This window comes from Cervus canadensis, chromosome 7 (assembly GCF_019320065.1).
Source record: "Cervus canadensis isolate Bull #8, Minnesota chromosome 7, ASM1932006v1, whole genome shotgun sequence".
NCBI lineage: Eukaryota > Metazoa > Chordata > Mammalia > Artiodactyla > Cervidae > Cervus > Cervus canadensis.
Genome location: NC_057392.1, coordinates 28,104,927 through 28,176,367, shown reverse-complemented (window position 1 = coordinate 28,176,367; position 71,441 = coordinate 28,104,927). Strand labels below are relative to the sequence as shown.

Here is a 71,441-nt window from a genome sequence, read left to right as displayed (position 1 = left end):
TTCTTGCCTGGAGAATCCCATGGACAGAGGAGCCTGGCGGGCTACAGTCCATGCAGTCACAAAGAGTCTGACAGGACTGAGCGACTAACACTACTACTAATACTACTAAGGCATCTCTGCAGGTGCCCTCAAGGCCTGTTTTGAAGTCAATCTCCAAAGCACAAAAGGATTCTTTCTGCACCTCTTTTCTTCGGGGTGGGGGGCAGGGAGACTTACAAACCAAAATCTGATAAGGGCGGTTGATGATTCAACAGAATGAACTGGCCGCCCCCTAGAGCTTTGATTGGCTTTGCCAAAGGCTCCATGAGCTTGGTTGACAACTAGGATTGGTTTTGTCTTTGCTGGTCTCAGCCTTTTCTGCTGGAGACCTTCATTTAAGTCTTGAGAGGATGGAGGTTTGCCGGAAGGTTCTGAAGGTTGAGGTATGTCCTTGGTGGGAATGGCTGAGGGGCCTACATGAAATGGTCATCCAGTCACTTCGAGGAACACCCAGTCATGGTGCCAGCCGAGGACATTTTGGGAGATGATTTTTAGGCAATGCATCTTTTAATGTTTAAACATCTTATTTCAAAAATTAGAAATTGGGTTAGAAAAAATAGAAGGGATTCAGGAGGAAGAGGAGTATCGTAGAGAAGTGATATCATGACTGGAATCCTGGAACAGCCAGGTTTGAATGGACTTTCTCATAAAGGTGTTATCATGTGGTTGAATTTATATGAGTTATCTACATTTATGATGCAGTCCCAGCATTTTTTTCAGATTTATATTTTATTCTATAAGCACAGCTTTAATAATAAAAAAAAACACCCATAATAAATGGGATATTTGAATTTTTTTTTAAAGGTGTTAGATTTTTCTTTCATTATTTATTGATTGGTTCATTTCTGTCCCAAAGCTCCCAGGCATGGACAAGGGGCTCCCATGGGAGCTTTTTGAAATGCACTGTCATAGGTTCCCCCACCAGAAAGTCTGACACAGCCAGGATGGGGGGGGGGGGCGGTTGGGGGGCAAAGAACTCTACAGACACAAAATATACCTTCTTTTGTAACTGAGACATGGCTGGGGTGAGGGGGAGGGAATCAACCAGTAGAAAACTAGAGTTCTCTGCCCTACCCTCTCCTCTGCACTTGAGCTCTACAGAAATAACCATTTCAAATGAAATTTTAGACTATTTCTCTTCCTAGTCCTTTGAGAATCACTGCCAAGTTGCTAAGTAAAGTATGTGCACCACTTTTTAGAAAAGACCCATTTATGGCAATACCTATAGACTTGCTGTCATGGGAAATGAAAATGTCCTTCTCTCTTTCAGCTCTCCCACCAATATAATTATGAAACAATTTTGCTTTTTCAGCTGGTTGACTTTGCAAGTTAAAGTAATGGATTCGTTAAAGTAATGGATTCGTCGCCCCCTCAAATGCTTTTTAGGCCCTCACTTGGCAGGATAAGGATCCTTCAGTCCTGACCTTCCTCACCACCACACCCAGCCCCCAAGGCCACCCTCACTTCCCAGACTCCTTCCAATCTCTCTCCACCGCCCCCCACCACTCTGCCCTGGGTATCACCCTGACTTTGGGCCCACTTCAGCTCTCACTGACTCCCTCTCTGTAAGCCAAACCTCTCACTTCCCTCCCAAAGAAGTTAACTGCACTATAAGGCACTACCTCTCTTTAGAATCTCCCAGCTCAGGGCACTTGGAAAGGCCTAGAATATTACTATTTTAGCAGAAGGCTGTGATGCAAGTGGTCTGAAAAATGCACTCTAAATCCTTGCGAACAGGTGACATGAAACAGCAGTTCCTGTCTGGGCAAGGACAACTGACACAAACACAGGAAGCTAAAACGGGGAAACCGTCTTACAGCAAACCCTACGGAAAAGCGGACTGCATTATGTTGTAGGCTATGTTATCGTCAGGGGCTAGAATTCCTTCATTCCACAAATGTTTACTGAACTCGTTCTGTGTATTTCCTTTTTTGTGTGCTTTTTTCTTTTTCAAAGTTTCAGGTGCTTTTACATAGTTCTAATTCCAGGAGTGTTTACTCAGCGTACTGTTACAAGATAAAGAAGGGCTCCATAAATGGGAGCGACAGGCCCTGGCCTGAGCTGGGGGAGGGGCTCCCCGTGATGAAGCACAAGGCCAGGAAGACCTTTCACTTCTTTCTGATTTCAGTTCTCAAATTAACTGAATTTCAGTTCAGTTCAATTCAGTCGCTCAGTTGTGTCTGACTCTTTGTGACCCCATGGACTGCAGCACGCCAGGCCTCCCTGTCCATCACCAACTCCCGGAGCTTGCTCAAATTCATGTCCATCGAGTCAGTGATGCCATCCAACCATCTCCTCCTCTGTCATCCCCTTTGCCTCCCACCTGCAATCTTTCCCAGCACTGGGTCTTTTCTAATGAATTGGTTCTTCCCATCAGGTAGCCAAAGTGTTGGAGTTTCAGCTTCAGCATCAGTCCTCCCAATGAGTATTCAGGACCAATTTCCATTAGGATGGACTGGTTGGATCTTCTTGCAGTCCAAGGGACTCTCAAGAGTCTTCTCCAGCACCACAGTTCAAAAGCATCAATTCTTCAGCGCTCAGCTCAGCTCAGAGTTGTGTCCAACTCTCACATCCATACATGACTACTGGAAAAACCATAGCTTTGACTAGACGGACCTTTGTCAGCAAAGTCTTTTGGATATACATGTGGATAATCAGGTTAGGATGAGATGGAATGGCTCTGTTTTAAGGAGTCCCATTTGCCTGGCTAGCATATTCCATCTTTCATTCCTTCCTTCACACTTTCTTTCCCCTCCCTTCTTTCCTCTTTTTCCCTTTAATCAATGCTTATTTCTAGCCAAAAGCACTAGAAAACACAAATACACAGTTCAACAACCTAATAGGTATCCTTTTGATTAGCTCCAGTAACTAAAATAACCAAATCATCATGGACTCTCACTGCTGTTGATGTTCATTTTCCTGGTGGTATACGACATGGAACATTTCTCCCATGCTCACTTCCCATTGGTAAATCTTGTCTGGTGAGGAGTCTGTTAAGGTCTTTGGCCCATTTTTCAGTTGGGCTGCCTGCTTCCTATTGTTGAGGTTATGAGTTCTTTGTATATTTTGGATGACAGTTCTCTATCAGAGGTGTCTTTTCCAAATAGCTTCTCCCAGCCTGTGACTTGTCTTCTCTTTCTTTTGATATTATCTTTCATAGAACAGAAGTTTTCATTTACTAAAATCCAATTTATCCATGATTCCTTTCAGGAATCATGACTTTGGTGCTGCATTAAAAAGTCATTGCCATATCCAAGGTCATCTAGATTTTCTGGGTTTTTTTTTTCCTAGGAGTTTTAGAGTTGTGTGTCTTACATTTAGGCCTAAGATCTATTTCGAGGTCATTTTTGTGAAGGTGTAAGGTCTGTGTCTAGATTCATTTGTGCATGGCTGTCCAGTTGCTCCAACACCAGTTGTTGAAAAGATTATCTTTGTCTCATTGTCTTGCCTTTGCTGCCTTTGTCAATGATTGGTTGACTATGTTACATGGATCTGTTTCTGGGCTCTGTATTGATTCCATTGATCTATTTGCCAGTTCTTTCTCTGATGCCACACTGTCTTGATTTGTCGTTGCTGCTGTTGTTTAGTTGCCAAGTCGTGTCTGACTCTTTGGAACTCCATGGACCACACCAGGCCTCCCCATCCTTCATCATCTCCCAGAGTTTGCCCAAGTTTATGTCCATTGAGTTGGTGATGCCATCCAACCATCTCATCCTCTGTTACAGTCTTCTCCTTCTGCTCAGTCTTTCCCAGAATCAGCAATTTTTTTCCCAATGAGTTGGCTCTTCACATCAGGTGGCCAAAGTATTGGAGCTTCAGCTTCAGCATCAGTCCTTCCAATGAGTATTCAGGATTGGTTTCCTTTAAGACTGACTGGTTTGATCTCCCTGCTGTCCAAGGGACTCTCAAGAGTCTTTTCCAGCATCACAGCTCAAAAGCATCAATTCTTTGGCACTGTCTTGATTACTGTGCTGGTGGTAGTTTAGTTGCTCAGTCGTGTCCGACTCTTTCAACCCCATGGACTGTAGACTGCCAGGCTCTTCTGTCCATGGAATTCTCCAGGCAAAGAATACTGGAGTGGGTTGCCATTTCCTTCTCCACTTGCTTACTGTAGGTTCACAGTAAGTCTTTAAGTCAAGTAGCATCCATCTTCCAAGTTTGTTCTTCTCCTTCAATATTGTATTGCCTATTCTGGGTCTTTTTCCTCCATATAAACTTGAGAATTGACTTGTCATCTTTTGAGTTTTCTAAGGTGCATGGCACATAAATTGGAAAAATAATCCAAGGCATAGAGAAGTGCCTACTATAAACCAGGATTTTTCAGACAACCTCTTATTGAATCTTTACAACAACCTATCAGGGAACTGTTCTTACCATTGTTTGTTTGAAGATGGAGACCCCAAATCCAGAGGGAGTTAATTAGCTAATAAATGGCAGAAATAGAATTTGAACCCTTGATACTATAACCAGCTGCCAAAAAATATACCCAACACACATTGTCACATGTAAATTCACCTACTTGTGAAGAAAATGTGTACACACTGTACTCATCAAGAGCCCGTCTAGGTCCATTCAAGCTAGCATTTCAAGCCACTTTGACCTAAATACAATGGATTTGGTTTAACTGTGTCTTTGAAAGGACCCTGAGTTCCCTGCCTAGTCCTAAAAATGTCCACAGCAGCATTTAGAAAATAGTTAATAATGCTAGTTTAAGGAAAATGGGTATGATTTCCAATGAAAGGCTCAGAGTGATACTCTGGTCAGAATAATTCTCATTTTTCTCTTCTGAAGCTGTTCTATAGGCTGTGAATAGCTGCTTCTGTCACTGTCCCTCCTTTAGTCATTAGAATTCTTGATCTCATGTCTTTTTTTAAAAAAAGAGGTGAGTGTATTTCTCTATGCTTCACATAATGTGCTAAAACAATCATGAGCCCTAGGACAAACAGCTAGCCCAGGCGATGATAAAGAAGAAGCCAGCCTTTGAGTTGGACAGTTCCTCTTTTAAACGTCTTTTTCCACGTGCAGATGGGAGGGGGTGGTGGGGTCACAGAAAGCCGCCTCCATCAGGTGAGGTTCATTGAGGCAGCCATCTCAACACGTCTTTCCAGTCCTAAGGACCAGGCCTTTGGGAGTCAAGTCCTGCTGCCCATCATCCCTTTTGAGAGAGAAAGGATGCCTGCTTCTAAACAGCAGTAGGAGAGGCTGATCATGTTCAGCTTTCCAGAACACACACACGAAACAGGGATACAAGTCTTTGAAGCTCTCTCACATGAGAAAAAAATCTCTTTTCCACCCCACGAGCACGGTAACAACCCCTGGTGAGTTCCTGCAGGGTGTGAGCTGGTCCTCAGACACAAAAGCTTCATCCGGGTGGGCACTCGCAGGCCGGGGAGTCAGGTGTGTTGATCCCCACATCGTGAATCAGAGGTGGAGACACCCGGCCAGCCCTTCCTTTGCCAGGCCAGGCGGCTGCTGCCCTAGGACAGCCGCGCCAGGCAGTCGGCCGGTCCACCCCACTGGCCCGTGGCCTCTGCCCTTGGCTCCCCGGGCGCCCCGGGCTGGAGGCCAGCAGACAGTGCCCCTGTGAGGGCGGGGTGTCCCGAGAGCTGACCTGGTGTCCCCAGCCAGCCCTGTTCCCACTTCCATAAGTCTCCGGCCCCTGGAGAGCTGGGCCCTGCCTTCTGACCTGACTGACCTCCCGTCTGGGCTGGTGCTCCAGGAGACCTGAGCCAGGGCTGCCAGGGACTCTGCTGAGCTCACCGCCGGGGCGGGGGCGGGGGTGATTAGTTACCGGGTGGGAGGTGATTAGTTACCGGGGTGAAGCTCCGTGAGGACACCGAGGGCTGCGCAAACACTGCTTCTGGCTGTGCTGAGAGCACAAGACGCCGGAGGCTGGTCTTCCTGGGAGAGAGAGGGGCCTTAGGGTTTTCCCTTCTTTTCTCTTTTTTTGGAGGAAGCCGAATCCTAACAGACGCTGGAAGTCAAGAGCTGCTCTCGGCTTCGGGCGGGGGGAGGTGTGCTTGTATGTGCTGTGTGCGTGATGATCTGTGTGCACACCTGTGTGTGTGTGTGTGTGTGGTATGTGTGCGTGTGTGCGCAGCGGCGCGCACCCTCCCAGGCCCGGGTGTGGGGCGGGCGGGGAGGGGCGGCTCCGCCCTAGGTGATCTGCTTCGTGGCCTTGGCCTTGAACTTTTGTTCCGGGAACCAACGCGGCCGCCCCCGCGCGGGGCCGGCTGCCAGCGCTGCGCCGCCCACGCCGATCACTCAGGCCAACGTGAAAGGAATTAGCTTCCAACCGACAGGGAGTCTTTTTTTTTTTCTTTAAACACTGCCTCCCCCCCACCACGCGCCCCCCTCCCCGGCCCCTCCCCGCGCACACACACAGCGCTGCTTCTCTTGGTCCTGATTTCTGCAGACCTTGGTCAACACTCGCCTCCCGCCCCGCGAAAGGATCCTTCAGACCAGCTGACCGCCGGGTCCTCCTCCGCCACTGTGCTGGAGGGGATCGCGGTGGGGGAGGGGGAGGGATCGGAGTGAGGGAGGGGGAGGGGTGGGGGGTGGCTCACTGCTGTCCCTCCTGAGGATGCTGCGGGGGCCTGCACCAGAATTCTCCTCCAGGAAATCTTGGCCTGGGGAGCTCTACCCCACCCAGAGCGCCCGCTCACTGCCCCCACACCTTTCTGCCTCACAGTCCACAAGGGCAAAGGATCGCTGTGGCTTCTTTTCAAAAAGTTAAGATATAACCATCATTGTGGGTGCGTGCTCAGTCCTGTCTGAGTCTTCGCAAATCCCCTATGCCTGTAGCTGGCCAGGCTCCTCTGTCCCTGGGATTCTCCAGGCAAGAGTACTGAAGTGGGTTGCCATGTCCTCCTCCAGGGGATCTTCCCAACCCAGGGATGGAACCCGGGTCTCTTACACCTCCTGCATGGGCAGGCAAATTCTTCACCAGCGCACCACCACCTGGAACCCAAGCTATAGCGCCTGCACATGTTCCAGCATGTGTTAGCACCTTATTCCTGTCCAGGGCCAGATAACATGCCATGAAATGGTCAGGGTCCATGATGTCTGTGTATTCTTAGCTGATGAGCTTGCTGTGGCTATGGGCAGGGGTTCTGTTGTCCACTGTCAGAAGCTTCCAGTGGGCTGCGTGCAAGCCGCACAGTCTGTTTGCTGAGGGCATAAGCGAAGGATACCTGGGTAAGAATATCTGAGGCATGACGGTCGACTCTGCCCCAGGCGGGGAGATGCGGGGTCCCCCAGCACCCCTCCACCTCGCCTGCCCACAGTTCATCCGTCGAACCAAGGGCTGGAGCCATCCAGCCTCTAACATCTGGCTCTAACCTTTTCAGTTGTTTTAGCAAAGCAGGGGACGTGTTACCTTTGGAAAAAGGTAGAGAAATGCAAGCCGCAGGCTGGCATGAGTAAGTACATCCATAACTGAAACTGCTTTTTAAATAACCATCTGGGTCAAGCCGCAGAAGGCATTTGTAGCAGGCTTCCAAATGACAGAGGGTTGCCATGAATGACAGGGAAGGAATGATGGGTCAAATTAAAAAGATGAAAGGTAACAGGAATAAATAAAACTGTGGCATTTAGCTCCAAAACTCAACAGAACAGCTCCTGGCTGGGGGAAAGAAGGCCGAATGGTGCCCACGTACAAAAGGAGTTTAGTTGTTGTTGTTTAGTCGCTAAATTGTATCCAACTCTTTGCACCCCTGTGGACTGTAGCTCACCAGGCTCCTCTGTCCATGGGATTTCCAAACAAGAATACTGGAATGGGTTGCCATTTCCTTCTCCAAGGAATCTTCCCAATCCAGGGATCAAACCCGATATTCCTGCTTGGCAGGCAGATTCTTTACCCCTGAGCCACCGGAGAAGCCCACAAAACGGTTTTAGTTGACACTAAATATTAATAAATCTCACTAAGAGTCATGCCAGGGCTAAGCTGTGAAAAAAGCCAATGCGATTTCAGGTTGTATTAATAGGAGTATCGTGGCTGAAACAAGGGAGGTGCCACTGGAGAGACCACCACCGGTGCCGAGGCCACATCATCAGAGGCAGGCCACCAAGAACAGCAAGCCTGGATCGGGGTGGGCTGGGCGGTGGGGACTTTCGGAACCCTGACGTATTAGGAAGTCCAGGGTTTTGCTCTGCAGAAGCAATCCAGAAAGTACTTCATAAGCGTGATTGCACTGCCCATGACAAAGACAGTTGGTTTCTGCCGGGTGGACAGACATGGCTGGAACCATTGCTGCACAGGACAAGGAAGAACTTCGTGGTGGTAAATTGTGTGGCCCGAGCGTGGAGAGACAGACCACCGGGGTGAGAGCACGGGGGCGGGAGCCCGCTTATCCAGGGCTGCGGCTGGGAACCAAGTCATGACCTGGAGAATGCTGTTCATTTATGGGGTATAGAAGCGGGGAGGGGAGAAAGGGGGAAGGGAGGAAGGGGGGAGGGGAGGAAAGGGGAGAGGGAAGAAGGGGAGGGGAGGAAGGGGGGAGGAGAAACGGGGGGAGGGGAGGAAAGGGGGAGAGGAGGAACGGGGGAGGGGAGGACAGGGGGATCCAGAACCCCAGGCGTCCTCCCTGTCCCTGGGTGCTGCTGGCCCAAGAACAACCTCCTGCAGGGACTCTGAATTTAGACTTTTTATGCAAATGGATTGTTCTTTTCAGTCCCTGAAACTCCCAGAGGTAAATTACCTGCTGAGGCAATGGTGGATTAATCTGAGGCAATCAGCTGTCTAAATCCACCCAACCCCACGTTTGAATCAGATAGGGTGATTCACGGCAATCTGAAGTCGACTGTGAAAGCTGGGTTCTTCCCGAAACACCGGCCAGGTGCCCTTGGTGATGCATCAGATGTCAGGCTGCGCTTTGGCTGGGGCTGGTGCAGCTGCTTGGCGAAGTTACCTTTTGCACCCTAAGGACTGTGGGCGGAGGGGCGGGAGAGCCGTGGCCGCTTCCCAGTCCCGGGTCTGAAGACCACGCTATTTGACACAGCTGGCCCTTTCTCCACCCGAGCCGCACTGGGCTTTCTTCCCCAGGCAGAGTGCGGCTCGTGAGGGGGGTCGCATTGCTTATACAGAAGCTGGCCTGTGTGTGGCATTCGTGACATCAGCGGTCATTTCTTACTGACCCCGATGGATTCGGTATTCCCGAGCCAGCTCTGTAGGCGCAAGTGTCCTGAAGGGAGTGCCTTCTGACTCACAAGCCTCTAAGCACCAGAGTCACAGCGGCCAAGGCGAGGTGGTGGCACTCTTAATCGTTTGGATCACAGTGCCCTCTGCCAAGCTAACGTGTGCTATGTCGCTTCAGTCGTGCCCAACTCTTAGTGACCCCGTGGACTGTAGCCCGCCAGGCTCCTCTGTCCCTGGGATTCCCCAGGCAAGAACACTGGAGTGGGTTGCCATGCCCATCTCCAGGAGATCCTCCCAACCCAGGGATCTCTTATGTCTCCTGCACTGGCAGGCAGGTTCTTTACCACTAGTACCACTTGGGAAGCAAGGCCCAGGTGGGCTTTGGTGACAAGCCTGGCTGCTTTTCATAAGGAGGGAGGCTGGCCTTGGGGCAGTCACAGTCTTGGGACGCACCTAGACGATTCCCTCTGGTTGGTTCTGCCTAGCTCCGGGCCACCGGACTCTCAGGGGAGCTCAGTCACCTCGAGACCAGAATCACGCATCCCAATGTGTTCAGCAGACGAGGACAGCCTGAACTGGGGAAACCAAAGAAGAGAGAGAGGAATCATGAGACGAGCCCTGAGTGATGCTAGAAGTGACTGCAAGCGGCGCACATGTCAGGAAGCCCAGTCTCTCCTGGGAGATTCCTGCCGCCGTTAAGAGCAAGTGCAGGATGGAGGTGTGTGCCCGAGGCTGAGCTGGACACACTGGCGGTCCAGACGCCAGACGCTGGGGGCGTGGCCGAGCCGGGGTGATTCAGCCCCATCACCTGAGATGGACACCTCAGGCCTGGAGCCTCGTGCTCAGAACTGCAGTTCCCACTAGCTCTGAGCCCAGGGTGCCCGTTCTTGGCATGGTATTGGCTTTGGGATGTGTCCAGGAGCATCCCTGCTCTCAGTAGGCCTGAGTCTTACATCTAGAACCCCTGCTCTACAGAAAGCCTTTTCCGGGGGTTCCTAGGACCCCACGCACCTGCAGGTGGATCTGGGAAGGGGAAAGATGCTCTCCGCAGTGTGAACGGAGGGGAGGGGAGAGATGTTCTCTGTGGTGTGAACAGCGGGGAGGGGAGAGATGCTCTCCACGGTGTGAATGGTGGGGAGGGGAGAGATGCTCTCTGCAACCTGAACGGCGGAGAGGGGAGAGATGCTCTCTGTGGTGTGATCGGTGCTATTGCAAGTGCCAGCGCCCTGCACGACCCATACTCTCACACTCTCAGCTAAATGGATGTCAGCTGCAGAATTTGGGTGTGGGGAGTGAGGGGGGGCTTCTGACAGCCCTTCCACTCTCTCCTCCGGATTCCTGCTGCTGGACCCTCATCATCAACTTGCCTCAAGACAGCACCCACTGAAGGGAGAGCAGGCCAGCTGGTCCCAAGATCCAGGAGATGGCACCCAAACCTCTGCCCTCCTGTGTCCGCGTGCTGCTCATCCACCAAACCCTCGTCTTCCCACCTTGACCTCTCCCAGGCTTTCCTCTTCTAGTTTCCAGGTTTTGTACCTGCCCCCACCCCCACATTCCTCATTTCCCACAGCCTTTTCTTTCCAGCTGAGAAAGAGAAAAGCCCATAATCTGGACTCAGGCCCACCCTGCCTCTCCTCTTGGGGATCCATGTGGTCTGTTACCAATAAGCCTGAAATGGTCAGGCTTAACATCAGCTTCCCCTTCTTTCTTCCACTAAGTTGTTTAAGCCTCCTGTGACCTCTTGCCTTTGATAAACAAGCAGTTCTCATTTGTGGGGGAATTGACAAGGAGATCCCAGGTGGGAACCTGGGGTCACTGAGGTACACAGTAAATGCTCTAGCCACCAATCTGTATACTTGCCCTTCATAGACTCGATGATCTGATTGCTATCTGTATTCTGGTTCCTTTCCTGCTAAGCTGAATGGGGTTGCCTGGGGAACAATTCCCAGGTCCCAGTTTTGAGCAGGAAGTCATTTCCCGCAGGAAATCTGGGCACTCCAGAAGCCAGCCGGGGAGAGGGCAGCGCTGCTAGGGCCTGGCCAATCTCACCCCGCTGGCAGGGGCAGGGGGCCGGCCTGAGGGTGGGGTGAAATCTGGAGAGGCCTCAGCCCGCCTTTGCTGACGTTGGAGCCTCGGAGCAGGGCTGCTGACATGTACTGACTGGGCTGGCTGTTTACGGAACTGTTTTTTAATAGCTGCACTTCCAGTAAGACCTGAGAACACGCCACAGCACCCTCATTTACAGCCCTGAGCATGTCACTCGGGCCGCATGTGGGCCAAGAAAGGGAGAGTCCAGGAAAGGTGCGGTTCGCAGGCAGTCTGGAAAATCATCTGACATGAAGAGAGAGCCTGGGGTAGACCAGATGGCTGCATAGGCACTGTCTGGGGCCATCCCATGGGCTGCATTTTGGAAGGGCTGATTCAAGCAGAATTTCTTCTTGGGAAGGTCCAAGTAGCCAAGGAACCTTGTTCTGGGAATAGGAACTAGCCTCGGACTGGCTGGTTTCCAGAGTGACGTGGGCAAGTCATTTCTCCTCCTTTGAGTGGCAGTTTCCTTACCTGTGTGATGAGGGTGTTCAGCCACTGATTCCTTTAGGGGGCAACAGCCAGCTCAGGGTTGGCATGAGGGCTCTGTCTTTCCAGCCATGGGGCTGAGGGAAAAGCCTTGTCTTGTGAAGACTGATCTTGTCATGAGTTAACACAGACGTTAGTGTCCCTGCTGCCTCGGTGCTGCTGTTCTGAGCGTTTGTGTGATAACACGCACGGAACACTTAGCAGAAACGCAGGTGCCCAGCAAGTGCTCAACACCCAGGAGCTCTTACCAGCATCAGCACCAGTTCGTGGAGGGTCTGAGTATTGGGGGCACTGTGCCTTGGGCGGGGTGGGGATGGTGTTCTCAGATCCTTTCCCACTGGAACAGTCCTCACCTGTGATCTAATTAAAAGCTGCTGGCTCTTTTCTTCCCTCTTGATAAAAGTTACAGAAACTTCCATTTCCATTGCACTCAGATTCCTAAAACACAGTCCTTTTTTTATTTAAAACTATTTCCCTGAGGCAAAAGTCAAGCTGTCCGTTTGGAATGAAAGAGGATGATGATGAAAGTAATAAAAAAAAAAAAGAAAAAAACAATAAATTCCTCTTTACTTGGTATCATAGACTTGAATAGTCTTCCCCGGTGGCTCAGGGGTAAGGAATCTGCCTGCCAAGGCAGGAGCTGCAGGTTCAATTCCTGGGTTGAGAAGATCCCCTGGAGAAGGAAATGGCAACTGACTCCAGTATCCTTGCCTGGGAAATCCCATGGACAGAGGAGCCTGGTAGGCTACAGCCCATGGCATCACAAAGAGTCAGACACGACTTAGCGACTAAATCACCCCCACATAGACTTGAAAAGCATTTGAATCCTCCTGACAGCTCTGTAAATATGAGAAGGGAAAGTATGTCCCATGAGTTGCAGCTGCAGAAACTGATGTCCAGGGAGATTGTTCCAGGTTATGTGAATAATGAGGGCGGGGGGGAGAGGGTGTGGGCGGGGGGGGACTAGAAATTGTGTCCTCTGGCTCCGAATCTAGAATCTAGTCTCTTTCTAAAGGAAATTCTATAGTAGTTGGCTTTTCCAAAACTGGTGGGGGGAGGGGGGTGGATTGCAAAGATGTGTATGATTTGTCTCCCTGTTTTTGCACGTGGTTGGCTGTTTGGGAGGCTGTGAACACAGGCTCTAAATGTGCTGTCTGGGCATGTGTAAACGCCACCCCCTACAGGCTCCAGCACCGGGGTGGCCCTTTACAGGAAGACCCTCCCCCAGCAACCCCCTCCTGTGGAGGTGTCCTGGGTCATGTATCAGTCTTTCCCACTTTTCTGGGCCACGTTGGGTGAGCCCTTGAGGAGATGGGAAGTCTATGTGGAAGCCAAGGAAGATTCTAGTCCAGTTCTCCTACAGGCTGGGGAGATATGCAAGCTCAGCCAATGGAGGAGAGCGGACTGGTTACTGAAAGCACTTGTGATGAGTGGAGGAGATGTTTAAAACAACACCAACGACCAGATTTAACTGGCAATGACCTGGCCGAAAAGGATAGCGAAAGAGATCCTGTGGCCCAGATACTGGGGCTTGGAAGGCTTTGCTCAAGTGCCCGGCCAACCCCTCCAGCAAGCCGACCCGACCTGACAGGACAGGAGGGAAGAGGCCCCGGGACAAGTCTCATCAGGCTGCCAGGGGCCACTTCCCGGACTCACTGGCGTCCTAGAACAACGCCACCGCCTCCTTCTCGCTGACACATAGGCAGCTTATCTCGGGTCTTGTTTTGGCTTAGAAATCCTTTAATCTCCTAGGATCATTTTAACGGATCAGCCTCTATTTTTATTCTTGGATGGTGGAGAGAATCAGAGACTCAGCCGACTCCTCTGGACGTGTGGAGGCCTGTCCCCCAGAGCACTGAATTCCTTGCTGCTTCCAGCAAGTGAAGCCTGGAGCCGGGATTCTGAAATGAACACGCCGACAGGAGGGGGCTTGCTCTTAACCACCGAGCGTGGGGCATCGTAGGCATTCAGCAAATATTTGCTGAAAACAAACACTGGAGGGTTCTATTAATTCCAAGCAGTTTTCAGCCCTGTTGCACAGCCATGGGGACACGTGGGGCGGCAGCCCACAGGTCGTTTTCTGAACTGATGAGCCCAGTGCCTGTAATTTTCCCAAAGCGAAATATCTGTGGATGTGGCTACGTGCCATGGAACTTTCTAGGCTTCTTCCTTTCCTTTCCATTACAAGGTTACTTTGCTTTACCTTCATATACTTGGTCACTGTGTTTATCCTCATGACTCTCTCTAAGGGGAGCCCCAGGGCATGTGGGTGCTCTCTTGAGCCTAGGCTTCCTTTTTGCCTTCTTCTTTTTAATATATTTTATATTTTTACATTTTGTTTTTAATTTTTAAAGCATGATTGGTTTACAGTGTTGGTTAGTTTCAGGTGTATAGGCACCTGATTCAGTTCTAGATATATACATATATACATATGGGCTTCCCAGGTGGCTCAAGGGTAAAGAATCTGCCTGCCAAGGTAGGAGACACAGATTCAATTCCTGGGGCAGGAAGATCCCCTGGAGAAGGAAATGGCAACTCACTCCAGTGTTCTTACCTGGAGAATCCCATGAACAGAGGAGCCTGGCGGGCTACAGTCCACGTGGTCTCAAAGAGTTAGACACGACTGAAGTGACTCAGCACGTACACGGGCACATGTGTAACATATATATTCTTTTTTGGATTCTTTTCCCTTTGAGGTTATTGTAAACTATTGAGTATAGTTCCCTGTGTTGTACTGTAGGTCTTTGTTTATCTGTTTCATATATAGCAGTGTGTGTATGTTAATCCCAACCTAATATATCCTTCCTCCACACCCTTTTCTCCTTTGGGAGCCGTAATTTTGTCTTCTAAGTCTGTGAGTCTATTCCTGCCTTGTAAATAGGTTCATTTTATATCACTATTTTAGATTCCACCTATAGATTCCACCTATAAGCAATATCATATGGTATGTGTCTTTTTCTGTCTGTTTGCCTTCTTCTCCACACTTATCAAAATCCATTCCAGGCCCTATAGGAACGGCATTTGTGTTGTTCTGACTGCTGTGGTCTGGGAACTGGAGAGTTACTGGATGCCACCAGCATCAGGCTCTAGGAATGTTGTTCTGTGTTAAGCTGTCAGCACCCTCCCCAGACTGTTGGAAGTGGGGAATGAGGACATCGGGTCCTGAGTGGGACCTGGACATCTGAGGCCAAGCAGGGAGCCCCCTGAGCAAATGAGCAGACATGCCCAGGGAGCTTACTATAATGCCAGAGGTGCTGGGGAGAAGGTCAGATTCAGAAGCCCACCACGCAGAGGCCATGACCCACACACCCACCAGAGCTGCCCCTTCTGAATGCACAGGCTCAGCTCATAGCTAAGCCAAGGGAAGCATTTCTAACCTGCTCCTTATTCTAGGGTGTGTGTCCCTGTTAGTTAGGATTTTCCCAAGAACAACAGGATATGATTGTTGTTGCTTCACTCATATCTGACTCTTGTGACCCCCATGGACTGTAGCCCACCAGGCTCCTCTGTCCATGGGATTCTCCAGGCAAGAATACTAGAGTGGGTTGCCATTTCTGCTCCAGGGGATCTTCCTGACCCAGGGACTGAACCCATGTCTCCTGTTTGGCAGGCGGATTATTTACCACTGAGCCACCTGGGAAGCCTATAGGATATGTATCTATCTGTATAAGTAAACAGCCTTATTATAAGGAATTCACTCATACAGTTATTTGGGCTGAGAAGTCCCCAAGTCAGCAGTTGGCAAGCTGGAGATTCCGGAAGAGCCAATGTTTCAGTCCAACATACAGGCTAGAAAAGGCCAATGTCTTAGCTCACGCACTCAGGCAGGAGGCGTTCTTTCTCTCTCTTCTTTTAATTTTTTAAAATTAATTTCTCTATTTTTGACTGTGCTGAGTCTTCATTGTTGTGCTGGAACCTCATTGCAGTGACTTCTCTTGTTGTGGCGTGCTGGCTCTGGGGTGCGCAGACTCAAGAGCTGCAGTGGGCGGGCTTAGTTATCCCACGACACGTGGAATCTTCCTGGACCAGGGATCAAACCTGTGTCTCCTGCATTAGCAGGCAGACTCTCAACCACTGGACCACCAGAGAAGCTGTAGGCATTCCCTCTTATTCAGCTTTTTTGTTCTTTTCAGGGTTTCAGTGGATTACATGAGGGCCACCCACACTAGGAAGGACAATCTGCCTTACTCGGTCAACTGACTGAAATCTCAAAATCTCATCCAGAAACACCCAGAATAATCTTTGACCAAATATCCAGGCATCCCATGACCCAGTCGACACATAGAATTAACCATCGCAACGTTCCAAACCATACTTCCCAGCCTTGGAGAGACTGAGTTGGTCAAAGGTCTTGCCCAAACCAAGGATGGCCACTTGGTGGGCTGAGGGACAATCTGTGAGGGTCTGTAGGATAATAGCCTAAAGCAGGGACCACAGCAATGAGCAAGGATGGTTATGGTCTGTCTCCTGGAGATACAGACAGAACCAGTCAGTTGGTTCATAAAGGAGAAGCAAGGAGGCATCCAGAGAGAAGTGGAGACCCATGGCCAGTAGGGGATTCAGGCTGATATGGGTGCCATAGTGAAGATGCAGGAATGCCTAATGGCACGGGGCCAGCAGGACAACATGGAACCCAGAGCTGCTTTCCATGCTGCATGACCACCCAGATCACCCTCTGTGGGGTCTGTAGTACATTAGATTCTGTCCACTCTTGTGTCCCTTATTACGAAATGGTTTCTGAACCAAATCATAGAGCCCCAGCTCTTAAGGCAAACTGGATGAGTCTGCTCCTTACCATCAGATGAGGTGGAACTTTACCAACACATGAGACGCTAATGCCAGTGACATGAATCCACTTGACTCTTCAGATTGACTGGAGTCCAAGTAGAAGAAGAAACTCTTCTGCTCCATCTCCTTCCTCTCTTGGCTTGATGAGAGCTATACTGGGGTAAGAGAGGCACAGGGGCAAGGCTGGAGACCTTGCCATTGTGTAGATGCCACTGTTCACAGATTTCGTTGGAGAGAGAAAACGTGGGATCAGCTGTTTTCCCCCGTTTCCCTCTATAGACTTTCAGACCACACAGCTCACTAATCTCATCTTTGATGTTCAGCACAGTCCTTATAAGTCTTCCCTAAGTGGAGGGTTGGGTAGGTGGAAGGAAAGGATGAGATAAATTCTTACCATGGCAACGTTAGAGTCATTATATATGTTAGCTAGAGGAGCATAAAAAAATGTACCCTGATTCAGTTGATAATATCGTTAAGCACATGTTGCGTGACAGGTAGGGTCCTAAGTGCTTAGAAGATGTCAGTGACTAAAATAAAGACCTCTGACATGGGCAGTTAACATTGTCATGGGGGAGCAGACATCAAACAATGAAACGTAATAAGATAAAATAGTTAAGTATAATACAGTAAGGTAATAAATATAATAAAATGAGCAAATACAATAAAATTTATGGGATGTTGAAGGTGATAAGTGCACTGGAAATAAGGAAGTATAGAACACGAGAGGGGTGTGTAAAACTTGTTGGGAGGACAGAGGTCAGTCCCACTAAGAATATGATCTTTATGAAAAGACTTGCAAGAGGCAAAGGAGTTAGTCATTGGACTATCTAGGGCAGAGTGTTCAGGCAGATGGAACAGTCAATGCAAAAGTTCTGAGGCGGGAACGTCAGACAGGTTCAAGGAGTAAGAAGGTGGGACTTCCCTGGTGGTCCCGTGGTAAAGAATCCACCTTGCAATGGTGGAGATGCAGGTTCAATCCTGCAACTAAGCCCGAGCACTGCAAGTACTGACACTGAGTGCTCTAGAGCCCGTCTGTGCTCCACGAGAGAGGCCCACACTTCAGCTAGAGAAAGCCTGCATGGTGTAATGAAGAGCCCACACAGCCAAAATTTATTAAAAAGGGGGAAAAAAGAATAATGAGAAGTCCTCTGTGGCTAGAAGTTGGAGAGAAGGGAGGATGCAGAATGCTGGAGCAGAGGGGAATAAGGCCAGATCATGTGGGATGTTGGGGAAACAGAGAAGAATGAAGGATGGGTCTGAGGAAAAAAAAAAAAAAGGCAAATGGTGCTGGATTCATTTAATCCCTGATAGCATCAGTGACTCTCCTGGTGGGGGAGGGGAGCGGTATAACATAGCTCCCCCGACCCTTGGAACTTTTTTTGCACAGCTCCCTTCTTTAGAAGAACACGCTGTCTTCAGGAGGCATCAGTGCTGAAGGGCAGTGGTGTGTCTGGCCCCTTGCACACTTGAGGGCAGGGAAAGTGCTGAGGACCAGCGATGTAAACACGTTGAAATTAGCTGACCTTTCTTCTTGTCTGCTACAGGCAAACTCTCTTCTAAGGCAACTCTTCATTTTTATCATCTATTTCCCAACAAAAGTATCCTGACCAGGAATACTGTGGTACAAGTACCTGACCAGGTACTACTACTGCGGTACAATTTTTTAAAGGCTCTGAAGTGGTATATCTTAGTGAAGCAAGTAAGGATTCCAGTCGTTTTCCATGAGTTCATTTCGGATCACAGAACCAATGTAAACTTCTTCACTTTCAGATGGAGCTAGATTCTGAGGGGCGGTGACTGCATGACGGGTGAATATCTTGGTTAATGTGATTTTGTTCCTCGGGGTGTGAGATTTCTCTGTCCTTTTAAACCACATTGAAGACATTCTCTGTGGCTTCATCTGATGTTTCTAATAGTCTGTCTTGCACAGTGAATACGTGTTTGGATGTAAACTTCTCCTTTTGAGTCTTTGCTAGCTCAAATGCATGGCAAGGTGGATTTTTCACCACTGGACCAGCAGGAAGTCCCATTTTCTCCTTTGACCAACAGGAAGTCCCATTTTCTCCCTTGAATGTGTCTGGTGCTCCTGCGTTAGGACTTTTGCAATGGCTGTTCCATCTGCCTGAACCCTCTTCTGCAGATGCTCCAATGACTAACTACTGTAGAGGTTCAGGAGGTATGGGGAATTATCTTTCTCTGAGACTCAGCCCCTGCAGAGATGGTCCTCAGAGGTGCTTCCGGCTCCCCCTCAACTCCTGGCCTCGATGTGTCTTCATCGTCCAGCGCTGGCTCCTGACCGCCTCCTGTGACACAGGGACATTTTATCAGCGGAGTTGTACTCCACCGTGATATCAACAAGTGCTGTGCCCTGGATGCTTGCATTCCCCCTAAATGGATGTGCTGGCACTCTAATCCCCAGCGTGATGGAATTAGGAGGTGAGACCTTTGGGAGGTGACTAGGGTCAGATAAGTTTCTGAGGGTGGGGTCCCCATGATGGGATTAGTGTCCTTGTAAGGGGAGGATGTGGCACCAGAACTTAACCTCTCTTCCTGTGAGTACATGGCACAAACTCAGGAAGAGGACCCTCCCCAAGAATGGAATCTATTGGCACTTTCCCCTCACAGTCCCGCCTAGGTCAATGTAGGATTTGGGCAGCGGTGTATACCCTAGTTCTGTTCTGTCAGCCTCTTCTGTTCCTCCTTGGCTATGTTCCACAGTGCTCCCAGCTTCCAGAACTGCGAGAAATACATGCTGTTTAAGTTTCTCAGTCCATGGTGTTTTATCACAGCACCCTGAGTTAAGATAGCAAGGATAAGTAGTCCCTGCTATGCAAACTCACAAATGTTTACTATTTCTATTTTTACATTTTCTGACCGTTTTTTAACATTTGAAGTATAATTGAAGCATAATAAAATGCACAACTCTTACATGTTTAGTTCATTGTGCTTAGTCACTCAGTCGTGTCTGATTCTTTGTGACCCCATGGACTGTAGCCCACCAGGTTCCTCTGTCCATGGGGATTCTCCAGGCAAGAATACTGGAGTGGGTAGCCTTTCCCTTCTCCAGGGGATCTTCCCATCCCAGGGATCGAACCCAGGTCTCCCACATTGCAGGAAGATTCTTTACCAGCTGAGCCATCAGGGAAGCCCAAGAATACTGGAGTGGGTAGCCTATCCCTTCTCGAGGGGATCTTCCCAACCCAGGAATCAAACAGGGGTCTCCTACATTGCAGGCGGCTCTTTACCACCTGAGCTACCAGGGAAGCCAATTCCCTGTTTGAGAAGTTTGGACTATTGTCCACTTGTGCAACTGATCACCTCTATCAAGATGTAGAGCTCATTCATCAACCCAGAATGTACCCCTTTGTTCCTTTCCAGTTAGCTGTCAGCCTACTCTGATGACCTTGGAGGCAACCACTGTCTGACTTCTGTCATCACAGATGAGCTTTGCCCATTCTAGAGCTTCGATTAAATGGACTCTTCCAGGATATGTTACTTGTGTGCATGACTCTGTCACCCAATGTTTTTGAGATGCTTTCACGTAATCGCACCTATCCGTGATTTGTATTGTTGAGTAGTATACCACTATATGAATATACCACAATTTGTTTATCCCTCTTCCTGTTGATGGACATTTACTTATTTGTTTATTTTTTTGGTTATTATAAATAAATCTTGCATGTGTCTTTCTGTAGACATGCTTTCATTTCTCTGGGGTAAGTACCTGGAAATGGAATTGCTGGGTCATAGGACAGACGACTGTTGAACTTTTAAGGAACTGCCAAAGATATCACTAACACGGTTGGACCATTTCATTCTCTGCTAGCAATGTAAGAGCGTTCCAGTTGCTCTTCATTGCAGCCAACATTTGGCGTTGTCTGTCTTTTTTTTTTTTTTTTTTTTAGCTATTCCAGTGGGTGTGCAATGGCATCTAGCTGTAGTTTTAATTTTCATTTCTCTGATGACTAATACTGCTGAGTAACTTTTCATATGCTTACTGACCTTTCATGTATCTTCTCTTGTGAAATGTCTGTTCAAGTCTTTTGACGGTTTTTAAAATGGTTTTTTGGTGTTTCATGTTAATTTGTAGGAGTTCTGTTATTTATCTTTGTACCTGTCTTTCCCCCTGGTTACTCTCGAAATTCCTTGAGATATTTTACCACTTCTTACTACAGTGCTCACCACCATTCTTTGTCAATAGTAGGTACTTAAAATTTATTGGATTGTGAGCAAGTGCTAGGCTCTGCCTGTTTAGTGGTATAACTTGTTGCTTTTTTAAAAAATTATTCAGTAAAGTTTATATATTTAATTTTTTTATATCATCTTTTACTTTTCAGCTTTTGAATTTGACATTAATCTTTTCCAGTACTTGACCTTTGGCAAACATTCAGTATATTTATTTCCAAATGTTTTAAGCCAATCTGGCATATACTACTTGAGTTTGGAAACTATAATAAACTTTATAGTTAATCTTTGTAAGACTTAGGAATATCTGAAGTATTCATGATAGGTGGTCTCTTCTAGAAGTTAAAATATTTATAGTCTTAAAAAAATGGAACATTATGACTATCATCTTATGTTTTTCTCCTCTTCTGAAGTTTATGAGACACTTCTTAACCAAGAACCAGAGCCTAAGGGGCAGAAGAAAATAGTAGAAATACTTTTATTTGAAGATAAAAATGGTGAGCACCAACAAAGAGAATATCTGAGGCTTTTAAACTCTTGTCTGCCTGCCAGGTTTGTCAACTAGAGCATTATAAATGAATGTACTACTTTGAAAGAACACCTGCAGTGATGTCATTTCGAATTCCTAAATTAGTTTCTAGGCAGACTGGCCAGCTCCGGACAGCCAGAGAAATATTTCCACTCATCCATTTGAATTTCGTCTCAGGCTGTTTGCTCTTGAGTATTAACCCATGTTTTAGAAAAGCTCTTCAGATTGAGTCAAAGGAGCATAATCTGGATTCTTGAAAATTATAAGTAGCCAACAAATTTATTATATTTCACTTGTTTGGTTTTAAACTCAAGTCAATTCAACAAGTCAAAAATTTTTGGACTGCCTCAAAATTTATATTTGCTTGTTGTAGATAATACTGCATGAAAATACAGAGAAAATGAAAATGATCTGAAGGTCTATCTCCATAAAATAATAATTATTAAAATTATAAATAATTTTAAAATAAAAATAATTATAAAACTATTAAAATCTCTTAGGTTTACTTGAAATCTTTTTTATTTTTCTTTTCCTGGGATCTATATCATCTCTAGCCTACAAAAAGGAATCATAGTGAATATACTCTTATGGATTCTAGGTTTTGTTTATTCCATGTTTTTTTTAAATAGAATGTTTTTCACACATCACTGCAGATATTTAAGGGCTGTGTTTGTTCATTTTTAATGAGCTTTTTGTCATTATGTTTGTGTGGCATCTCCATCAAGCTTTATTCTTTTCTTCATGCTGTTAATAAGAAATCTTTGCTATCCATGAGAGTATATTTTCTCCTTGCTTGATATTGTTGGGTGTAGAACTTATTGACTGTTGTACATTTATTTTAAAATCTGGCTCTTTTGATAAGCTTTCCTTTAAATTCCAGGCGTTACAGAATTGATTCTCTTAGATGTTTAGGTCGCCTAATCTTAAGGTTGTATATAATAAATATTTTGTCTTTTCCTTTCCAACAGTTACAGTTCTTATTTCTCTTTCAGATCTTATTACATGAGTCAGATCTTAAGCAACATGAAACACTAATGCTTGAAGCAGCCACACCTGCCCTGCTTCTGATTTTAATAGGAATGCCTTCGGTGATTCACTGTTTAGTAAGATGTTGGCCATATGTTTGTATAATTATTATGGTATGAAAGAAGAATCTTTTAGTTCTAGTTTTCCCTAAGGACTTTTTTTTAAATTTGTGAGTTTATTTTAGGTGTAATTTGATGCCCTTTAAGCCACTATTAAAAAGTGGGTGTTACTGACATCTTTGGTTTTTTTTTTTAATCTTTGCTATTTATTGAAATTGTATTGAGGTATGGTTGATTTACAATATATTCCGTCCTCTGATTTCAATAATAGCTCAGGGACAACTTTGTTCTCTTGGTACCTCATTCACAGGCTCACTGACTGTCCCCTCTCCTCCATTATTTTGAACAAATCCCATCATCATAATTTTATCTATAGCTCTTTCAGCATTTATCTCTAAAATATAAAGACTCTAAAAGCTAAAGAGAATATTACTGCTTACCTAAAGCAGTAACAATAATTTCTTACTATCATCAAATATCTATTTATCGTTCACCTTTCTCCAATTATCTTCCACATGTTTATGGTTTGAGTCCATACTTTACGATTGGTTACGATTGAGTCCATACTTTCCTACATTTTTTTGAGTATATATTTCTCCCTCCAACACTCTTTGCCTTGAAATTTCTCACATATAATTTCTTATTTGCCTTTTCTTGGTTATATTTGCTTGAAATTTAGTTATTTTTCCTCATTTCTGTATTTGCTCCTTTCCCCCTGTTCTCTTGATTATATTTGTCTAGAGTTTATCTATTATATACATATATATTTAAGAATCAAGTATATAGCATTGCTATATTTTAAATGGATAACCAAGAACCTACTGTATAACCCATGGAACGCTGCTCAATGTTATGTGGCAGCCTGGATGTGATAGGAGTTTGAGAGAGAGTGGATACATGTATATGTATGGGTGAAGCCCTTTGCTGTCCTCCTGAAACTATCACAACATTGTGAATTGACTATACTTCAATAAAAAGCAAAAAGTTTAAATGGTGAGAAAAATGAATCAAATACATATTTCATCATATCAGCTCTGATGCTGTAGTCTTTGGCTCCTGCAAAATGTATTTATGTTATTGCAATTTTAGTCTCCTTAGACTTCTTCCTTATCTCACCAAGCCTGTTTTCCTCATCTTATAGTCTTGGCTCATCTTACATTTTTTTTTAAAGAAAGCAAGGTTTATTATTTTTTAATTTTTTTTTTTATTACAATCAAACTGACAGTGTAGAGAAGTACTTGACAGTAATACTTGCCTTGCTGCATGTGGGATCCTTGTTCCCCAGCCGGAGACCGAACCCACACCCCCTGCAATGGAAGGGCAGAGTCTCAACACTAGGGAAGTCCTGCAATGTTTATTTTTCATCAACCATATTTCCATCATCTGTGGAAGAGCAGTGAAGACTGTTACGTGCTGACCCCTACCCACTTGATGCCTGGGCAGTGGGGCTGCAGCCCTGTCTTTAGGGGCAGGCTGGGCACTCCAACCTTCAGCAGCTGGACAGGCACAGAGGGTAACCACGAGCCTTCAGACCATCCTGGGGCCTTGGGTGAAGCCGGACAGTCCACACCACTCCTCTGTTTCCATCTCTCCATGATCTCTATACAGGGAGAGATTGGGTCTGAATTCCCACTCATGATCCAGGGAGACGGTGCCATGTGTGTGCAGAACACCCCAGGCCAGGGTCCACCACGTCAGACCCACGGAGCAGAGTAAACTCTGGGCCATCTGTCACACACTGTAATCCTTCCTCAAAGTTCTCATACAATTACTATTCCCCGAACTCACTGGTGGAGAAGGCAATGGCAACCCACTCCAGTACTCTTGCCTGGAAAATCCCATGGACGGAGGAACCTGGTAGGCTGCAGTCCATGGGGTCGCCAAGAGTCAGACACGACTGAGCAATTTCACTTTCACTTTTCACTTTCATGCATTGGAGAAGGAAATGGCAACCCACTCCAGTGTTCTTGCCTCGAGAATCCCAGGGACGGGGGAGACTGGTGGGCTGCCATCTATGGGATTGCAGAGTTTTACACGACTGAAACGCCTTAGCAGCAGCAGCAGCAGCATGTGTATATATATGTTGTTGTTGTGCTTAGTCAGTTAGTCGTGTCCGACTCTTTGCAATCCCATGGACTGTAGCCACCATATATATAATTACGATTGATTTATATTGTACAACAGAATTCAATACAACATTGTAAAGCCATTATCCTTCAATTTAAAAATTAAAGTTAGGGAAAAAAAAAAAGAAAGTGGTTTCTCAGTGCCAGAATCTCAGTGAGACCCAGGGCATGAGATTTGATTGCTATACAACCAGAAGCAATGAGAACCAAGGGAAATGCCCTACAGTGTATGGAAATTTTCTAGAGGAAACCTCACTCAATGCTCACTGCCTGTCTCATCACTCACTGCTCAGAACCTAAGTTATTACGAACCAGACTTCAGGAGCTCTGTCAGAGCTGCCCCAGGGGAACCAGTGTGTCTGTTGCCTTGCTTGCAAAGACCTCCAATTTCTCGGTTCTTAGCCACTGCCTCATATTACTTGCATCCTCCTAATATCATGTAGGTATCGACCTGTGAGAAATTAAGTCACACACACCATCCTGACTCTTCCTAAGTAAAGGTTTTGGTTTCCCAGCATCTGTTATTCTGGAAGACTCAGTAAAAGTTGAACTTCCCTGGTGGCTTAGTCAGTAAAGAGTCTGCCTACCATGCAGGAGACCTGGGTTAGATCTTCGGCTTGGAAAGACTTGCTGGAGAAGGAAATGTCAATCTGTTCCAGTATTGTTGCCTGGAAAATCCCATGGACAAAGGAGCCTGGGGAGGCTACATTCCATGGGATCACAAGAGTCAGACATGACTTAGCAACTAAACTTATCTACTTCACGAAAAGGCAGTAGCAATGGCATCTGAGTGAGCCTATGAAACATTTACTGCCCTAAAAAGTTCAGTAATAGATGGAACATGTCTGTCCACAATCCCAGATCCAAGACGTCTTCATCTTTGGTGACTTTGCTGCTTAAGTACTGGTCTTCACAATACAGTGATTTTCTGGAACTCTCTACCAAAGAAGGGTGTTTTAAAAAAGCAAACAAGCAAACAAACCACAGTTCCTCCTCACACTAACTCTAAGGCTTCTGCTGCTTGCATCTGCTTGTTCTGAACTTTATTTTCTCAAATGAAATGTCTTACCAGCAATCTCTCCCCAAACCCTCCATGCCACAAACCACTACACCCACTAGTCTTTTGAGACTTTCAGTTTCTGGGTGGAAGTATAAATATGTGGGGATAAAAAGGAGAAACCAGTTCTGACTGTAACATAGTAGTCGACCAGCTGCACCATTCCTAGTTTGGTACATGTCCTGGATGCATCAGCTGGAAACAGAATGCGGACAAGGATGGCCTTGAGTAAATCAATTGATTTGTTTGAAGACATTCGGACCAAGTTACCTCTTAGCATGTTTCTAGAGACAATGTCCTGTGACTTTATGAAACTTGAAAGTCATTCGTTTACATATTAGAAGAGTGTTATTTCTTTCTTGACAAAAATGATTCAAGACTTTTCAAAAATGGTGCTAGAACAACTGGCAAAAGAATAAAACTGAAACCCTATCTCACAAAACACAGAAAAATTAACTCAAAATGGACCATAGACTTGGATGTAAGAACTAATACTACAAAACTTTTATAAAGAAAACAGGAGGTCCCCACTGCAGAGCTGCTGCCGGACGAGCGACTTAAAGGGCCCGCGCGCCACCGCCCCCTCGGCCCGCCATGCTGCTACCCGTTCCGCTTCTGCTCGGCCTTCTTGGCCTTGCCGCCGCTGACCCCACCGTTTACTTCAAGGAGCAGTTTCTAGACGGAGACAGGTGGACCGAGCGCTGGATCGAATCCAAACACAAACCGGATTTTGGCAAATTCGTTCTCAGTTCCGGCAAGTTCTATGGTGACCAGGAGAAAGATAAAGGTCTGCAGACTAGCCAGGATGCCCTGTTCTATGCTCTGTCGGCGAGATTCGAGCCCTTCAGCAACAAGGGTCAGACGCTGGTGGTGCAGTTCACGGTGAAACACAAGCAGAACATTGACTGTGGGGGCGGCTATGTGAAGCTGTTTCCAGCTGGTTTGGACCAGACAGACATGCACGGAGACTCCGAATACAACATCATGTTTGGTCCGGACATCTGTGGCCCCGGTACCAAGAAGGTTCATGTCATCTTCAACTACAAGGGCAAGAATGTGCTGATCAACAAGGATATCCGCTGCAAGGACGATGAATTCACCCACCTGCACACGCTGATTGTGTGGCCTGATAATACCTATGAGGTGAAGATTGACAACAGCCAGGTGGAGTCAGGCTCTTTGGAGGATGATTGGGATTTCTTGCCACCCAAGAAGATAAAGGATCCTGATGCCGATAAGCCTGAAGACTGGGACGATCGCGCCAAGATGGATGGCCCCACAGACTCCAAGCCTGAGGACTGGGACAAGCCTGAGCAAATTCCTGACCCTGATGCTAAGAAACCCGAGGACTGGGATGAAGAGATGGACGGAGAGTGGGAACCACCTGTTATTCAGAACCCAGAGTACAAGGGGGAGTGGAAGCCCAGGCAGATCGACAACCCAGATTACAAGGGCATTTGGATCCACCCAGAGATTGACAACCCTGAGGATTCCCCTGACAGCAACATATATGCCTATGAAAACTTCGCTGTTCTAGGCTTGGATCTTTGGCAGGTCAAGTCTGGCACCATCTTTGACAACTTCCTCATCACCAATGATGAGGCGTATGCTGAGGAGTTTGGCAACGAGACGTGGGGTGTTACAAAGGCAGCAGAAAAGCAAATGAAGGACAAGCAGGATGAAGAACAGAGGCTAAAGGAAGAGGAGGAGGAGAAGAAAGGCAAGGAGGAGGAAGAGGCAGACAAAGATGATGACGAGGACAAGGATGAGGATGAGGAGGATGAAGATGAGAAGGAAGAGGAGGAAGAAGAAGATGCTGCCGCTGGCCAGGCCAAGGATGAGCTGTAGGGGCTACCTCTGCTTCCAGGGCTGGACTGAGGCCTGAGCGCTCCTGCCGCAGAGCCAGCCGCGCCAAATAATGTCTCTATGAGACTGGAGAACTTTCATTTTTTTCCAGGCGGGTTCCAATTGGGGTGGATTTTGTTTTTGGCTCCCCCCTCCCCCCCTTTTAAAATTTATTTTTCTTTTTTTTTTACTGGCATTTTGTCTCTGATTCTCCTGTAGCCCTCACCCCTGGCCTTCATCTGTCCTGATTGACATCTTTGCTTTCTTCTGTCTCCTTCACTCCAGATCCCTAAGTTCCCTTCCAGCTTGGGGACTCAGGGTGGGATGTGGTGTGGAGGAGAAGCCCCAGGCCCAAAGTTCCATCTGTTCTCCTTCCTGGATCCCAGAGGGTGGGGTAGGAGAAGAGGGTGGCATCCCCAGCCCCCCCCAGCACTGAGGAAGAATGAGGCTTCTAAGGCCTTAGCTCTGATCCCTTCCCCTTTCTCCTTGCCCCCAGGACTGGGCCACTTTTGAGTGGGGCGGTGGGTTCTAGCTCAGCTCATGCTGAGAATGTAAGAGCTACAAACAAAATTTCTATTAAATTAAGTTTTGTGTCTTCAAAAAAAAAGAAAACAGGAATAAACCTTTGTGACTTTGAATTGGCAGTAATTTTTAGCTACAATACCAAAAGCACAAATGACAAAAGAATACATATATAAATTGGGCTTCATCAAAATTTAAAAAAAAAAATGTGCTTCAAAGTACAAAATACACAGACTGAAAAAAGATATTTGTCAATTACATATCTGATAATACAAATATCCAGGATACATACAGGACACTAGTAACTTAACAACAGAAAGACAAATAATCCAATTTAAAAATGAGCAAAGCATTTAAATAGACATTTCTGCAAAGAAAATATACAAAAGACCAAAAGATGATCAATATCATCAGTTAAGAGATGTGTCTAAATTAAAATTTGATACATGTCACACCCAGATAACCACAATGGTGTGATCACTCACCTAGAGCCAGACACCCTGGAATGTGAAGTCAAGTGGGCCTTAGAAAGCATCACTACAAACAAAGCTAGTGGAGGTGATGGAATTTCAGTTGAGCTATTTCAAATCCTGGACTATGTGACCTGGAACAGGACTGGAAAATGTCAGTTTTTCGTTTCAATCCCAAAGAAAGGCAATGCCAAAGAATGCTCAAACTACCACACAATTGCACTCATCTCACATGCTAGCAAAGTAATGCTCAAAATTCTCCAAGCCAGGCTTCAACAGTACACAAAGCATGAACTTCCAGATGTTCAAGCTGGATTTAGGAAAGGCAGAGGAATTGGAGATCAAATTGGAGATCAAATTGCCAACATCCGCTAGATCATCGAAAAAGCAGGAGAGTTCCAGGAAAACATCTACTGACCTGCCTCCTGAGAAATCTATACGCAGGTCAAGAAGCAAAAGTTAGAATTGGACATGGAAAAACAGACTGGTTCCAAATAAGGAAAGGAGTATGTCAAGGTTGTATATTGTCACACTGCTTATTTAACCTATATGCAGAGTACATCATGAGAAATGCTGGGCTGGATGAAGCACAAGCTGGAATCAAGTTTGCTGGGAGAAATATCAATAACCTCAAATACATGGATGACACCACCCTTATGGCAGAAAGTGAAGAAGAACTAAAGAGCCTCTTGATGAAAGTGAAAGAGGAGAGTGAAAAAGTTGGCTTAAGACTCTACATTCAGAAAAGTAAGATCATGGTATCTGGTCCCATCACTTCATGGCAAATAGATGGGGAAACAATGGAAACAGTGACACACTCTAATTTGGGGGGCTCCAAAATCACTGTAGATGGTGACTGCAGCCATGAAATTAAAAGATGCTTGCTCTTTGAAAGAAAAGCTATGATCAACCTAGACAGCATATTAAAAAGCAGAGACATTACTTTGTCAACAAAGGTCTGTCTAGTCAAAGCTGTAGTTTCTCCAGTAGTCATGTATGGATATGAGAGTTGGACTACAAAGGAAGCTGAGTGTTGAAGAACTGATGCTTTTGAACTGTGTGGGGGAAGATTCTTGAGAGTTCCTTGGACTGCCAGTCAATCCCAAAGGAAATCAGTCCTGAATATTCATTGGAAGGACTGATGCTGAAGCTGAAACTCTAATACTTTGGCCACCTGATGTGAAAAACTGACTCATTGGAAAAGAACCTGATGCTGGGAAAGATTGAAGGCAGAAGGAGAAGGGGACAACAGAGGATGAGATGGTTGGATGGCATCACCGACTCAATGTACTTGAATTTGAGCAAGTTCCAAGACTTGATGATGGACTGGGGAGCCTGGTGTGCTGCAGTCCATGGGGTTGCAAAGAGTTGGACACGACTCAGCAACTGAACTGAACTGAGCACCCAGTAGGAAGACTAAAATTTTTAAAAGACAGAATTTGGCAAGCATTTGGAGAAATTAGACCTCTCATTCATAGATGATACTATTTTATTTTTTAAATAGTGAATTACATTTATTGACTGTTTTTTGTTTTTAATTAAAGTATGATTTAGTGGATAGTATTTTAAAATAGTGCAGTGGAGTGACTTTGGAAAACAGTTTGGCAGTTTTCAAAAATTTAAACATAAAGTTATCATATGACCCAGCAATTCAAGGACCTATTTCATATTTGAAACATATATCTACACAAAAATCTATACACTAATACTTACATAATTATTATCTGTGCTAGTTAAGGAGTATAAAAGCCCAAATATCCACCAACTGATAAATAGATAAGCAATTATTGATTGGGATATTACTCAGCAATAATAAAGAGGTATGAGTGCTGACACTTGATGACTATGGATGACTTGAAAGCACTTTGCTATGTGAAAGGAACTAGTCACAAAATAACAGATATTGTATGATATTACTGGTACTAAATGTTCATAATAGACAAATTCGTTGAGACAGAGGACAGATTAGTGTTCATCAAAGGCTTGAAAGAGGGGAGAAAAGAGAGACTGGTAGTGGGTACAGTATTAATTTTGGGGGTGGTGGAAATGTTTCAAAATAACAGAGTTGGTCACGCACATTTATAAGTACAGTTGACCCTAGAATTAAACAGGTTTGAATTGTGTGGGTCTACTTATACATGGATTTTTTTTTCAGTGGTATAGAACTACATGATCCATGGTTGACTGAATCCACAGGTGCAGAATGGCAGACACAGAGGGCTGACTATGAAGTTATGCATGTATTTTCAGATGCAGTGGGTCAACTCCCCTAACCATTGCATTGTTCAAGGGTCAACTGTATATGAAAAGCCACTGAATTATACATTTTTAAAAGGTGAATTTGGGGGTATGTGAATTACATCTCAACAAAATTTTATTTAAAAAGTAACGCATGAGATTTGAATTTCAAGCTCATGGCATGAAGTACAGTCCTAGCTTCAGCTAAAAGAATTAACTAAAAAAGAAAATAAGAAATTGAAGTTCCAAATTAAAAAGTGTTTAAAAGCAAGCCAAAAGAGAGCAGAAGAGAGAAAATAATAAAGATAAAAGCCATAAGTAATGAGATAGAAATTTTTAAAACATAGCATACGTAATAAATTCAAATGTAGTTCATGGGAAAAAAACACAACAAAGAACGCAGACAGTCCTACTTAGGAAAAAAGGGAGAAACACAACTATAATCATATAAATGACAAAGGAAGTAATGAGCAAAGCAGAGGAAATTAAAATATAATGAGAACCATCTCTGGCCGTGACAGAAGACAAATCTCTGATTTACCCTCTCACCGTAAACAATTTGAAAATTGGACAAAATTGATTAGACAACTGTTTTCGGACATTAGAGAATAGGTATCATAGTTCTGTGGTCCCTAGTGGGTGTCCCCGGGAGCGCTATTGGTAAAGAACTGCCAGCCAATGCAGGAGGTGCAAGAGATGCAGGCTCCATCCCAGTGGTCAGGAAGATACCCTGGAGAAGGGCATGGCAACCCACTCCAGTATTTTTGCCCAAAGAATCCCATGGACAGAGGAGCCTGGTGGGCTATAGTCCATAGGTCGCACTAGACTAACAAGAGTCAGACTCAACTGAAGCGACTTCACATTTGCATCGTCCCTACTCACAGAGAAGCAAAAGAGATAAGCCTTTCGATCGCCCCAGCTTTCTAACTCCAGACATTTTTCTGACGGTAGGCGACAGAGAGGCAACCAAGACAGAGCCCAGTCACCTCATGACTTGAAGAGACAGAGATCAAAGTTCAGGGAGACTGGGGCTAGATGAAGTCATAGGGCAGGTTCCCAAAAAGGAAAGAGTTACTCAGAAAAAAAGCTGCAGGAATGTGCATCGAGGCTCCTCGGGTGTTTGCTGAGTCCTGGGTTGTTTCTGGATGCAGTGGATACAGGCAAAGACTGGCCAGGTGCTGTAAGCTGACAGTACTGGAGTCACACAGGGAAGGAAGTGTAACATTAAATTCTGACCAGTCAGAGTGCAGAGTCCTCAGTTACAACCTGGGGCACTCATTGAAGAACCCAGAACAGTCACACCACACTGGTAGGACTGAACTTTCTGTGGAATCAAGTTATTCTAGTCCTTCCCTAGCAAACCAAGGCTAACAGGGATCAATCTGAACTTCAAGTAACTTTTCCCCTTCCAAAACAAAGTCCATCACTCTATACAGGAAAACAACAAAATTGAGACATTAAAACAGAACATTTACAGTAGCCTGAAAAAATTACAAAAAAAAATTCCAATGACTAGGAGAAATTCTGATCTTTAGAAGCAAATCAGAAGTTACAGATGATGGAATTAGTAGATGAGGATATTAAATCAGGAATTACACATAGATTTTAATATTTAAAGGAAAACATAATGAGGAGAGACATGAGATACATTTAAAAGAACTAAATGGAAATTTAGTTCCAGTCCATCTGGTCCATCCTAAAGGAAATCAGTCCTGAATATTCATTGGAAGGACTGATGCTGAAGCTGAAACTCCAATACTTGGGCCACCTGATGTGACTCACTGGAAAAAGAGCTGACTCGTTGGAAAAGACCCTGATGTTGGGAAAGATTGAAGGCAGGAGGAGAAGGGGTCAACAGGGGATGAGACTGTTGGATGGCATCACTGACTCAATGGACATGAGTTTGAGCATGCTCCAGGAGTTGGTGATGGACAGGGAGGCCTGGCGTGCTGCGGTTCATGGGGTCGCAAAGAGTTGGACATGACTGAGCGACTGAACTGAATTGAACATGATGGTAGTTGAAATCTCTGAAAGAGAAGAAAGCAGAAAATTATTTGCAGAAATAATGCCTCCAAATTTGATGAAAATTGTATAGTCAGAGAAGCTCGATAAATCCAGAGCAGGATAAAAACACCAAGGCACACAGGGGTGGATGGGGAGGGAGGTTGGGAATGGGGTCCTGGAGGGAGGGGACATACTTACACCTGTGTCTGATTCATGCTGATGTGTGGCAGGAACCAACACAGTATTGTAAAGCAATTATCCTCCAATTAAAAAAAAAAACAAACATGTACACACACTGCACCATAAGACATCACAAGAAAATAGCTGAAAACTAGTGATAGAAAAACTCTAAAAGTAGAGGAAAAAGATGGGCATATGTACAAAGGAGCAAAGGTATGAAGGACTGCAGATTTCTTGCCAGAAACTGTGCAGATCAGAAGACAAAAGGATGATATATTAAAGGAAAAGAGATAAAGTGATGATAGATAAATAGATGATAATTCTTGTCAACCTATAATTCTATATTCAGGGAAAATAATCTTTTGAAAGTGGAAGTAAAATAAAATCTTTTTCAGACAAACATAAACTGTAATAATTCACTTCCAGTATATCTGCTCTTCAATAAATTAAAGCCAAGTTCTTTGTATAAAAGGAACATGAAACTTGGAATCACACAAGAGCTTGGATCTAGGTAAAGAAATGGAGAGAGTAAAAAATTGGCAAATATGTGGTTAATATAAATTTTTAGCCTCATTTAAAAATTCTTTTAAAAGATAATTGAATATTTAAGAAAAATATAAAAACGTATTGTGTATTTAGTATATGAAACATAAAATGTGACAATAACAAATAGCAGGGAAAAAATAGAAGTATAATGTTTTAATAATTGCACATTATACATGAAGTGGCATAATATTATTTCTATGTGGATTGTGATATGTTAAAGTTGAATATTATAAACCTTAAGAGTAATCACTTTAAAAACAATAAAACGTGAAAAGTATAGCTTATTGGCAATAATGCATGTAAATAGAATAGTAAAAAAAATACACATAATCCAAAAGAAAGAAAGAAAAGAGAATAAAGAAATATAGAAGGGATGGGACAAACAGAAAATGCAGCAAGATAATAAATTTAAATTCAACAGTGTAATAGTCTACACTCCAAAGACAGAGCTTCTAAGATAAAAAAAGAAAGACAAACCTATGATCTTCAAAAAACCTACTTTAAATGTGATGACAAAGATATGTACAAGTAAAAAGAATGGAAATAGATAGATCATGAAAATAGTAAACAAAATAAATTGTGCAGCTTTATTATAGCTCAGTTGGTAAAGAATCTGCCTGCAATGCAGGAGACCCTGGTTCCATTCCTGGGTCCGGAAGATCCCCGGGAGAAGGGATAAGCTACCCACTCTAATATTCTTGGGCTTCCCTTGTGGCTCAGTTGGTAAAGAAGCCACCCACAATGTGGGAGACCTGACTTCAATCCCTGGGTTGGGAAGATCCCCTAGAGAAGGGAACAGCTACCCATTCCAGTATTCTGGCCTGGAGAATTCCATGGACTGTGTATAGTTCATGGGGTTGCAAAGAGTTGGACATGACTGAACAACTTTCACTTCACTTCACTTCGCTTCATTAACATAAAAGAAAATAGGTTTTGGAAGAAGAATTATAAACATGGATAAAGAAAAATATTTCATACTGATAGAGGTCAATTTACCACAGAAACATAACAATCCTAAATGTGTTTATATACAGTAAATAAAGCAAAAACGAACAGGCCTAATAGACTAGGCAAATCAACCATTTTAGTTGGAAATTTTAGCATTCCTTTCTTTATAATTTATAGAACAAGTAAACAGAAACTCAGTAGGATATTGTTCATAACTTGACGTAATTGACAAAAAAAATGTCTCCCCACACCAGCAGAATAAAGCATTCTTTTCAAGTGCCAGTGGGACAGACAAGATAGACCATGTGCTGAGACACAGAATAAGCCTCAACAAACTCTGAGAGGACTGAAATCATACAAAGTTTATGCTTTGCATAACAGCAGAATTTAATAAGAAATCAGTAACAGAAGATGATCTGGAAAATCTTCAAATATTTGGAAATTAAACAGCATACTTCTAAATAACCCATGGCCCAAAGCAGAAACCACAAGGGAGGTTAAGAATATTTTGAGCTAAATAGGAATAAAAATGCAAGCAAACTTTGTGAGGTACAGTTTTTAAAAATGAGTTGAACTTCCACCTTAAAATTCTAGTAAAGAGAAAGTGCAAATTAAATTCAAAAATAGGAAAATGGAAATAATGAACATAAAAGTAGAAATCAACAAAATGAAAAACAACAAAATAACAGTATGAATGAAACCCACAGCTGCATCTTTGAAAAAAAAATACGCAATGAAATTGATATACCTTTAACTAGACTTATTCAGGAAAAAAGAAGATACAAATGACCACTTTAGGAACGAAATAGAAGCATCACTAGATACTATAAGCTTTAAAAGGATAACAGAAAATATGAGCAATATTACACCAGTTACTTCAGTAACGTAAATGAAATGATAATTTTTGTCACAGTATAACTTAGTGTATTAAAGAATATCCTTATTTTTAGGATATACAGGCAGAAATATGTGAAGCACAGCTCACTTTCAAACAGTTTGGGACGGTTTTGACAATTGGTGGGGTGAAATTTTGAATCTAATTGGTGAGTGTATTTCTTTCCCTTTTTCTTTCAGATTTTTTTGATGTGGGCCATTTTTAAAGTCTTTATTGAATTTGTTACGATATTGCTTCTCTCTTTTTTTTTTTGATGTTTTGGCCTTTTGGCTGCGAGGCATGTGGGAATTTAGCTCTATGACCAGGGATTGAACTCCCACCCTGCTCTAGCCCCCTGCTTTGGAAGCCAAAGTCTTAGCCACTGGACCCCCAGGGAGATCCCACCATGTTTCTTCCTGTACATTTTCTGTATCTTTGAATGTGTTCATAATTCAAAATTGGGAGAAATAGACCAGGCATAAATGCTTGTCAGCCGAAAGGCTCTCACTCCAAATTCTTGTTTTGAAATAGGGTGATGGTGGGAAAGGCAGGGTCATGACATTTTTTGCCCAGAAGGCAGTGTTGTGATCTTCCCTCTGTGTCAGGGTGAAGCTTGGTGGAGATGCTGGTGGATTGTGGAACCTCCTGTAAGACACACACAGAGAAGGACCTAGATCACTGGGTGACCTGTCTTCAGCCTTTCACCAGCAGCAAAAGCCAACAAAAATACCGAGTAGCTTAATCCAGGGGTCCAGCCACTGAACAACTTGTAAAATGCCCAGGGCAGTCCGCTTTGGGCCTTGCTCTGTAAACAGAGCCCTGACATACTTAATTCTTCCCAGAGGTTGGAAAAAGAGGCCTTGACTACACAGACGTGAAACTCAGCCTAATTAAATACTAATTACTCATAAGAGCTTTGTTTACCCAAACTTCCCGTAAACCAAGTTTGGTATGAAATGAGAGCAGGCAGAAAGAAGCATAATCGCTGCTACGAAAATGACACAGATAAGTTTATTCAGCCCTGAAAGTCCTTTTCTTTTTTCTTTTTTTTTTTCACAGAAATGATGTTGCTAATTACACAAGAATAAGCAATACACTGAGTTGATAAACCCCACATGCAGGGACTGAGAACAGCTTTCCTTCATTCCTAAGGAGCTGAGTGTTCTGAGTGGGTAGAATTGCAAGTGAAAAACAGTTGACCATCTAAAGCCACTTTGGATGAGACAAGAAGAATTTCCCATATTTCTATACGTCTCTTTGTGATGAGAGGATCTGTCAAGGAAACAAATGATTTCGTGCTTATGATTTTAGTAAGATACAAGGAAAAGAGGCCTGGTAACATGAGTTTCCTTTTGGCCTTTGGTCCAGGCTGACGTCTGGGCATCCAGCCACCCTCTCTGTCTGAGTGGAGACCTGAGAGGGAGCCAGAGAGAGGAACAGCATCAAAACTGTCTTGGAGGATGGTGGGACTTCCCTGGTGGTCCAGTGGTTAAAATCTGCGTGCCAAAGTAGGGGGCATGAGTTCAGTCCCTGGTCCAGGGAGATCCCACATGCTGTGGGGCAATTAAGACCACGTGCTGTGCTGTACTTAGTCATGTCTGACTCTTTGCGACCCCATGGACTGCAGCCCGCCAGGCTCCTCTGTCCGTGGGGATTCTCCAGGAAAGAATACTGGAGTGGGTTGCCACGCCCTCCTCCAGGGGATCTTCCCAACCCAGGAATCGAACCCAGGTCTCCTGCATTGGAGGTAGATTCTTTCCCAGCTGAGTTACCAGGGAAGCCCAACCAAGCCCATGCACCCTAACTACTGAAGCCCACTCGCTCTTCCCTAGAGCCTGTGTTCTACAATGGGAGAAGCCCCCACAATGAGAAACCCCGGAACTGCAACAATCGATTCCTGGGTCGGGAAGATCCCCTGGAGGAGGGCTGGCTACCCACTCCAGTATTCTTGGGCTTTCCTGGTGGCTCAGACAGTAAAGAATCCACCTGCAATTCAGGAGACCTGAGTTTGATCCCTGGGTCGGGAAGATCCCCTGGAGGAGGGATGGCTACCCACTCCAGTAGCTCCTGTTCTCCAAAACTAGAGAAAGCCCATGTGCAGCAACAGAGGCCCAGAAGAGCTCCCCCCAAAATTGGAAAAACACTTTCTTGCTGGATGAAATCAATCCACTTACACAACGGGTTAGTTGCTCACTCGTGTCCAACTCTTGGCAACCCCACAAACTGTGGCCCGCCAGGCTCCTCTGTCCATGGGATTCTCTAGGCAAGAGTACTGGAGTGAACTGCCTTTCCCTTCTCCAGAGGAACTTCCCAACCCAGGGATTGAACCCAGGTCTCCTGCACTGCAGGCATATTCTTTACCGATTGAGCTACAGGGAAGTCCGAATCCACTTACAGTGTACTACTTATTTTCTTATGATCCATTTGTTCAAGATATGGAGTGGCTCCATCATGGATGCCCTATAGACACCATTAGGTATAAGACAAAGACAGAATAAATTGCTGTTGTTAAGCAGCTTACATCGTGGTTGATGTCATACACTCAAAGTTTTTAAATAAGAAAAAAAGCTATGATGAACGCTTTGGATCCATAAAATCTGGGTTCTCATCCCTGCTTTGCAGCTAGCTTTTGGGGGCCCCTGAGTAACGAGTCCTTTGACAGCACCACCCCTGCAACCCAGACCTAGAGGTCTCATATACTGGGTGTGAAAACTTCACCAGATTTCCAATTACAGTCCTTCTGGTCCAATCTTTGTAAGGGGATATCTGAGTACAGTCCAGTGCGGAAGGGCCCAGGTTTTGAGCTAAAGCATTTGGGTTGCTCAGTATCGAATCTCTGATCTTGATCAAGTCATTTAACTTCTCTCTGAGCCTCTGTTTTCTTGCTGCAACATGAGATGATCACACTTGCTCAAATGAGACCCCATGAGCAAAGCGACCCCTCCACTACTGACCTGGCTGTGGCTACCCCGGGGGAGCTTAACTGTGAAAAAGGTTTTGCAGTGCAAAGACGATGATCGTTTTGCTTGTGAAGCGACCAGGAAAGTGGGCAATTGCCTCCAAACACCCTGTCAGCCAAGGCCCAGCCCAAGAAGGTTTGGCTCACAACAGAGAAGGCGTCCCACCCCCCGCCTCATTCTGCTCATCTGTGGTGGGAAGAGCTGCAAAATTCCCTTCAGCTGAGAAAAAAATTCCTGGTGGCTCGAACATTCATTATCCACACAGAGCTGACGTTCCTTTCGGGAAATGTGTCCATCTGAATACGTCAGGGCCTTCTATCACGCGGCCCATCCTGGCTCTGAGACACGTAGCAGGAGGAGCAGAGGGACTCGGGCTCTGTTCGCTGTGTGCAGGCATGTGCAGGTGTGTGCAGGCATGTGCAGGTGTGTGCAGGCATGTGCAGGTGTGTGCAGGCATGTGCAGGTGTGTGCAGGCATGTGCAGGTGTGTGCAGGCATGCCCCTCGCGGTGAATGGCAGGGGGCGGCCCTCCCGGCTCCACATGTCAGGGGGGCATCTCCCTGTGACCACCCACATCTATCCCTCAGGGGCTTTGGGGTAGAAACTTCCAAAGCAAGGCTGGAGCAGTGGTCCATTATAATACCATCATTGCTTCCAATTTCCAGACCACGGTAGATAACTAAGAACACAAGCCTGAGATCCAGAGCCTACAGAGAACCTGCACAAACCGCTAAGAAAAAAGACAAAAGAACCAGTTAAAAATTGGGTCAAAGTCCTGAGCAAGTACTTTATCATAGAGCAGAGATCTGCAAATGAAAGCCCCATAGGCCAAATCCCACCCCTCCCCTTCAATAGCTTTATTGGAAGAAAGCCACCCCCCGCCCCGACCCGCTTCACTCCCACAGGGTAAGTAAAGGGTGTCATTCTTTCCAGCAGTGGGGCTGACGTGTTGAGGCAGAGACTTATGTGGCCTGTAAACCAGAGATTTTACTCTCAGCGCTCCCCCCCTCCTTTTTTTTTTTACTTTCTCTACTTTATTTTATTTACTTTATTTTTTATTTTTTAATTGGAGGGAAATTGCTTTAAAATGTTGTGTTGGTTTCTGCCATAAAACAAGGCAAGTCAGCCATGACTATACATATATCCCCTCCCCTCTTGAGCTTCCCTCCCGCCTCCCTATCCTGCCCCTCTGGATCATCACAGTTCACCAGACTGGGCTCCTTGTGTTATAGAGAAACTTCTTACCGGCTAGCTACCTTACATATGACAGTGTATCTATGTCGATGCCACTTTCTCCATCCGTCCCACTTTCTCCTTCCCCACTGTGTCCACAATCCTCTACATCTTCATCTCTGTTCCTTCCCTGAAAATAGGTTCATCCATACCATTTTTCTAGATTTCATGTGTATGTGTTGATATATGATATTTGTTTTTCTCTTTCTGGCTAACTTCACTCTGTATCACAGTTTCTGGGTTCATCCACCTAACTAAAAGTGAAAGTGAAGTCACTCAGTCATGTCTGACTCTTTGCAACCCCATGGACTGTAGCCCACCAGGCTCCCCTGTCCACGGGATTTTCCAGGCAAGAATACTGGAGTGGGTTGCCATTTCCTTCTCCAGGAGATCTTCCCAACCCAGGGGTTGAACCCGGGTCTCCTGCATTGCAGGCAGATGCTTTACCATCTGAGCCACCCTACCTAACTAGAACTAACTCAAATTCATTTTTTTTTTATGGCTGAGTAATATTCCATTGTCAATCTGTACCACATCTTCTTTATCCATCATCTGTCATTGGTTATCTAGGTCGTTTCCATGTCCTGGCTATTGTCAATAGTGCTACTATGAACATATAAGCCCCTTTCAGAAAAATCTGCAAATCCTGTAATATAGGGGTCCCCAATCTCTGGGATCGAATGCCTGATGAGCTGAGGGGAAGCTGATGTAATGATAATAGAAATAAAGTGCACAATAAATGCAATGCACTTGAATCATCCCCAAACCACCACCTCTCACCCTAGTCCGGGGAAAAATTGTCTTCCACAAAAACGTTGTGCCAAAAAGGTTGGGGACCGCTGCAAGAAATCCGAGTCCAATAAGCATATGAAAAGGTGCCGAACGTTATTAGCCAAGAGGAAGATGTTAAACCAAACCCACAGTAAGACACCCTTATGCACCCATTAGAAAGGGGAAAACCCCAGAGCCTGACCACTGTGACAATGATGGGGTAACTGGGGCTCCTGGCTTCAGCACTCATGGCTGAAGTTCAGACTGGTACCATCTTGGAAACAGTTCTGCTGTATCCACTACAGATAAACACACGTGCCTCCATGACCAGTGATTCCTGGGACTCAAGAGAGGTGAAGACTCAGGGCACTGAGAGACACCTGTGAGAATGCTCATGACATCTTTAGGTACCATAGCCCCAAGCATGAACCAACCAAATGGTCATCAGTTGTGGGCCCAAGGTGAATCAATGTGGTATATTCACATAATGGGATGGATGGTACACGGCAATAAAAAAGCTATTATAGAGGCAAGGACACATCACAGACACAGTGCAGATTCGAGAAGGCAGATCCCAGGGTATGTACTGTGTGAATCCACCTGCAGGAAGTTTAGTAACATGTGGCTGCGGGTCTATAGAGCAGTCATCTCCAGGTTGGGGATTATTGATGGGGATTGGTTGTTCACGTCAAGGGCCCACTGGGACTTAGAATGTTCTGCATGTTGCTGGGGAAGGTATCACATGCTGGAAGTATATGTTGAAGGTCCCTGAATGGGACCCCAAAGATTCACACCCCTGCAGTGGAAGTGTTGTATCTCAATAAAAAAGGAAAACAGAAAGAAACAAAAAAAGACCGGGAATCCTTTGGCCTTGAACCTTAACGCCAGCAGCCGACCGCTACCAAGTGAAGTGAAACCGTAACACCTTCTAAACTTGGCCCTGAAGAGGATTAACATTCCAGAATGTACTGAAGTCCTTCCTAGAAACTCACTTTGCTCCCCATCCCCTCCCACCAAAGCCCAGGACACTAACTGTGGGCTCACCTGGCCCCGGGCTGATCCCTGAGGTCAGCGTGTTTTGAGGTGACACCCCTTGGGGGTGTGTGTGTGAGACTCCCACTGCGGAGACCGGGGACACGGGCTGACTGGTGGTGATGGAGACCCATCCTGCTCACCGGAAGGCGGAGATGCCGCCCCAGGGTCAGCTGGTCCCACCGGGGTCCCGGCGGTCTTTCTAGGTGAACCCAAGCCCCGCCTTAAGGACCAAACACTGGGGATCCCCATCATACTTCGGCCAAGTAAAGCGTCCTTGCCCGCATGGTGCACAGGATGCCAGCAGACGCAGGACGTGTGAAGGAGGGAACGCCAAGGCGGCTCCTTTGGGTCTCCAAGCAGGTGAACGTTTCCCGTTAGGGGCTGGGACTTGTGCTGCTCTCCGACAGTCCCCAGGAAAGGCTCGGAAATTTCCCCAGGTTTCAGGGGTTGTGGAGGGCAGAGGGGTGGACTCAGCCGGGGCCCGCCCGCCCGGGTACCGCCCCCATCACCGCACAGGTGGAGCACCTCGCAGCCCATCAGGTAATGGGGCGACGAGGCTCGGCCGGTCCCTGAACGCCAGTTCCTGGGGGTTTGACTTCGCGCCGCCTCCGCGCTCACCCCTGAGGGAGGCAAAGGGCCACGCAGGAAACTCAGTGGGACAGACTGTGAGCAAGCATTGACAAGGCACCCTTTGTGAAAACATGAGATCAGTCTTGGGTGTTCATTGGAAGGACTGATGAAGCTGAAGCTCCAATACTTTGGCCACCTGATGCGAAGAACTGACTCATTGGAAAAGACCCTGACGATGGGAAAGATTGAGGGTGGGAGGAGACGGGACGACAGAGGATGAGATGGTTGGATGGCATCACCGACTGGATGGACATGAGTTTGGGTAAACTCCAGGAGTTGGTGATGGACAGGGAGGCCTGGCGTGCTGCAGTCCATGGGGTCGCAGAGAGTTGGACACGACTTGAGCGACTAACTGAACTGAACTGACTGCATGATGGGGGTCGCAGGTGTGACGGGCCTGCCTCTCCACACCTTTCCTTCCCACCCTTCTTGCAACAGAGGCACCCCGCCCCCACTCCAGGAGCCAGCACAGAAAACAGAATGGAATTTGTTTTCATGGAGCGTTTACAGAATTACACGCAGATGCGAACTATGAACTCAAGGTCCCTGGCGGAATTCATGATGAATCAGTGTCAATCCCAGCACATTGCCTGGAAGGTTATTTTTAAAATATTTAAGGATGTATGTGTATGTTATTTTTCTGTTAAAAGTATGAGGTGTGGATATCAGACATACATACATATTTAATATTACTGCAGGTTCTGGCTAACTGAATCCCAGCTTCGAGTTTTTGCAAGGTGTATATTTTGAAGTACCCGGCCGCACTGTATTGGTCTACAGTGGGTGCTGTAACAAACTGAAAGGCTGAAAAGAACAGAAATGTGTTCTCCCCCAAGTTCAGGAGACCGGAAGTCTGAATCAAGGTGTCGGGCAGGGCTGGTTCCTTCTGAAGTCCTGAGCAAAGGCGCTTCCAGGTCTCTCTCCCAGCGCCTGGTGGCCGCACCCTCCCAAGCTCTGCCTCTGTCTTCACGTGGCTTCCTCCCCATGAGTCTGTCTGTTTGCCCTTCTGTAAGAACCTCAGTTACCCAGGATGAGGCGCCAGCCCTAACCCAGTGCCACCTCATCTCGACTAATGACATCTGCAAAGATCCTATTTCCAATAAGGTCTCCTGAGGCTCCAGGTGGACATGAATTTGGGGAGATGCTCTTCAACTTAGCATGAGCACCGAGTGTGTCTATCAATTTTGTCACTCTGCAAACAGGCAGGAAAACTAGCCCGGGACCACGTCCTGAAGGAAGGGCATCTCAGGACGTGCATTCTGGAAGCAGAAGCGTCAGGTGAACATGGGAGGGGAGGACACGGGATGGTGAGAAGGTCACCATGGTGACTATCTCACACCCTCCACAGTCCCCATAGTTCCCGGAGGTCCCCTTCCTCCATAGATCATCCACAGCCCACCCACCCTGCACGCACAGCTCTCTGGGTGGCCAGCAACCTCTGCTCCTCCCTTGACAGTCTGAGGTCCTGGGATGGAGCCGCAGAGAACCCAGAGATTTGATTTTTCAGGGCTCATTAATGAACTTGAATGAAGTTGAAGTTGGATGAACTTGAACTTGAATTCAATTAATGAAGGAAATGCTGCATTTTAGTTGAAAGCCAGTGAACACTAAACAACAACAACCAAAAAAACCACAAAATGTTTAATGTTCACTGGCTTCTAACTAAAATGCAGCATTTCCTTCATTAACTGAATGGAGGCCACACATTATAGCAGCATTAGCTGCACCTCTGATGGGGTCGTCAATCTAAATGACACATATTTCATCCCACATGGATGCGGCTGTGAAATCTTGAAATACTGCTTCGAAATTGTAGTAACTAGTTAGGAGACCTAGTGATAGGTTAGAATAGTGATCTTATTCTACAAAATGCTTAGAAAGAAGTGTAGATCACTTTTCCACAACTATAATCCAGGGTACCACAGTTGATTTCATTTGTCATCCTCTGAACTTTGTGTGTCTAGAAATAGGATTCTGAGAGGGGGCCCCTGATCTCCACCAGCCTTCCCCTGGGAGTCACAGCAGGTCCTAAGTGCCAGCTCTGCACGCTGAGCCCTACAAGAGTTAAGAGACTCCCCACAACTACACTGTGAGGTAGGTATGAAGAAGCCTCCCATTTACAGATGGAAAGATTGAGGTTCACCAAGTGGATAAGTTTCCCCAGGACCCAAAGCCAGCAAGTGGCAGAGTTGAAACTCAAATCCAGAAAGTCTGGTGGGGAGCCTGCCTCGGTGCATTGACTTAGAGGGGATGATCAAGCTGTGGTCCAGTGAGGTGGCAGGTGGCAGACCCAAAGCTGAGGCATCCCTGAGCTAGGTTCATGAGAAAGTGTGATTTTAATTTTTCCTTTTTTAACTAATTTTTTTTTCCTTTTCCTGTATGCTTTCCCCTAGGTGCTGGAATAACAACGTTGTCTTATACCTGCATCGTAGTCTTTGTGTGTCTGTGTATATGTGTGTATGTGTGTGTACATGTGTGTATGGGATTGACACCAATCAGAAACTTTTCACTTCATAAAATAGAGAAATGTCTCAACAGCAGGAAGTACATGTGTGCGTGCTCAGTCGCTTCAGCTGTGTCTCTTTTTGTGACCCCATGGACTGTGGCCCGCCAGGCTCCTCTGTCCATGGGATTCTTCAGGCAAGAGTACTGGAGTGGGTCGCCATTTCCTTCTCCAGGGGATCTTCCCGACCCAGGGATCAAACCCACATCTCCTGTGTTTCTTGCATTGCAGGTAGATGCTTTACTGCTGAACCACTGGGGGAAGCCTGAAAATACAATAAAACATACCGAAAATGAGTGCAAAATGTCAGCTCCTCTAAATGATTTAATGAATTTAGACCATTTGATAAAAATAATGAAGTTTCAGGGATAGTGTATTTGTGGGTTTGTTTTTTTGTTTTCTGTTTTTTGCATTGTGCTTTAAAACCAATCCAGTTTATTGGGGCAAATTTTAGATTACCTGTATCAATTTCTAACAACTGTTCATAGACAACAGACATGGTCTTTATTATTTCAAACATCTCTATGTTAAAATTCAATGACGGCTTAAGGAACTGTGACTTTTGACTTAAAATACATTATTTATACTAACTTATTCTAGGATTTATACTAACTTATTCTAGAGGGTGCAAGACATATGAATAAGTTATTCCTCAGAAATGTATTAAATAAAACTTTATTTGGAAAAAAAATCTTACAAATTATAGTGCACCATCTATATGAATAAAAATCTATCATGTAATAGAAGCTAAACTAAAAAGATAAAACATCAAAATTACTTTAAAAAGGGAAAACACACGCCGATGCTGAGCCCTGGTCGTGAGTGTCCGGCCGGGCTGTGCTGAGCTGAGTCACGGCTGCAGGTGACCGCGGGTCCCTGAGTCCTCACGGCGGGACCCTCCTCCGCCCCAGGGGGTCACGTGACCCAGGGGCTCCCCCGACCCCTCCGGGCGCCGGTGGGCTGCAGGTGGAGCATGAAGGCCCCTCGGGGCGAGCTGGGAGTTGTACTCGACCTGCGCCAGCACCTGCCGGAGGGAGGCGTTCTCTCGGGCCAGCGCGCTGAGCTCTCTCTCCATCCGCACGGCCGCCTCCCAGCTTTCCCGAGCTCTTTCCTCGCAGACGCGCACCTCCTGCTGATGGAAGGCAGCGGTTCTCTCCAGCTCTTTGCGCACGTCTCCAGCTATCTTCTTGGAGAGGTTGCGGATCTGACACTCAGAGTTCAGCTCTCTACACACGCTGAAGAGCTTCTTCTTCGACTCCAAGCAGCACGCTTCCTCCGCGAACAGTCTTCTGTGAAGCTCCATCAAGCAGCTGTCATGTAAATCAGGCAGGCCTTGGAGCTTCTGCTTCAGCAGCTGGATCTCACAGTCGAGCCGTGAATTTTCACACCTCAGGGACGCTTCCTCAATGTGGAGGCTTGTGGTTCGTCCTGGAAGCTCTTCCCTCCCTTGCTGATCTCCCCTCGGGTGTCTGGCGGTCGCTTGCTGTTCCCCTTCGGGACGTGGCAGGGACACCCCGCCGTCAGCATCGTCATTGACGCCCTGCAGGTCAGCCTCCGGCCCCTGGACAGGGGGATGGCCGTTTTCTGCTTCCTTCTTTTGCTGGACGTCTGGGGCCCCGTCACCCCGGCGGTCTCCAAGGAGCTCAGGGGAGGGGAGGGTGGTCAGCAGGTGTTCGGCTGTGGATCTTAGTCGGTTGACCCTGTCCTCCAGGACCCGCTCCTTGCGGGCCTCGGGCGGCTCCGGGCCTCCTCTCAGCCCCTCCTTTTCCTGGACTCGCTGCTCTTCTCTCTCGATTTCTTGGTCAGACGGTTCTGGACTTTCTGGAAAATCAACATTGTTGTTCAAATCACTCATTTCTTTCTTCCGAGGTTGTTCTCCATCATCCTCTGATGCTTGTAAGGTGTGTTTTCCATCAGTAACTTGGGAAAGTGGAGAAGACCGGCCGTGCCACACGTTCTCCAGGAAGTCCGCCAAGTCCTGAAACGAGGACCCGCTCAGGTCTGCGTTCATCGCTGACAAGCACAAGGTCTGTAAGGCGGGAGGGCTGGCCTCCACCCGAGGCGGCTTGAGGTCTCCATCAGCCTGAGCCCGTGGCCCAACATCCTCACTACACTTCCCGCAGACTTCCTCACGGGCAGAAGACCTTTTCCCTCGCAGCTTCACACTTCTGAAATCGTGCCATCTCCTTACGGTGAGAACCAGCACCACAGCACATGCCAGGATCTCCCAGGGAAACTCAGGGAGACCCGAGACGTGTGTCCAGCTCTCGGAAACCACCAGCAGAGTGCCCCATAGATGCTCCAGCGTCAGCTGGAAGGCGGGCCTCAGGGCAGGCAGCAGGCTCTCCATGTCTGCGAGGGCTACACTGCTCTGCCTCTGAGATCCAGGGGCCTCAACTGACCAGTCAGAACCCTGAGAAGTGTTCCGTCTCCAAGGTAAACAGGTGCCTGACAACCAGGGCTGGTCAGTTAGGCGGGGGAGGGGAGGCCAGCCAGGTTCTAAGAAGCAGTTCTCCCCAAGTGCTCTGAGATAGAGAGTGATCTAATCACCTACACAGGCCCTGGGGGAGGTGCAAACAGCTGATCTCAGCTTGGACCTGGGCCGTCTAGGTGCACCTGGCCCTACAGTGAACCTTGGGGGTCAGAGCGCAAGAGCAAGTCAGTGCAAAGTGGTGAGACCCAGTCCTATTTGCATTGTGATGATGAATGACCTCTTCCAGAGCTTATTTGGTGGAGTTTACCCACAAATGATAAAATTGTTTCTGAAGGGCTTTACGTGGAGATGAATCCTGGCTGATACACAATATTTTTGTTCATTTTCTATTTACCCTTTTCCCTCCATTACTGTCTCTGTCCTTCCAGCCTGCCCAGGCCATGGGTCCACCTTGAATCAGCCTCGCTGGCTCCCTGCCGTGCACACACACAGGTGCATGCTAAGCCCTGGTTATATGTACACAGCATAGGAAGCCATAGGCACACGAACAACTGGCGAGGATCCAATGTGGCAACCTCAGGCTGTTTTGCCATCCGAACACGAGTTTGGCAAGCAGGAGGGGTCAGTTACTCATAGCACGTGGACAAAGGCCATGCCATTTCCAGTTGCAAAGGTGTCAACACACCAGCTATGACCAAAAATGGTCTCTCCCCTAAAGTTAGGTCCCAAGCATCATCACATGTTCTAACCTTGCCCAGGAATTGCAAAAGAGTTTACACAATAAGGGGTTTCCTCCTTGCCTGCTTAAGTCTCACCCTTCTGTCGTGTTTTTACAGAAAAGGCAGGTTAACATCTGGCCCAGGTTATGGGACTCTCTCATCTGCTCAGAGGACTGAGCTGCTGCCAACTGCTGTGTGTCCGAGGACTCTGCATGCTCTGGTTGGAGGCTCCTGGGTCATCTACAATTCAAAGCCAAGGGCAGTCACAGAAGCCTGGGGGAGTCCTGGGTAGCAGTTTCAACGACATCAACAAAACTCGGTCTGGTTATCTTGGCAAGGGAGCAGCATCAGGAAACAGAAGACCTGGGTCTGAGTCCCGGTTCTGCTCAGTGTCAGCTTTATCGCTGAACTCTGAACCTACACTGCTTCTGGAAACACAGCCTGGCTGTCAAAAGCCATCTGTTCTTTGCAGAACTCCTGCTGGAAGGCTTTGCTCATGCCTTCCGTGGAACCTCCAGGCCACCGACTTCCCTCAGCCCTAAACTAACGGTGGGTCATCCACCCACTCCCCCGCTTTATGGGGGGGGGAAACTGAGGCATGGAGTAAGTCATGCAGCCAGGATCACACACCAGTGCCCCAAAAGCTGGATGAGAGTGGTAACTCGAGGTTTAGCGCCTAAGTACAAAAAGCCCACGGCCAGCTTGTTCGATGTTTCCAAAGAGGTGATGGAACAGCCCACCCTGCCCCACCCTTGGGCCCTGCCCATGTCCTCTGGTGCCACATCCTGGGACTCCCACAGCCACCAAGCTCCCATCCCCACCCTCTGAGCGCTCCCCACATGGGGCTGTCTGGCCCCTCATGCGAGGAGTAGCCAGGACTCAGGGACGGGGGGCCCTAAGGGCAGCTCCTAGTTCTGCTTCTTATCCACCTTAGGGAAAAGCTGGAATATGGACCGCAGACACCTCATCTCTTTATGACCTCAGATCTGACTATGTTAGGAAAAACATTGTTTTTTTAAAAATTGTGATAATATATACATTTTTAAAAAAGGTTGGGAATTTGAGTGGGACAAGGAAAAGAAGAGTGGTGCTGATAGAAAGATTTTGAAAAGATCCAGTTCAGCCTGCATGAAAGAACTTTTTCCTTGTCATGGAGACATCAGACCATTCTTTTTGCTTTAAATGAAATATGCTTCATCTAAACTGGCTGTGAAAGAGTAAGATTGTAAGCATGGACACAGACAAAAGAAAAATGTTCCCTCCCTGCACACCCTCACTGCCCCAGTTCCAGCTCTTTTGTTCTGGGTGAGTTTCTCCGCTTTCTAGAATAGTTCTCAAAGTGAGGTCCACAGACAACACCCTCTCAGGGGAATCCTCAGGATCAAAATGATATTTATAATAACATTAAAACATTCATTTTTCTTTCTTTCTTTTTTTTTACTGTGTTGACGCTTGCACTGATGGTGCTTAAAACCCTTGAAACCGTAGCACTAAACCATCCTAGCATTTTTTCATCATGGACTTACAGGGGAAAAGCACCAGTTTCCTTTAAAAATGTTCTTGAATAAGCAGTAAAAATTAATTTTCTTAATAAGTAAAGATACATCTTTTTAGTTTCTGGTTAACAACATGGAAAATATACAGAAGATCTGGTGCTACTGAGGTTGTTCTGTTGTCCTGGGAAATGCAGTTGAGGAATGCACTTGAGTTGCAAGCTAAACTAACTACTTCATACGTAAGCACCATCAGTTCTTTGAAAGAACAACTGACAAATGATGTTTATTCAGATTTGTGTATTTGACAAGCATTTTCCCAAAGGAAAATTAAAGGAGCCTGTCGGTCAGTACCGAAAGAACAACAGCTTATTTGTTGCTGATGGTAAAATTTGAGCTCTCAGGTGAAAATCTGAAATTTTGAAAATTTGTGTCTGCCACTGGGAGCTTGATAGCTTCTTGGGACTTTTCTGGTGAAATTGGTGGGGATACTAACTAATGTGATCATTTTAAAGTGTATGTTGAAATGAGTCAACATTTTGAGGCAGTATTTTCCGATGACTAATGAATGTTACAAAATCACACATGGGTAAAAAGACTCATTCAAAGTGCAAGACGGACCAACAGAATTTCACTATTGACAAGTTTATTGATATAGCTTCATATTCCAACTGCAATTAATGTTTAAGAAACTACCATGTGTCAGCTTAGGTGTAGAATAAGACAATATCCAGTTGTCTGAAACAGCTTTGAAACATGTTCCCTGTTCCAATTACAGATTTGTGTGAGGCCTGAGTTTCTTTAAAGTGTATCATAACAGATTGATGCAGAAGCCAGCATGTGAATTCAGCTCTCTTTCATTAAATCAGACATCAAAGAGATTAGAAAACACATAAAACAATGCCATTGTTCCTTTTTTGGAAAGTTATTTTTCATAAAAATGTTAATATCAGTTGTTATTTCAGAAATGTTGAGTCGTATTTTAAAATTTTCTTTAATTTCTAATATAGTTAACATTGATGATCAGTGATGTGCTGTTAAACATATTTCAGCTCCCTTAAAAGGGTTGGTGGGGAGCCCTAATTTGTAGCAGATGCTGATTTTTTGTTTAAATAAATGTATATTTATTTTTAGCTTCACTGGGTGGGTCTTGGTTGCTACACTGAGGCTCTCTCTAGTTGCAGCAGTCAGGGGTTATCCTCAACCTGGAGTGCGTGGGCTTTGGTGATTGCAGCGTGCAGGCTGAGGAGCTGTGAGACACCAGCTTAATTACCCTGAGGTGTGTGGAATCTTCCTGGGACCAGGGATCAAACCCGTGTCCACTGCCGTGGCAGGGGGATTCTTATCCACTGCACCACTGATGACATGCCAGATGCTAATTTTGGTGGTGTATAACTGCTTTCATCCCAACCAAGTCCCAGCTACCAATACCTCACTGATGCAGCATTGGGGAGAGGCCCACACCATCAGCTTGGGTTAGCCCACGGCGAGCCAGCTCCAGCACACCTTGGATATAATCCCTCTAAGGTTCTGGAATCTTCACTAATTCTGGAGAGTGGAAAGGAGGTCCAAGAATGAGTTTGTGCTCAGGCGTCCCAGGACCACCACCCTCATCTTGGTTATGTCAGAACTCCAGGGGAGTCGAGGCCTCAGTTACAAAAGTCCTTGAGCTTCCAATCCTAAGGTTCTTCTTTCTTTGATTTTTTAAAACCTGTTTATTTGGGGTTTTGGTCGTTCCATGCAGCATGTGGGATGTTAGTTTCCTGACTAAGGGTCAAACCCACACCCGCTGCACTGGAAGCAGAGACTTAACCACTGGACCTTCAGGGACGTCGCTATCCTAATATTCTCAACAGAAGCATCCTGAAGTCTCTTCTGTGAACACTGCCAAAGCCCAGTTGAAGATAAGATACCCGAATCTTTCTAATCTCTCCTTGAAAACCTTTCTCTTTAAGGAACACTTTTTGGGAATTGCTTCAGGAAGGTTCACAGTTGGTTCCAGCCTGGTCCTGATTTGCTGGGGGAGGGGTGCATAAAGTCAGTTCACAGGGGCTGTGACCTGAAGTGGCTGAGTCACCGAGGGGCGGCCCAGTGCTCTGAACCCACCGCCTCCGCGCTGGGGAAGGGAGGCAGAGGGGCGAGGCATGAAGGCTCTTAAAAGGAGGGATTGATGTAAACAAAATACTTTATTATTTGAGAAAGAAAAGGCCAGATTACAAAACTTTGATAGATAAGTCCTGTTTATTATCATGCCAAAGGTTTACCATGGGTTTGATTTTCCATGACTCTTGGGTCGAGCCATGTAAAATTGCCAACTCTGGATAAAAACAGACAAATACTGGCAAATTCATGCGGTCAAAGCCCATATAAAACGAGCGAGCGGATGGCTGATTTTTTTCAGCGGCAAGATGTTCCCAGCCGCTTGTCTGTTGATGTTATAAACAGCTGTCCGGCAGATAAACAGGTCTTGCTTGAGAAGAACATCCTGTGCTTAGCGATACTGCAAACGGTCTTGTGTGGGTACAAGAGGCAATGGTCCCCCCTTCTGGCTCTCCTCTGCTCACCCTACCACCCAGTTCCCCTCGTCTCATCACATGGAGGATTTGTCTTCAAAGACCTCACCACTGGTCCCCCTACAATGCTAGTGAAGACTGTCTGACTTGGAAATCAACGTGATGGTTTACAAAAGCCAGGAACACAGGGTGAACCAGGGGTTCCTTCGAAAGGACTACAAAAGTCTCCATCACAATGAAGACGTTTTCTTCACATGAACGACCCCAATGCCTTCTCTTTCCCACCTTGCTGACCCTCTTTGCCTCTGGGCTTTCTGTGTGCAAGAAAATAAAAACTGTGGACACCCAACAGAAAGGAGCAGCTTGGTGTCCGGAAAACCTGAGACTCCACAGGTAAAGAAGATGGGACAAAATCAGGCTCCACTCATGTCCGAGAGGTTCATTAATTAAGCCTCCCCTCCCCCTGCACCTTCAGCTCTGTACTTTAGGCGCTGCAGTAAAAATAAAACTTTCTTACAAATTACATTATTTTTTTCCAGTGAATTACTTTTGCAGTAAAAATAGCTGCTACATAAATCCCTCCTGATCTCTGAAAAGGAGTCACATATTTCCAAAAATAGTATTCCTATTTTAATCATACAGCATAATTTGGGGCGTGGGGGTGGGGCTCGGGAAGGAAATGCCTGGTCAGGGGAGGTGAGTCGCTGGGGGAAACACAGTTGAACTAAAAAATAAAGTAAGTTTTGTATATAAACTTATTTCAAGGCATGCATAGAAATGGAAAACATATGCCATCTGTCAAGAAAAATACTGCTTTATAGCTTTTACATTACAATTAAAGGAGAAGCAGAGAGGCCAGGAGAGGCCTCCAGATAATAACTTTAAGTTTCTTATAAAAATTCCCAAGTGTACAAAGTCCTTGCCATAGATAATAACCCAGGCAAAACAAAACAAAAAACAGGAATGAACCTTCTTAGACCTTATTCCTGTAGGCATATTAAATGTAAATAATACACACTTTACAACTTCTCTTAATCTGCTCCGGCAGATTAAATGTTCGCAAAAGGACGCCAGTCAGTGCTCTTAAAAACCAGCGAACGTAGCAAAATGCCATCTGCATTCCTATTTTCACATACAGTTATATAATTATTTTAAATTACAATATACAATTTCTGTTAAATAGGTCTGTTAGGGGACTCTGATAACAATTACAAGGTTACAGTCATATATACAAACTAACTTCTGAAACATCATGTGTCTTTGCCCCCTGCTCCCCCTCAGAACCAAAGAGAGCTCTTGTGTGATTCCTGGCTGCAAAAAGGCAAAAGAAAAAATCCAAGAAGTGTGCGTCCGGGACACGCTCGCTCCTTTGAGAAGACCCAACAGCCTGAACGATCCTGCCACCACACAGCCCGCTCAGGGCTAGGACGGGGGCCTCAAGCTTCTTCCTGGGCCATTCGAATGGAATAGCATCATTAAGTGGCGGGTTCCCGGCAGCAGGCTTTCAGAAGTGAGAAACTGTGCTGCCTTCAGCGAAGAACCGCGGTGTCCGATGGAGTAAGGCCACTGCTTCCAAGAGGCGTGCCGGATGCGCCGGTCCGGCCTTTCAGGGTCCTGGGACGAGTCTCAACGGCCCCGCTCCCGGCCCGGGTGGGCTCAGTCTTCCGTGTCCGGCTGGACGCCCAGGATGGCGTGCAGTTCCTCGGGCGTGAAGCCCAGCAAGTTCTGCAGGTCACACACGAAGCGGTACACGTAGCGCTTCCCCGACGTCTTGTGGATGATATTCTTGTCGTAGTAATAGCGCAAACCCCGGCTGAGCTTCTCGTAGTTCATCTTGGGCTTGTTTTTCCTCTTTCCCCACCTGCGGGCCACCTGTGGCGGGGTATGGGAAAGAGTGCCATTTAATTCCGCGATTGAAAAAAAGCACACGTGTCTCCCTCGTCCCAGCAAAAACCATCGCAATAAAGAAAACTATCCTCCCATCAAAATAATTTTTAAAAAAAGAAAGAAAGAAAAAGCACGCCTTTTTCATCACAACACTGTAAAGAAAATTATCCTCCCATCAAAATAAATTAACTTTTTAAAAAAAAGAGAAAGAAAAAGCACCCCTTTTCCCCTTATGACAATTTGGACGCATGCTTATTGAAGCACCAATGGGAACGCAGAGATGCCGTCTGCCTTCCCCCTCTGCAGCCCTGGCTATTTATCTGGGGATGGAGGGACAGGCAGATGAGGGAGGCGGGTCCCCCGACCCACAGCCCCGTCTGCTGAGGCTTCTCCCTCAGGAAAACCTTTGGGAGCCTAGGGGTTGGTCCTGAGACAAAGGAAAGGCTATGTGCCCCCACCTCCTGGGTTTGCACTCCAAGACCACCACGTCCACAGCCACTGAAGTGGGACGGAGGCCACGTGACCGTCTGCATTCCTCAATGCCTCTGCCGCCCAGGGTTAGCGGGGAGGTGACGCACCACACCCCACAGGTGCCAGAGACCAAGGGCGCCCCTTGCGCTGACCGTGACGGGCTGGTAGGGGACCCGCCCTCAGCTTTCTCATCCAGACGGGCTGGCACAGCTCCGCCCACCTCAGCGGAGGCCTGGGGCTCAGTATCTGCCCCCCCACAAGGGAAAAAGGCAAATTTCCTACGACATGTTCCGACGGTCAGGCAAGTGCCTCAGTTTACAGCTTGCACCTTTCAGCTCAATGACAGAGCAAGACGGGGAAGCCCGACAGTACCGCCTGCACAATCCATGCCTCAAGAACCCCACGGACAGAGGAGCCTGGTGGGCCACAGCGCATGGGGTTGCAGAGAGTCGGACACGGCTGGGCCACTGAGTACAGCATATTAAACTGTGTATCATCGCAATAAGGCTCCTAAAGGGCCAGAAATGCCTCCTGCAGAAGAAGTGCTCTCATTTGTATATACTTGGGACCCGTTTCTTGCACCCGGGGAATTGGGTTTGCAAAGCCCAAGTGATGTGATCAGGTTTGAGAACCCCAGGCTTGAGTCCCCAGGTCTGGACGTACCTCGTCGGGGTCAGCGAGCTTAAACTCCCACCCGTCCCCCGTCCAGCTGATGAATGACTGGCAGGACTTGTCGGAGAGCAACTCTAGAAGAAACTGCCACAGCTGGATAGGCCCGCTTCCTGCAGGGGAGAAGGGGGTGGGTTAGACGTTCTTAAACACAGCAAGGCTTTAGAGTCACTCTCCTGAAGCAAGAACTGTGAGATCAAGTGGTATCAAGTGGGTATCAAGGTGAAGGTGTGACGCTGGGTGCTGGGGACAGCCTTGGATGCTTTAATGGTAGGAGGCCAGACCCCAAGGTGAGGGCTTCTTCCCCACGCCTCTCCTGCTCTTGGGAAAGAGATCACTGGGCTTGGTCTTTTTGGAGGAAAAAAAAAAAAATTCTGGGCCAGCATCTCCTTGGCATCAAAATCCCTCCCTCTGTTTAATTGTTTCTTATGTAATAACTTTCAAGGTTTATTTCTAGAAACACCTCGTGGGACAGGGGTGGGGGTGTTAGAAAAGGCCTTTCAACACAGGGTGAGGCATGTCATTCTCGGAACCCCACGCGTAGCTTTCCGACCGGATGACAGTGGCTAAATTGCTTGATCCAAGACTCAGGTTACTGAGAGGTCACTGGGGCACCTAGGGGAGTAGCCAGGGCCTCAACACCTGTTCGGTGAGGTAGATGCTTTGCAAAGTGCTCTCCATATACTTTTTCTTGATTAATATTCAGAACCGCCACCACCTTGTAAAGTATGACTGCATTGATATTTCAAAAATGAAGAGGGAAAAGATGGGCCCAGCAGCCGTGTGGCTCGCCCTGGATCACAAGCTCATCCAAGAGCCATCCCCCAAGCCACAGTGACCACATCGTGGGTACAGCTGTGACCTGAGTGACCACAGCCAGCATCCTCCAAGCCCACTTCCCTGTCTGTGAAATGGGTCAATACCAGCCATGCTAGGCTGCCCTGGGGTCCCAGTATGGTCCTTGTCAACCACAGAGCTGGCAAGACAATGGATGGTCACTAACGTTAAAACAAAAACCCACCCACACTGTGGCTGTTTCCCTTCAGATCAGGCCCTCACGCCCATGTATGAAAATGATAGCCATTTTCACTCTGAGTAATTTCCATGGCTGTTTGTTTTACAGGACAGAAAAGAAACGGGATGCCTGTGTATTCTTATTTTAGCCTATTGGATTTTTTAAAAGCAGGTATTTTTTTAAATTCCCAGTGGCTCCATATGGTCAAACTATGGGGAAAAAAAAAAAAAGCACACTGAAGGACACAGAAAGCAATCCAAAAAAAAAATCCTCATATTTTTGCTAAAGTACTGGAAATATCTGGTTCTAAAAACAGCTTTAATATTTGTCCCCGCCTAGAATAGCTGTTACCCAAAACTTCAAAATAAGATGGATTTGAGAAGCAGAAGAAGGTAAACAGTCCCTGTGTTATTAGAACCCGGCTCTGTGCCCCTTCCCCTGGCCAGGCTACAGTCTCTGAAATTCCAGGTATGGCTGAGTCAGAGCTTCAGCCTCTACGGTCCGTGTCCCCCGCTGTTCTCCTCTCCTTTTGGGGACTGGCCAGGACTGACCAGATAAGGGAGCAGCCTGGGGATTCTCACCCACTACGCTGAGCTCATCCCTGTCCATGTGGCCTCTTTCGGATGCAGGGAGACGGCTCGCTCGGCTTAAGGATGACACTGCACGCATTAAACCTGGAGCGCCAACTCGAGGTCGTCCAGCGAGAAACGCCCTTGGTAAACAAGGCGGGTGCACGCACCTGTGAAGCCGGCCAGCACGGCCGCGGGTATAACTGGTTTGCCCTGCTCCACCGGGTCGCTCCGGTCCTGGATGTAGTCCTTGAAGGACATGGTTGGCTTGCTGAGGCCCAGGGACTGGCTGCAGTCGTCCTCGAAGCTCTCGAAGGAGGGTACCCGCTGCACATCCAGCAGAGACGACTGGCTGTTCCAGGACTGCAGCAGCGACTCCGAGCTCTCGAAGCTGTCGCCGCCAGTCTCTGCCGAGTCGTGGTCCCTGGGTTTCCCTGGCAGACACAAGCATGGGCTCTGACCCCTCCAGGATGACGCAAGGTCAGGCACGACCACCGACCCCTCCGGGCGTTCACCCTGCCGGCCCACAGCCCCTCAGGTTTCTCACTGAGCCACCCGCTCCTTATGAATAAACACGCTAGGCAAGCGCCTCTCCCATCAACTGCAGGACAGAGACATTGTGTAGCTCCTAGCAGAGGGCCGCACCGCATGGGAAAGGGCAGCAATGTGCGTGGATCTCAGACACAAAGTGAGCAAAAGCCCAACAAGAGAACACTTTGTATCCAGTTCAAGAACTGGAAAGACAGTGATGAGAAAAGTCAGGACAATTGGATCTTCTGGGGGTAGGGGGAGTGCTACTGACTGGGAGGGGGGATGAGGGAGCCTTGTGGGGAGCTGGCACCCTCTCAATCTCAATCTGGGTGGTGGTCACCCAGGGGTATTTAAGGAAAAAAATCCAACCCGAGTTTAGTCCACCGCACACTTGCGAGTGTGTTCAGTAGCTCAGTCATGTCGGGCTCTTTGCGACCCCATGGACCATAGCCCACTAGGCTCCTCTCTGTCCGTGGGATTCTCCAGGCAAGAATACTGGAGTGGGTTACCATGCCCTCCTCCAGGGGAGTTTCCCCCACCCAGGGATCGAACCCAAGTCTCATGTCCCCTGTACTGCAGGCGGAGTCTTTATCACTGTAACACCTGGGAATACGCATTTTCACCTCCACCAAGACATCCCGTCACCTGCCTACACTGCCTCCCCCAACAGCCCACTGGGTGGGTGGAGGACTCCGGCCACAGGAGCAGGAACTCTGCTGGCTCCCCGACACCCCCGGGCCCCGGACCAGAGCAGGAGGCATGTGAGGAGTAAGCTTGCTGAGCATCGCTGCTGTGGCCGTGTCCCGGCAGTCCAGTCCTTGACCTCCCCCAGGGGCAAAGCATGGGCCAACTGATTAAGAAACTCAGGTCACGGTCTGACCGTGGCCCCGGGAAATCACACCCCCAGCCCCACCGAGAAGCACGCTCAGGAGCCTGGGTCTTACCAGAAGCGCTGGAGAGCAGGTTTAGGCTGCCGGCTGGGAAGTCCTGGCCGACGGAGCAGTAGTTGACGCTGACGGTGCTGATTCGGGCCTTGGGGAACATCTGGAAGTCCTGCTCTGGCCCGAGTGTGCTGGGCGCCGAGGACACTGGACACAGGCCATCCAGGAGGCCGCCTTTAGGGTAGCTCTGCGTCTGCATGCCGTATGGCGCCTGCTCCACGCCGAAACCTACAACACAGGACCACGGACCACACAGCTGTTAGGAGGCATCGACATGATACCCAGAGACCCTACACGCCTCCAACCAGAGGGAACGCGAGCAGACCCACCCACTCCAGCCCTCCATGCGAGACCTCACTGGACACGCTGAGGCTCTGACGGGCAGTTTTTCTGAGTCCTCCTCTTATCTAAATTTCCCTAAAGGCCTGCGGCCTCTGGACCCTGGGGGCGATGCTGCAGGTGAATATTCCTAGTGCTTCCATGGGAGCCTCAGGACAACAGGGTCACTGGCTCTTTCGACTCCCGAGGAAACTAAGGTCCAGACCAACTAAGCGATCTGCCATCCAGCCTATGACCCATAACTGAGCATCTCCAGTCACCCTGACCACGCCCGAGGGGACCACCTTAAGCTACGCTCACCAGCATCAAACCACCAGAAACACCAACCCAAATTCCATAACATCCCAAGTTCAGAGCAAATGGGGTATTGCTGTTCGCACACCTCCTGCACCTGCCACCTTTCTCTATTACACTGATCTGACCCCGGCGATCAGCTCACTCTATTCTGCCCCCTCGAGTTATAAATTGCCTCGACCGATGCTGGCCAATGCAAAGGTTAACACTAGCCACCAATGCAATGTTAGATTTTCTAACAGCCCCACTGGAAAACTAAAAAGGCGCTGGCGAAACAAGTTCAAACATTTCACTTGACCCAAGAGATGGTAAAGAACCCGCCTGCTAATGCAGGAGACACGAGTCGTGGGTTCAGTCCCTGGGTGGGGAAGATCCCCTGGAGGAGGAAATGGCAACCCACTCCAGTATTCATGCCTGGAGAATCTCATGGACAGAGGAGCCTGGTGAGCTACAGTCTATAGAGTCACAAGAGAGTCAGATACGACTGATCCGAATGCATGCAAGAAATCCATTATCATTTCAACATGTAATCATAATTTTAAAAATTATTAAGGAGACATTTATACTAAGACTTTCAGATTGGTGGGCCTGAGTTTTATCTCACCGCACATCTCAATGTGGACCGGCAACAACTTCAAGTGACCAGTGGCCTGGACTTGTGAGTGTGATCACTGTGTGGGACACTGCAGGTCTAGACCCTGGCTTCGAACTTTTCGTGAATCTAACAGGAAGTCTTAGGACCAAGCTCTTAAGCGCAGAATTCATTGCACTGACCTAACGAATTGCTATTAATCCAATGAGGAACTGAGTTGAGGTGCGAATTTTCTTCATACGGATCTTCGGTCTTTTCTTGGTTTTCTGAAAAATTGACAGAGGAGACACAAAATTACAAATCGAGAGGTTTTAAACGACTCAAGAAAAAAAGGTTCCTTTCTGAATTACTGTTCTACGGTTATTCCAGCATAAAGAAATGAATTTTAGCTGCATACTTAATCCAATGGTGTTCCCTGTCATTATGTCTTTTAAAAGTACTAGAGACAGCAACATATTTTCCTAATAACTAGAAAAAGACTTCTAAAATTACTGCTGCCATTGGCAAAGTTAAATTTTCAATTGTATAATTTGAGCGATCTAGATGATGTATTGAATTCATCCATAGAGCCCACAAAGGGTTAAATGCTTATGAAGTACCCCCTTCACCAGGGGCTGGGAACACAGCAAATTAGGGACCTAGACAGATTCTCTGCCTGGTGATACTTCTGACCCATCATCTCAAACCCTAGGGTGTGTCCATGGGTGGCGAGAGCTATAGAGAGGTCAAAACAGTGCCACGGGCGTCCGAATGGGGACACGTGTCCAAGAACTTTAAAAGGAAAAAGTTAGCATTCTCTGTGTGAATTTACTTCTCCAAACATACAACCACACACACATCCACATATCCAGACACACGCACTGAGAAATGGCAAAATGGGTCCAACATGCCAACAAACAGATTCAAACAGAAACTTGTCAGATCAGACTTGTCCAGGTTCAGGAAAAATTTAAGGGTCCTTAGGTTTTCCTTCCCCTCAGAAGCCATAACTACAAAGAACTGGTCGGGAGGCCCTGAGATCTTTTTAAGATGCTGAGTATGTAATAGATGTTGAAACTCAGAGTTTAAAATCAATTGAATGAGAAATTTTCTCTGAACTCTACCAACAGGCTTATTTTCTTATATTTTTAACTTGAAGGAGTCCTATGTTTTGCTTTTTTTTTAACTCAATGTACTTTTTTTTCTTTTATCCAAAATGTGTATTGGGATGGTTTCCCATTCATCTTGACACAGGGTACGTTGAGCGCTGCTTCCATCTGAAAGAGCAGCCTTCTGTAAGCGTTGCTCTTCCTCCTGAAGGCTGGCCGAGGACAGCAGAACACTGAACACATATAACTACGGTTTGTGCACGGCTAGATACAGGGTGATTCTATAGCATCCTGGGCATTTCACATCCATGAAACAGGAATTGGGGCTCTGCACGAGGCACTTGTTCCTGTTTCCTCTTCTCTTCTGGAGAGGGATGAAGGAGATACTTTGCAAGAGGCCTGTGCTCATGGGGAGGGCGTCATGCCAGTAAGGCTTCATGTATTTTTAACACTACTCTCAATGCTCTTTTTAGGTCTAAATCAACATTTTCTACATAAGAGTTCTTTTGCTTGAAGGCCAGTTTCTGTACAATATTTCAAGTGTGTAAAATGTACATCAATTACTTCTACATTTGTTTATAAACACAAAACAAAAAGTCTTTGTGGGATCCCATCTGTAGGGAAGAAAAACTATAAAATTCCCAGTTTATTGCTTTGGCTGGGGCCAACGTATTTCTTAAGGCTCTGTAAAGTGAGCCTCCAAACACGGGCATCCCAGCTCCCTGACATCAGAGCCACACGTACGCCTCCGACTCATAAGGTCTGGTGACGCTGAACACCTTGGTGAAGAAGGCTCCCGCCTTGTGGCTAATGCTCCCCACACACGTGCTTAAGTGGAATCAAAATCTATAATCGCCACCCTGGCGCCGACTCGTGCCAATGCCATTTTCGGTCCGTCTGCCCTCCATCACTGAATCACCGACCCGACAGTTAGCATGCACAGCTCCCCCATCACTCTTTCCCACCACAATCGCCCCGTCGCTCACAGGTACCTTTGATCATCTGCTCCAGATGCTCCCAGAGAATATCGCCCACAAAGTCGGGTGCCAGCTCCAGAAAGCGCTCCTTGCCAAGGTTACAGAGCACCTGTCCCGTCATGCCGAACCTCTGCAGGTTCACGTCCACCAGACTGAACTCGTTGGTGGCCCAGAGAAGCCACTGACATACCTGTTGCTCAGTCCACAGCCAGGGATCTAGCAGGGAGGGGAGAAAAGCAAGGCGGTGAGGCCAGACACACTCCTGACTTACCTGCAGAGCCCCGATGGGCACCAGGGCTCAAAGTGATGAGCCAGCAGACACCCAGGACGATGCTGAGGGGCTAACAGCAGTGCTGGAAGAAGTGTTCAGCGGGGTGGGTTTCGAAATAAAAACTGGCTCGGCTTCATGAGAGCTCTGCCCCTCTTTGCAAGACACCCTAGGCGCGTGCTTGAAATGATGCCATCTCAAGCTATGGCGGCCCGACGCCCCGGTCTAGCACAGCGCAGGGCAGAACGCGGCTCCAAGAAGCAGCACTTACTCTTCGGGATCCCCAGCCGGCGCTGCTCCTTTTTGAAGCCACTGAAGGTGGCTTTTAAGGCTTGACTCATCACAGCCTTGCTGCATGGGGTCAGCAGCGGCAACTCGCAGTTGGCTGAGTCTGAAAAACAAACCCCACGGGGACGTTAAGTTCCAGCTGGCCACAACACAGGGAGAACGGATGGGGGGTGGGGCGGGGAGGGAGTCTTAGCTCCTACGGAAGAACAATGAGCATCCTCAGTCTTCAGCATCACTCTCCAGAGGAGGGTAAATATTAATGTGAACCAAAATGGTTTCTGAATGAAACTGAGAAAATATATTATAATTTAATAATACATGTATTATTCTAATCATTATGTAACTATACTTCTTACAATTTAATAACTACCCTTATTTGAAAAAAAACTAAAGTAAAACTCGAGTTGAATTTTTGCCAAACTTCATAAAGCAGCAATCAGCGCCTAGGTAAGGCTTCTCTTGCAGGCCAGTCTTACATTTTTGACAACCGAGGAAGCTGCTTGGTTTTTCACCAAAAGCCTTAAGGGGTTATAAATGGCTAATCTGGAAGCGACTTCCATCCATTAAACTAAGCTGCAGGCAAAGAGACAGCAGATGTCACAGGAACACACAGCACTTAGCACCTGGGATGTCAATTTGTTTGAAAAACAACCTTCTCTGCATTCCCTCAGCAATTTCAAGAATGATGAATGATGGTCACGTGACAGCACGCTTACGCAAGCACACGCGTTTTAATTAATTTTCTGGGCTGTATTCTTTAGCACTGACTTCATATGACAAAGTCATCTCTGGAATGTCTCCTGCTAACAACTCTATCATAGTAATCACAGAGGCATCACCTGATGTGCTATTCCTTTCAAAAGAATGAACACTGATACGAAGAACTGCAGGCACGAAGGCAGATGGGTAAAGATGAGCAGGAATACTTTGCTGCCCCAAAACTGGTGGTGGCGGGGGGAGATCTAAGCTAGGGACATGAACCTAGGATGAAAAGGTGGGGTGCACTCTGAGGTCCACTGGTCTGCATCATAGAGGGGACTGGGAGATGGGGCCTGGGCTGGCTGCAGAGTTGGGGCAGCCTACGGAGCCGCTCAGGGCCCCCTGCGGTTTGCCCCCAGCAGGGCGCCTCCTCTCCCTGGGGTGCATCTGGTGGGTGAGGACTTCAGAGTCACCAGCTGCATAAAAAAGAACTGTTTTCTCCCAGATCCCAGCCTCTGCCTGACTTTTCATACAAAGATTCAAGACAACAACAGGCATCCCTTACGAAGGGTCATCTATGCACTGAGATCCTTAGGGACATCATGCTCAATTCATCAAGTCTGAGTAACCAATTACCATGAGAAATCGAATCCAAGCCGGTTGGCACTTCCTGCAGTGTTTGCTCTTCATTTAGGGAGGGGAAAACCGCGAGCAGGGACCCATCAAAGGTGTCAAAGGCGGCCTGGCGCTGCAAAGGCAAGAGGGAAAGAAAACAGAAACGTTGGCATTTACACTTAGTTAATGACCTGTTTTAAAAGTGGTCCATGGGCAGCCTCACCAAGACACCCTGATTCAATTTGCCAGTTATAAAGCCACGCATGGAATCGACCAGTCGGTACTCTGAGCAAACTTCTGAGAAGATCCAAGTGACCCAAAGGATCTCTTTACTCTGGATCACTTACAGGCACACCTTGGAGATGCTGCAGGCTTGGTTCCAGACCACCGAAATAAAGTGACTATCACATCAAAGAGAGTCACACAAATTTCCTGGCTTCCCAATACATATAAAAGTTACTCTTACACTATTACGTGTGCAACAGCATGATGTCTAAAAACCGTGCACATACCTTAATTAAAAAATACTAACCATCATTTGAGCCTTTGTAATCTTTTTGCTAGCAGAGGGTTTAAACTATGTCGAAGATTCCCAAAATGTGACACAGAGACATGAACTGATCAAATGCTGTTGGGAAAATGGTGCCAATCAATGCCAGGCTGCAGGGTTAGCACAAGCCTTCAATTTGTAAAAAACTCAGCATAGCAAAGTGCAGTCTATCAAGGTCTGCCTGTCATCAACCACAGAATCAGAATGACCGGGAATTTACTTTTAATGGCCTAATCAAGTTAAATGTATAAGTTAAGCAAACAAACCTAAAACCAAGAGAGTCTTATAACAGTGCCTGGAGGGACTCAAGAGACCACCTCAATCCAAACACCTGGCCCTTCTCAGCTAAACGGGTGAGACACGCCGGCCGTGTGCATAAGGAAAATGACTCTCATGCTGTTGTAAGCTGAAACTAACACAACAATGAAAAATTATCCCCTAATTAAAACTGTGATAAATCATAATGGAAAAGAATATTTTTAAAATGTACATGTATATCTATGTATGTATGTGTAAATATATATATATATATATGTATAACCAAACGACTTTGCTGTATAATAGGAATTAACAACAATGTAAATCAACTATGTGTGTATACAGGTAACTGTGTCTTACTTTTTGCAACCCCATGGACTGTAGCCCTCCAGGCACCTGTCCATGGAATTTTCCAAGCAAGAATACTGAAGTGGGTTGCCATGTCCCCCTCCAGAGGAACTTCCAGACCCAGGGATCAAGCCTGTGTCTCCTGCCTCTCCTGCCTTGGCAGGCAGATTCTTTACCACTGCACCTCCAGTGAAGCCCTACAATATTTATACTTCAATATAGAAGGAAAATTAATAAGGGGGAAAAAAAAAGAAACCAAAAAAATGATTCTTGGCAAAAGAGCTTCAGCTCACTGCAGTTAAGACAAAAGGCAGGGAAAGAAAAAAATCAAACAACAAAAATCAAACAAAATACATATGAGAACATTCCTTAAGATTTAATTTTGTAAAACTGTAGTGTATTGAAAAGGTCACTCCTTCACTGCCTCCACCTATGAAGGGGAAAGATTTCCAAAGAAAACAGATTTAAAGTTAAACTATCTACAATTTAGGAGAAGAGACATACATAGAAAGATAAGCCTGGAGCTGTGAGAATTTCAAATACAAATGGAACAGCCTGTACTGTAAGACTCATTTGTAAGTAACAGACAAAGGCCTGATTCATCATTGCCTAACTTGTGGAAGAAAAACGTGAAGAACAGCTATATTTTTCCAACATAAGCTGGACCCATGTCATGTGTAATACAGTGACCCATTTGTTGAGTCAAAAGTGTGTAACACATTTACAGATCCAATGGTTGGTGTGCTTTCTGTTTAGAAATGCCGAACAGTGAATGACGCATGACATAAGAGGGTAGGCAGAAGCTGGAGCTTGGCCCAGGGATGTTGGCGTCCAGCCCCCCAAAAAACCCAAAGCAGGGATACCCAACTGCCCAAGACCTACAGGGGGGCGGGGGGCGGGTAGAGGCCAATCAGGCACGTATGAAATACTCATCTCGACTTATAAAATAGCTTATAGCAATGCTAATTTTGGTGACATACCCGATAGATTTTTTAAATTCCTGGCGTGGAAGCCTGGCGTGAGGCAGTCCAAGGGGTTGCAAAGAGTCCTACAGGACTAAGCAACTGAACAATAAAGCATGGCCCAGGTGACTAAGAAGTGCCTTTCCTTTCCTGACTGCCTTTCTGTTCTGTTTTTAAAACCAAGAAACCACAAGACAAGATAAATTCCCGCTGGGTATTTCAACACATCAGTTTCAGCAAGAGTGGTTTCTTCTCCAAGCCCAGAAATCACACAGGCATAAGCTCTTCAAGTTTATGGGAGAAATTTTCTCTAGAGGTGTCATTTCAAACTTAATATTACTGTAATTTCTTATATGGTTTCTGCCAGGCCACAATGAAAACGCCTGACCAGACTGAACAACAACAAAAACCTCACTGGCTTGAAATTTGATCAGTTTCATGATACTCTGGAAAGACCTATGTCAGTTTTTGCCTCCTGGGGTTTGATCAGACAAACAACCTCCTAACGATAGAGAAAAGCGGAACATGCCAGAGACACAATATTGTACAAAACACTACCAATCTAAAACCACTGCTTCTGAGACATCTTTACCACAGAACACTTAAAAAAAAATCAAATCTGTCTGTCACATTTGGAGAAGGCAAATGGCAAATCATCAGTTTGTGTTGCTAAAGAATGTTCCCAAAAGGGAGTGAGATAGAAGCTCCATGAAATGTTTATTACCAGGGAGGAGGCTGTTTAATCTGATTTTCTCTTTGTTTTTAAACAGCCGCAGTTGTCCCAGGAAGGACAGACTGCCTGAACCCCACGGGCACTGACCCTTCTGATGGGAGCAGGAACAGCAGCCAATAATTGGGCCTGCCTGCCTCCTCTAAGCTCTTTCAGCTCTTTCCACTACTTGAGGAAACTTCCTGGGTGGCTAGAACAGATACCTCCTCCAGTTCTCTTGAGAATTTATAGAACATTCCACCTGGTAGGAGCCTCAGAAATCAACTACCAAGGCCTCACCATCCACAAACTGAGTGGTTTCCTTCATATCTTGGAGGATAAGTCAAACACACACCAGAAAACCCATTTAACAGATGAAAACACTGAGACCCAGAGAGATTAAGCAAACAGTCCAGAGTCACACAACCAGTCTCACAGCTAGAACCGGTCTCCTGGGACCCAATTGTTTTTTCCCTCCTAGAAACTGAGTTTTCCAATTTTTTAAGTTTCTATTAAGACTCGTTCACTCACCTTGAGTGTCCCTCTGTAATTGCTGGCCACAGGGGCCACCTGGTCCATGTTCTTGATTCCAAAATCATTCATCTTTAAAAAAGAAGAAAGAAAAATTAAGAGTTGAAAGAAGCAACAAACCAAGCTGATTGTTAAGTCCACATCCACACCTCAGCTCAAGTGCTCCAGCCCTAACAGGTCATTCAGAACCGAATGCCAGGAATTCTTCTCACAAAGGTGATGCTACTCAAGGAATTAAATGATAATGCCGCCTGCAGAATTCCCTTAGGATCTGAGGCACACAGATAAAGCTGCCTTCCGGCTGGCTGGTATAGCAAAGCTGGGGGCCTGGGTCCTTCCAGGACAGGCGTGGGGAGGACCTGTTTTTCATCGCCAATTTCAAGGTCAGCTAGGGGTGTAGGAGCTGTTGGGGGCTGTGGGCCGGCTGCCGGGCCGTGGACCACCTCCTGCGTTGCAAGGGGCAGTCAGCTCAACCTGGGAACTCCAGGGCCAGCCGCCACAGCCGCTCCTGGGCAGATCCAAATCCTGGAAAGCCCGCTGGAAGACCCGCCTCGGAGGCCCCCTCCCTTCTCCAAGCTCAGGAAGCACAGAAAAAGGAAGAACCTCGTCTTGAGATCAAACCCTCCTGCATTATCTCAGATTCTCCAGTGTGGAGCACACAAGCTCAAAATACTGCATTTGCGGGCTGCTCAGCTGTGCGTTTCTTCGAGTTAAGTAATTCCGACTGCGGACCTGCCTTACTTGCTTGGATGGCCTAGGCTTTTACCTTGGACCTACGCTGACCAGCGTGGTAACCACGTGTGACTCCTGAGCGCTTGGTCCTGGGGACTAGGGCGGACTCAGATGTGCTTGCCCTCGATTTCAAAGATTTCACAGCGCAAAGTCAACTATCTCAGTACTGACTCTTGTGTTTACTGCGTGTTTACGTAATATTCTGAATGTGTTAGGTTAACTGAAATTAATTTCGTCTACTTCACGGTATTTAACTGTGGCTATTAGAAAACTTAAGAGCTACATGTGTGACCTGCGATTGGACAGTTCCCTAAATGACCTATGATTTGCTGTAATCAACTGAAAACCTATCTGGGGCCCTAAAACGTTACTGTTTGCCAGGGTAGGTTAAATATTAGCACCTGAGAAAAGCACTTAGATAATCCTGCCAGAGCATTAGATGAAAAAAACAGAGCAACTGAAGCTGATTTTCAAATACCCTGGGAAAGCCCACCCTCCTGGCTTCAGGACAGGGAACTGGAGGTCTAGAATAGGAAACTTCACGGGTACCTCTCACTGCCCGTTCTGAGGTCTCCACTGGGTGCTGCTACCTGTTTCAACCAAAACTTTGAGTAATTAAAACATTGTGCAATGGATAAGGCTGACTAGCAGAGGAAAACAGCATATTTTCCTGTAACTACTTAATTCGAGTTTGTCTTTTCTTGTTTTCTCTTTATGGTCAACATTATGGCTAAACCAGACCCGCTAAGGACTCAGCATACAGACACACACACCCCCTGGCTAGAAAGGCAGTGTGGGAGGAGATTCCCTGCCACAGGGGAGGCCAAAGGCACGGGGTGTGTGTGGGGGGTGTGTGTGCACGCTCAGTCATGTCAGGCTCCATGACCCCGTGGACTGGAGCCCGCCAGGCTCCTCTGTCCATGGAATTTTCCAGGCCAGAATCCTGGAGTGGGTTGCCATTTCCTACTCCAGGGGATCTTCCCAACCCAGGGATGGAACCCGTGTCTCCGGCATTGGCAGGCAGATGCTTTACCACCAAGCCACCTGGGAAGCCCCCCGGAGGCACCGGGGGTGGGGAGAGTTGTTAAAAATCTCTGAAGGCAGGTCATCATCAGGGTGGCCAGTGCAGGCTGAAAAGGTCTGACAGTAAATAATGGGGGGTAGGGAGAGGGTGGGGTGTTGTCTAGGATCAAAAGGGACTGCGTCTGCTCAGAATCCCCACTTGGTGAATCCCGTCATCCACAAACAATCAAAAATCAATATACAGTATGGATGACCACTGGCCTGGTAGGTTCCTACTTGCGAAGGGCTAAGCCTGAGCTGGGGGACCACACCTTGCCACCTTACTCAACAATCTGACATCCCTGAGAGGTAGATGTTAAGCCATCTGACAGAGAGGCTACAGAGACACCCCCCCACCCCCCACCCCAGGACTTTGCCCAGGATCACAGGGCTACTGCGGGGGTGGGGGTGGGGGGGCTCAGGGGCATAGAGCAGACCAAATCCCCTTGGGTGTATGGCCCGACCTCCTGAGCTCTGCCTTGAGCCAGGATCCCCTGAATGGTGAGGCCTGGACCCTCCTCCCAGCAGTGAAGAGCAGAGATCACACACTGATACCATTAGACTAGGCTCCCGCTCTCGACTTTTCAGATGCAAAATGCTCCTTAATGTGAGAGCTTTATGCCACTGACCTGCATGAACGAAGCCCTGTCACCTGTTGATGACATCAGCAAGCCTCAAAACAGGAGATCAAAATGAAAGGACATCTTGGGTGTCATCAGTTACCCATCTCCTTCTCCTGACTTGCAGACTTTATTCCACATCCTTGAGTTTCATGGAGATGGGCCGAGAATAGATGTGGAAAGCCACGGAGCAGCCCGCCTGGTTTTTGAGTACAAATTCTGAGAGGAAAGGCAATCTGCCACTCCCATATAAAGAGCTGTAATTACCAGCTGCGGAACAGAATTCTTGTGTTGTCCGGTTTTTAATTTGTTTAGTAAAAACCATGTAGAGTCAAAGTGCTCTACCAATGGTTTCTGGCAAACACCTAACTAATCAAATTTAAGTTCCTCTGTTTTACTCAACAGGTTTCCAGGTGGCTCAGTGGTAAAGAATCTGTTTGCCAACGCAGGAGACCCAGGTTCAATCCCTGGGTTTGGAAGATCCCCCCGGAGAAGCAAATGGCAACCTACTCCAGTACTCTTGCCTGGAGAATCCCATGGACAGAGGAACCTGGCGGGCGACAGTTCATGGGGTTGCAGAGAGTGAGACGGGACTTAGCCTCTAAACAACAGTTCTACTCAACAGGGCTTGTGAAGATAGCAGACAGGCCAAATCAGTCCACATAAGTCAATTTCACATTCAGGTCTTTTTGTGGTTGCCCTATTGATCGCTGCTCTTGAGAAACAACAGGAAAAAAATGGGTAAATGGCAGGCATGTTCAATTTTAAAACAAGTAGAACTTGCCCAACAACAGTACCCTTATGGGAACAAGTGATTGCTTCTGCGAGATTAGAGCACAGGTTTGCATTTAGACAAATTGAAAAAGAAAAAAAAAATCAAACCCTAAGCGCACTGTTGAAGATTGGTTTTCTTTTTCGTTTGAAAGCTATCAATTTAGGGAGAGGAATGACTAATCCCAGAAATGGGTGTTTGACTATTTCCCTTCGGGACACACAGTGCGCTAGTTTACTGTACTATGATATTATTCAGAATTTTAATAAACCTTAACTTAGAGATTTATCTCTCGGATTGGTGGCGGTGTGGGATGGCAGACAGCGCACAGGCGCTTCCACTGCACGGAACAAGATGAATCTCTTACCGGTAAATTAAAATAAATTACCCCTATCTCCAATGGGGGCTGCTCATTTCTTTACTTCCTCAATAAACTGCAGGTCAAATACTATTTTAGGATACCCTACAATTGAATACAGGCCAACACAAAAGTCTTGAGTGCTTAAAAAAAAAAGCCATATACGCACAAACGCTGTTACCCCTTCGTCCAACATGCTGTAAGATCGCAAAAATAGAGGCAGCCCTTCGCACCCATACCCCCATTTCCGACATTCTCCCCACGTTCACCTCCCAGCACCGAGGGGCCCGAATGCAGAGGTCCTGGGGAGCCCGCGGGGGTCTCCGTAGAGCCGCCGGACCCTCCCCGCGCCCCGGTCGCCTGCCGCCCTGGCCGGGCCCCGGACGCGACAGCGCAGGTGACCCGGAGCGGGGGTGGGAGCCGCAGTCCCCCAGGTGTTCCAGGCGCCCCGGATCTTCCCGGGCCGGGCGCCCTCCGGTAAGTCACCGGCAAACCGGGGCGAGCCAGGGCCCCTCAGACACCTTCTCTCGCGTCCCCCAAGCCCCCTGGCGAAATCAGGTTTGCCGGGTGCCCACCGGCAGGAGCCACCCCCGCCTTCACGCCCGCGTTTCCTTTTAAAACAAAAGCAAGTGAAACGAGCCGGCGCGCCCCGCCCGCCCCAGCCGCCTCGGCGACCCCAGGCCCCGCGGCCCAAGTTCGGAGCCGGCTCCGCGGGTCACGGCCAGGCCCACCCCGAACCCTGCTCGCCGCCCACCCACCTACCCCCAAAGCCACTCGGCCACCCCGGGAACAAGAGCCCCAAGCGGACCGATACTGGACGCGCGACCCCAGAATCCCACGAATAGTCGCCACCCTGCCTGCACCCCAGCTGCGCCCCGGGGATCTGGGGCGCCACCCGCGTCCCCAACTCGGTTCCTGGGTTCCCTGGGAGAGAAGTGGGCGCCGGAGGGCGCTCCCCGCCCGCCGACCCCCGCCGGACCCAGGCCACCCCGCCCGGCCCGACCCCGCTCTTACCTCGCCGCTTCCGGCAGGGCCGCCGGGGGCTCGGGGCCCAGGCTTCCTCGGTGCTAGCCGGCAAGCGCGCGGGCGCGGGCGCGCGAGTGGGGCGCTCGGGGAGGCCGCGGGGGGCGGGAGGGCTCCGGGCGCTCGGGGTTGGCCGGGGCGGACCAGGGACGGCGGGCGGGCTCGGGGAGATCCGGGAGGCCGGGGCGGGCCGGGGACGGCGGGCGGGCTCGGGGCGATCCGGTTGTGGCTGCACCGCGCTCTGCGCCGCCGCCGGAGGAAGTAACCGGCCGGTCCCCTCCGCCGCGCGCTCTTCTGGAGCCGGGGTATCGGGGGGAGGAGGGAGGAGGGAGGAGGGAGGGGACATCGGGACAGGAGGAGGGGCGGAGGGGGAAGGGAGAGAGGAGGAGGGGCGGAGGAGGGGGCCCGGCGGGGAGCCTGCGCGCGGAGAGGAGGGGCGGAGGGGAGGGGAGGAGCACGGAGCCAGGGGCGGAGCCGGACCTGTCCGGCAGGACCTCGCCCGGCGCCTGCTGTCGCTCGGCGGCTGATCTCCTAGGGTCGCTGCGGGCCTGGACCTCCGACGTCCGGCGCCCCGGGCAGTGTGTGTCCCAGGAGCTCAGGACAAATCTTTCTTATATTTCTTTCCCGGATCCGCCGCTTTAACCCCCAAAGGTGCCCTGGCAGGACCGGAGTAGCTAGCTAGCGCTGGTGCCACCGAGTGGCCGCGGGTCTTGGTCCACCGGGGGACTCATTCTAGCCCCATTCTTGGACCCGCTTATGGACTTATGATTTCCGATCGTTTTTATTCTGAGCGTTCTGTCGTGAAACACGCTGAGATGACAAAGGTACGAAGTGGAC

The 71,441-nt window shown here is 47.2% G+C and overlaps 2 protein-coding genes across 2 annotated transcripts; one reads left to right on the top strand and one right to left on the bottom strand.

Moving 5' to 3' along the window:
- The first annotated feature begins 26,046 nt into the window (after positions 1 to 26,046).
- On the top strand, positions 26,047 to 27,971 carry LOC122445490 (calreticulin-like). The gene has a single exon (XM_043474744.1). It carries the CDS (start codon positions 26,114 to 26,116, stop codon positions 27,365 to 27,367), a length of 1,254 nt encoding a protein of 417 aa, XP_043330679.1. The 5' UTR covers positions 26,047 to 26,113; the 3' UTR covers positions 27,368 to 27,971.
- A 23,174-nt stretch (positions 27,972 to 51,145) lies between these two features.
- On the bottom strand, positions 51,146 to 70,728 carry ETS2 (ETS proto-oncogene 2, transcription factor). Its single transcript, XM_043474743.1, has 10 exons — positions 70,596 to 70,728; positions 66,038 to 66,109; positions 62,701 to 62,812; positions 61,349 to 61,468; positions 60,825 to 61,025; positions 58,927 to 59,010; positions 57,523 to 57,747; positions 56,218 to 56,481; positions 54,458 to 54,576; positions 51,146 to 53,308 (listed from the first exon to the last, which is right to left on the bottom strand). The coding sequence occupies exons 2-10, from the start codon at positions 66,107 to 66,109 to the stop codon at positions 53,093 to 53,095; spliced, it is 1,413 nt and encodes a 470-aa protein (XP_043330678.1). The 5' UTR covers positions 70,596 to 70,728; the 3' UTR covers positions 51,146 to 53,092.
- Positions 70,729 to 71,441: the final 713 nt, after the last annotated feature.

Excerpts from the sequence above, each read along its gene's own strand:
- LOC122445490 (XM_043474744.1), top strand. The coding sequence starts at position 26,114 with ATGCTGCTACCCGTTCCGCTTCTGCTCGGCCTTCTTGGCCTTGCCGCC.
- ETS2 (XM_043474743.1), bottom strand. The coding sequence starts at position 66,109 with ATGAATGATTTTGGAATCAAGAACATGGACCAGGTGGCCCCTGTGGCC. Across the intron at positions 62,813-66,037 it reads ATTACAGAGGGACACTCAAG|CGCCAGGCCGCCTTTGACAC; the intron begins GTGAGTGAACGA and ends TTGCCTTTGCAG. Across the intron at positions 54,577-56,217 it reads CGTGCTGGCCGGCTTCACAG|GAAGCGGGCCTATCCAGCTG; the intron begins GTGCGTGCACCC and ends TCTCCCCTGCAG.